Source organism: Triticum urartu, chromosome 1A (assembly GCF_056163025.1).
Source record: "Triticum urartu cultivar PI428250 chromosome 1A, HENAU_Tu73, whole genome shotgun sequence".
In the NCBI taxonomy this organism is placed as follows: Eukaryota; Viridiplantae; Streptophyta; class Magnoliopsida; order Poales; family Poaceae; genus Triticum; species Triticum urartu.
The window spans coordinates 281,361,952-281,434,040 of NC_141873.1; positions in this window are offsets into that span (position 1 = coordinate 281,361,952).

The window sequence follows — 72,089 nt, forward strand, 5'->3', positions numbered from 1 at the left end:
TTGTGACAGGGCGCCCTTAAGGGTCTCGACCTCGGCCGCACTACCTGCAATCATATACATGACACAGTGTGTGAGTTTAAACTCGAAATTCGCATATAATTTCAGTCGTATAAACAACCCTTTAAAAACATACCTTGCGCCTCATCGAACTGCTTGTTACTGCGGTCGAGGTCATCATCGGCCACCTTCATCTTCCGCTTGAGTTCGGAAACTTCAGCGGCCTGGGCGGTCGCTGCCAACAGGGAAGCATGTTCATTCAATAGATATGTATGTTACCTTCTGTGACAATCATTTGATCCTCTGTTTGGCTTTTTTCCAAAACCGGACAGAGTCTCAGGGGCTACTATCTATATACAGGCATATTCCCTTTGTATAAAAAAGCGTCCTACGTCGCATACCTCAAAGCCCGTCAGTAGGCTGGTGAAGGCTTCGTTCAGCCGCTCTTGGCGGACTGAATCTTCTCAACCACCGTACCCATCAGGGTATGATACGTCTACAATGTATCTATAATTTTTTATTGTTCCATGATATTATATTATCTATTTTGGATGTTTAATGGGCTTTAATATACCTTTTTATATTATTTTTGGCACTAACCTACTAACCAAAGGCCCAGTGCAAATTGTTGTTTTTTGCCTATTTCAGTGTTTTGCAAAAAAGGAATATCAAACGGAATCCAAATGGGGTGAAACCTTCGGGAGATTTATTTTTGGAACAAACGTGATCCAGGAGACTTGGAGTGGACGTCAAGAAAGAAGCGAAGAGGCCACGAGGCAGGAGGGCGCGCCCAGGGGGGTAGGCGCGCCCCCACCCTCGTGGGCCTGTCGCAGCTCCACCGACCTAGTTCTTCCTCCTACATATACCCATATACCCCGAAAACATCCTGGAGCACCACGAAACACTATTTCCACCGCCGCAACCTTCTATACCCGTGAGATCCCATCTTGTTGCCTTTTCCGGCGCTCCACCGGAGGGGGAATCGATCACGGAGGGCTTCTACATCAACACCATATCCTCTCCGATGATGTGTGAGTAGTTTACCACAGACCTTCGGGTCCATAGTTATTAGCTAGATGGCTTCTTCTCTCTCTTTGGATCTCAATTCAAAGTTCTCCTCGATTCTCTTGGAGATCTATTCGACGTAATTCTTTTTGCGGTGTGTTTGTCGAGATCCGATGAATTGTGGGTTTATGATCAAGATTATCTATGAACAATATTTGATTCTTCTCTGAATTCTTTTATGCATGATTTAATATCTTTGCAAGTCTCTTCGAATTATCAGTTTGGTTTGGCCTACTAGATTGATCTTTCTTTCAATGGGAGAAATGCTTAGCTTTGGGTTCAATCTTGTGTTGTCCTTTCCCAGTGACAACAGGGGCAGCAAGGCACGTATTGTATTGTTGCCATCGAGGAAAAAAAGATGGGGTTTATATCATATTTCTTGAGTTTATCCCTCTACATCATGTCATCTTGCCTAATGTATTACTCTATTCTTATGAACTTAATACTCTAGATGCATGCTGGATAGCGGTCGATGTGTGGAGTAATAGTAGTACATGCAGAATCGTTTTGGTCTACTTGTCGCGGAAGTGATGCCTATATACATGATCATGCCTAGATATTCTCATAACTATGCACTTTTCTATCAATTGCTCGACAGTAATTTGTTCACCCACCGTAGAATTTGCTTTCTTGAGAGAAGCCACTAGTGAAACCTATGGCCCCCGGGTCTATCTTCCATCATATTATTTTCCGATCAATTTTTTATTTCTATCGCCGTTTATTTTGCAATCTTTACTTTCCAATCTATACAACAAAAATACCAAAAATATTTATCGTATTATCTTTATCAGATCTCACTTTCATAAGAGACTGTGAAGGGATTGACAACCCCTTAATCGTGTTGGTTGCGAGGTTCTTATTTGTTTGTGCAGGTACGAGGGACTTGCGTGTAATCTCCTACTAGATTGATACCTTGGTTCTCAAAAACTGAGGGAAATACTTACGCTAATTTGCCGGGGAGGTTGCACCAAGTCAAGGGAAAACCAACGGATGCGCAAGAGGTAGCAAGAACAATTTCTGGCGCCGTTTCCGGGGAGGTTGCACCAAGTCAAGTCAAGATTTGATCTCCCATCAACAAGCCATTTCTGGCGCCATTTCCGGGGAGATCTATGCACAAGTCAAGATATACCAAGTACCCATCACAAACTCTTATCCCTCGCATTACATTATTTGCCATTTGCCTCTTGTTTTCCTCTCCCCCACTTCACCGTTGCCGTTTTATTCGCCCTCTTTTCTGTTCGCCCTCTTTTCCGTCCGTCTCTTGTTTTTTGCTTCTTGTGTGCTTGTGTGTTGGATTGTTTATCACGATGGCTCAAGACAATACTAAATTGTGTGACTTTTCCAATACCAACAATAATTATTTTATTTGCACTCCGATTGATGCTCTTACCGATGCTGAATCTTGTGAAATTAATACTGCTTTGCTGAACCTTGTTATGAAAGATCCGATTTCTGGCCTTCGTAGTGAAGATGTTGCTACCCATCTAAACAGCTTTGTTGACTTGTGTGATATGCAAAAGAAGAAAGATGTGGATAATGATACTGTTAAATTGAAGCTATTTCCGTTTTCGCTTAGAGATCGGGCTAAAACTTGGTTTTCGTTTTTTCCTAAAAATAGTATTGATTCATGGAATAAGTGCAAAGATGCTTTTATCTCTAAGTATTTTCCTCCCGCTTAGATCATCTCTCTTAGAAACGATATTATGAATTTTAAGCAACTTGATCATGAGCATGTTGCACAAGCTTGGGAGAGGATGAAATTAATGATACGTAATTGCCCTACTCATGGATTAAATTTAGGGATGATCATACAATTTTTTTATGCTGGATTGAATTTTGCTTCTAGAAATCTTTTAGATTCGGCCGCGGGAGGCACTTTTATGGAAATCACTTTAGGAGAAGCTACTAAACTCCTAGATAATATTATGGTTAATTATTCCCAATGGCACACCGAAAGATCTACTAGTAAAAAGGTTCATGCTATAGAAGAAATTAATGTTTTAAGTGGAAAGATGGATGAACTTATGAAATTGTTTGCTAATAACAGTGTTTCTTCTGATCCTAATGATATGCCTTTGTCTACTTTGATTGAGAATAATAATGAATCTATGGATGTGAATTTTGTTGGTAGGAACAATTTTGGTAACAACGCGTATAGAGGAAACTTTAATCCTAGGTTGTTTCCTAGTAATTCCTCTAATAATTATGGTAATTCCTACAACAACTCTTATGGGAATTTTAATAAGATTCCCTCTGATTTTGAGACTAGTGTTAAAGAATTTATGATTTCGCAAAAGAATTTCAATGCTTTGCTTGAACAAAAATTGCCTAAGATTGATGAGTTGGCTAGGAACGTGGATAGAATTTCTCTTGATGTTGATTCTTTTAAACTTATATCTATTCCACCTAAGCATGACATCAATGAGTCTCTCAAATCTATGAGAATTTCCATTGACGAGTGCAAAGAAAGAACCGCTAGGATGCGTGAAAAAAAGATTGCTTTATAAAAGCATGTTCTTCTAGTTTTCACGATAATAAGGATGGAGATCTAAAAGTGATTGATGTGTCTCCTATTAAATCCTTGTTTTGCAATATGAATCTTTATAATGATGAGACTGGAGAAGAGTCAACTTTAGTTAAAAGGCGTCCCAATGATTCCGAGTTTTTAGATCTTGATGCAAAAATTGGTAAAGGAGGGATTGAAGAGGTCAAAACTTTGCATATCAATGAACCCACTATTTTGGATTTCTAGGAATTTAATTCTGATAATTGCTAATTGATCGATTGTATTTCCTTGTTGCAATTCGTGCTAAATTCTGCTCATGCTTATGATCAAAATAAAGCTTTTACCAAACATATCATTGATGCCTTAATGAAATCCTATGAAGAAAAGCTTGAATTATAAGTTTCTATCCCTAGAAAACTTTATGATGAGTGGGAACCTACTATTAAAATTAAAATTAAAATTAAATATCATGAATGCTATGCTTTATGTGATTTGGGTGCTAGTGTTTCCACGATTCCAAAAACTTTGTGTGTTGTGTTAGGTTTCCGTGAATTTGATGATTGTTCTTTAAATTTGCATCTTGCGGATTCCACTACTAAGAAACCTATGGTAAGGATTAATGATGTTATTATTGTTGCAATAGGAATTATGTGCCCGTAGATTTCATTCTCCTCGATATAGATTGCAATCCTACATGTCCTATTATTCTTGGTAGACCTTTCCTTAGAACGATTGGTGCAATTATTGATATAAAAGAAGGAAATATCAGATTCCAATTTCCGTTAAGAAAAGGCACAGAACACTTCCCTGGGAAGAAAATTAAATTACTTTATGAATCTATTATGAGAGCCATTATGGATTGCATATGTCACACCCTCGATGCGACTATATCTCCCACGTGTCGAGGCACGACTTAGAGGCATAATCGCATTGAAGGCATATGTCGCAAGTTAGGCAATCTTCACAACATCCCATGTAATATAAATAATAAAGGGGAGATAACATAGTTGGCTTACACTCGCCACGTCAATCAAGTACATAAATAACATTACATCATCCAAACACTCATGGCCCGACTACGGCGCCAAAATAAAAGAGAACCCAACATGCGACAACGGTCCCGTTCACCCCCAACTGGGCACCACTACTGATCATCGGGAAAGGAAACATAGTAACGTTGAGAGTCTTCATCGAACTCCCACTTGAGCTCGTACGCGTCTCCTGGAGCGGAATCATCAGGCCCTGCATCTGGTGTAATAGTAATCTGTGAGCCACAGGGACTCAGCAATCTCGCACCCTCGCGATCAAGACTATTTAAGGTTACAGGTAAGGCAAGGTAAATATAGGTGGAGCTGCAGTAAGTGACTAGCATATATGGTGGCTAACTTATTCGCAAAAGAGAGCGAGAAGAGGAGGCAAAGCGCGAGCGAGAAACTAGAGAACAACCTGCGCAAACATTACTCCAACACCGTGTCCACTTCCCGGACTTCGCCGAGAAGAGGCCATCACGGTAACACACTCAGTTGATTCATTTTAATTAAGTTAAGGTTCAAGTTATCTACAACCGGACATTAACAAATTCCCATGTGCCCATAACCGCGGGCACGGATTTCGAAAGTTCAAATCCCTGCAGGGGAGTCTAGCCCATGACAAGCTCTCACGGTCAACGAAGGAATAGACCTCCTCCCAAGACATTTCGATCAGACTCGGTATCTCGGTAATTCAAGACACTTCGACAGGTTAAAACAAGACCAGCAACACCGCCCGAATGTGCCGACAAATCCCGATAGGAGCTGCACATATCTCTTTCTCAGGGCACACTCAGATTATCCTAGGTACGGGTAGGCCAGCCCAGAGTTTCCCCTGGTGGCCACCGGTAGCTGACAGGTGGACCAACACTCAGAGGAGCACTGGCCCAGGGGGTTAAAATAATGATGACCCTTGAGTCTGCAGAACCCAAGGGAAAGAAAAGGCTAGGTGGCAAATGGTAAAACCTAGGTTGTGCATTGCTGGAAAAGCTTTAATCAAGGCGAAATATCAAGGGGTTCCCATTATAACCCAACTGCGTAAGGAACGCAAAAATCCGGGAACATAACACTGATATGACGGAAACTAGGGCGGCATGAGTGGAACAAAACACTAGGCGAGAGGCCGAGCCTTCCACCCTTTACCAAGTATATAGATGCATTAAGATAACATAGCAATATAATGATATCCCAACAAGTAAATAAATGTTCCAACAAGGAACGGCCTCCAATCTTCACCTGCAACTAGCAACGCTATAATAGGGGCTGAGCAAAGCGGTAAAATAGCCAATCAACGGTTTGCTAGGACAATGGTGGGTTAGAGGTTTGACATGGCAATTTGGTAGGCTTGCAAGCGAGTGGTAGGCATCATAGCAATGGCATAGCAAAAGAGCGAGCAGACTAGCATAGCAAAGATAGTAGTGATTTCGAGGGTATGATCATCTTGCCTGCACAGTTGTCAGAGTTGACCGGATCCTCAAAAGCAAACTCAACGGGCTCCTCATTAGCGAAATCGTCTCCCGGCTCTACCCAAACAAGATAAACAAGCAACAAGGATACAATCAACCACGTGCAAACTCAAACAACACAATGCAAAGATGATATGCTATGCGGAATGCGATGCGGGATGCAAAATGCAAGATATGACAGGATATGCAAGAATCTGGCCTCAACTTGGAAAACCAAGTGTGCCACTGGAAATATGAGATGAAATCTCTTGAAAACGATATAAAGAACGCCGGAATCGGAGTTACGTTTTGAAAATGGCAAGCGATTCAAAAATGACACCGGTCTGCGATTTACAGCAAGTAGGCATCTAAATGCAATGAGATGAACATGCTACAGCACCCAAACATGACAACAAAATACATGGCAGGGATGAACACAAGATGCTTAACAAAAGTCTAGCACTGAGCTACGGCCAATTCATCCATTAACAGGTTCAAACAAGCATGGCAATAATGCAAATGGCAAACAGATCTCAGACTTAGTGAAATTAACACTTGTCTGGAATTCCAGATCAGGTAGCCCTCTTCGGAGCAACAAAACTACATGCTACAGGAACTGAACAAGGCAAAGTAAAACATGGCATGGATATACTCAAAGATCTTAACAAAAGTCCCTTAGTGACCTTGAGCCAAAAGGGATCAGAAAATACAATTGCACGCATGTGAACATCGCAAAAACATAATCAGTTTTCAGACTGTGAAAACTGACACATACTGAAATATAACTCATGTCGGCATGTTGACGAGCTCGATGCACTCACTACGGTGCAAGTCATGGCCAGACAAGCATACCCCCATCAAGAAGGCACAAAATTCAAGCTAGACATGGCAAGAACAATAGCATAGCATGCACGGATCAACTACAACATCACCGGCAAAATTGCAAACAAGTTGACAATCTGCCCAGATTCGCAAAGTAGCACAAGTAGAGCTCGATTGACTCAAGCTAGGGTGCTCCACAATTGCAATCAAAGACATGGATGGATAGAGCACTATAAGAATAACAAAACATCCTTACTAATCATCCTCAAAAGAGGCACGGATCACTAGGAAACAACATGAACATATGGCATCATGAGATAAACAGCTCCAGGACAATGAAATCACTAAGTCCCTGAAAACAGAATTATCAAGTGCACCACTTTGCAAGCTTGCACAAGTCACTACACACATCAAAAAAATACATGGGTTGCACCTCTGGAAAGATGGCAAAACCCTTAACAAAACATATGTAGAACTCAAGGGCATATCATGCACACATTATTCATGGCAAAAATGACAAAAGTGCTAAACGGAGTAGCAGATCTGACAATTAACTCAAGTAGCCCTCTTCTAACAGCATTTCGGGCATCAAGATGAGCTCAAATGAAAATGATGCAATGGAATGAAATGATGTACTCTCTGAGGCGGCGGCGCGCGGGCCGGGAGGTGGAGGCGCGGCGGCTCGGGCCGCGGGGGCCCTCCCTGGGCCTGGCGGGCCGTGACGGCGGGGACGGCGGCTGTGGCCACATGGCGGCGCGGGAGAGGCTGGGCGCGGCGGAGCGTACGCGTCCGGTCCGTCCCGGACACGTCCGGCGGCGGCGGTGGATGGATCTAGGGTTAGGGGGAAGAGTGGAACCGCGAATTTGAAGGGGGGGGGGTCTATATATAGGCATATAGGGAGCTAGGAGAGTCCAAATGAGGTGCATTTTTCGGCCATGCGATCGTGATCGAACGATCTAGATGATGGAGCAGAGTTAGGTGGGTTTTGGGCCAAATTGGAGGGGTGTTGGGCAGCAACACACACGAGGCCTTTTCGGTCCCTCGGTTAACCGTTGGAGTATCAAACGAAGTCCAAATGGTACGAAACTTGAAAGGCGGTCTATCGGTAGTAAACCAAGGCTGCTTGGCAAGTCTCGGTCCAATCCGGAAATGTTTAATCCCCACACACGAAAGAAGGCTAGAAATGACCACCGGAGGAGAACGAAGCGCCGGAATGCAAAACGGACAACGGGAAAAATGCTCGAATGCCTGAGATGAGCACGTATGCAAATGCAATGCACGTGATGACATGATATGAGATGCATGACAACGATAACAACACATGGAGACAAAACCCGAACCCGAGGAAATAAATATAACTTAACGCCGGAAACGGCAAGAGTTGGAGTACAAATAGGGAAAGTTATATCCGGGGTGTTACAACACTCCACCACTACGAAAGGATCTCGTCTCGAGATCTAGGACTGAAAGAACGCCTGGTACTCAGAACGGAGGTCATCCTCGCGTTCCCAGGTAGCTTCACGGTCGGAATGGTGTGACCACTTGACTTTGAGAAATTTGATTGACTTGTAGCTCATGATAAGAGAGATCTTCTTGGAGCTCAGTGTCCTCGAAGTTGACGGTGCGGTCAGGAGTCTTGAAGCACTTTCGAAGCTGAGAGACATGGAGCACGTCATGAACATTTGCAAAGTTTGAAGGAAGCTCGAGTTGATAGGCGAGATCGCCTCTCTTGCTGACAATCTTGAAAGGTCCCACGTATCTAGGAGCAAGCTTCCCTTTGATACCGAAGCGACGAGTACCTTTCATAGGAGAGATGCGGAGGTAAACACGATCTCCGATCTCGAAAGCCAAATCACGGTGCTTACTATCATAGTAGCTCTTCTGGCGGGATTGGGCTGCTTTGAGGTTATCACGAATGACTTTGCACATTTATTCTGCCTCTGTGATTAAGTCATTACCCAAAAGCTGACGTTCACCGGTTTCAGACCAGTTGAGAGGGGTACGGCACTTCCTGCCATACAGAATTTCAAAAGGGGCCTTGCCCGAACTTGCTTGAAAACTGTTGTTGTAGGAGAATTCAGCATAAGGAAGACAATCCTCCCACTTCATGCCGAAGGAGATTACACAAGCCCTGAGCATATCTTCAAGAATCTGGTTGACACGCTCGACTTGACTGCTAGTTTGAGGATGGAAAGCTGTGCTGAAGCGGATGTTAGTGCCCATGGCCTTCTGAAAAGAATCCCAAAACTTCGAGGTAAAGATGCTGCCACGGTCTGAAGAGATCACTTGAGGAATACCGTGCAGAGAGACAATTCGAGAGGTATAGAGTTCCGCCAATTGAGCTGCAGTGATCGACTCTTTGATAGGCAGAAAGTGAGCCACTTTGGTGAGTTTGTCGATGACAACGAATATAGCATCATTGCCACGCTTGGACTTTGGAAACCCAGTCACGAAGTCCATTTCAATGTGGTCAAAATTCCATTCTGGAATGGCAAGAGGTTGGAGGAGACCTGCTGGCCTTTGGTGTTCTGCCTTCACTCTTCTGCAGACATCACATTCATTCACGAATTGAGCAATCTCGCGCTTCATTCGAGTCCACCAATAAGCTTGCTTGAGGTCCTGATTCATCTTCGTGCTCCCAGGGTGGATGGAGAGGAGAGAATTGTGAGCCTCGTTCATGATCACTTTACGGAGGTCACCTTTGGGTACAACAATACGATCCTCGAAGAAGAGAGTGTCCTTGTCATCAAGGTGGTAGCACTTGTACTTGGACTGACTCTTGGCAATCCCAATCTTCACCTTTTTCACCATAGCATCAAGAAGCTGGGCTTGGCAAATCTGGTCTTCCAAGGTAGGACAAACTTGAAGGTCGGCGAGGAAACCTAGAGGAACAATTTGCAGATTAAGTTTGCAGAAAGCTTCACAAAGCTCAGGTTGATAAGGCTTAAGAATCAGACTGTTGCAGTAAGCTTTCCTGCTCAATGCGTCAGCAATCACATTAGCCTTGCCTGGAGTATACTTGATACTCGGATTATACTCTTGAATCATTTCGACCCATCGAGTTTGTCTGAGGTTGAGATTAGGCTGAGTGAAGATGTACTTGAGACTCTTGTGATCAGTGAAAATGTCCACTTTTCTTCCCAATAGAAGATGTCTCCAAGTCAACAGAGCATGCACAACTGCCGCCAACTCGAGATCATGAGTGGGGTAGTTCTTCTCATTAGGCTTCAACTGGCGAGATGTATAAGCAACAACTTTCTTCTCTTGCATCAATACTGCGCCAAGACCTTGGAGAGAGGCATCACAAAATACCTCGTATGGCTTGGATTCATCAGGCGAAGTCAGAACTGGAGCAGTGATCAATTTCTCTTTCAAAGTGTTGAAAGCAATATCACACTCCGGAGACCAAACGTACTTGACATGCTTCTGAAGAAGATTAGAGAGAGGCTTCGCGATCTTAGAAAAGTTTTCAACGAATCTTCGGCAATAGCTTGCGAGACCGAGGAAGCTACGGAGTTGCTTCACGTTCTGAGGAGGTTCCCAATTGACAATTGCAGACACCTTCTCAGGATTCACGGCAATGCCCTTGGCGGAGATGATATGACCAAGATAAAGAACCTCATCGAGCCAAAATTCACACTTGGAGAACTTGGCGTAGAACTGATGTTCCCTGAGCTTATCGAGTACCAAACGCAAGTGCTTGGCATGATCTTCCTTGTTCTTGGAGAAAACCAGAATGTCGTTGAGATAGACCAAAACAAAGTCATTGGTGTAGGCGTTGAAGATGAAGTTCATCATGCGAGAGAACGTCGGAGGAGCGTTGACGAGGCCAAAAGACATGACAGTGTATTCATATGAACCAAAGCTTGTCCTGAAAGCCGTCTTGGGAATATCTTGCTCACGAATTCGAATCTGATGATAACCCATACAGAGATCAAGCTTGGAGAATACTCGAGCACCTTTGAGTTGTTCGAACAGCTCATTGATGTTGGGAAGTGGATATTTGTTCTTGATAGTCTTCTTGTTCACTGGACGGTAATCAACACAAAGTTGGTCCGTTCCATCCTTCTTCTTCACAAAAAGAACACCACAACCCCACGGAGAAGAACTAGGCCGGATGAGACCCATTTTCTCTTGAATATCGAGTTGCTTCTTCAGCTCCTTCAACTCTTCAGGTCCGAGCTTGTAAGGACGTTTGCACACAGGTTCCGTGCCGGGCTCAAGATCAATAACAAATTCAACTGGCCGGTGCGGAGGCATTCCTGGAAGCTCTTCTGGAAAGACGTCTTGATATTCGCAAACGACTGGAATTTGAGAGATGGCATCCAATTCACCCTTCTCATTGAGAGAAAACAGACGGATAGTATCATCACGAGCGGCAAAGACAATTACATCCTCAGACGAATGAGTCAATTGAATTTGCCTGGCTGCACAATCAAGCTGAGCCTTGTGCTTAGAAAGCCAATCCATCCCGAGAATAAGATCAATATCCGAGTCACCGAGAACCGTAGGAGAAGCCAAGAACTTGTAGTCACCCAAAGTGATAGAAACATCCGGAACGATGGAGTTAGCCTGCATGCGCTTACCGGGAGAGACAACTGCTAAAGGACTAGGCAAAACTTGCGAAACCAAATCATGCCTATTTGTAAACGGTCTCGAGATGAAGCAATGCGATGCACCAGTGTCAAAAAGAACTTTTGCAGGAATATCATTAACAGGAAGGTTACCCATGATGACATCTGGTGAGTCCTCTGCCTGAGCTGCATTCAGCAAGTTGACCTTGGCGGACTTGGGGTAATGCTTGACCACAGCTGTACTTGCTGATCTGACAGGAGGAGGAGGAGGAAGACGCCTCTGGTTGAAACACTTGTTGGCATAGTGACCCTTCTATTGGCACTTGTTGCACGTGACCTCAGAAAGCAGACGGTGATACGGAGCACTCGATCTTGGAGCTTGAGACGAAGTCTTGTTCTGAAAGCCAGGGTTGGGTGGGTGGGAATAACCACTGCCACCTTTGCTCTTCTGCTGATACGGCTGACGGAACGGAGGAGGAGGAAGCCAATACTTCTGCTGCTTGGCCACTTGAGTAGAGGAATAAGGAGTAACATCTCTGACTCGCTTCTTGGAAGCATCGCACCTCAACTGAGCAGCCTCTTGCTTCAGTGCCATGTTGTAGAACTCATCGTATATCAAGGGCTCGAAGAGAACAAGAGCTAGCTGGATTTCTTCTCTGAGACCACCCCTGAACTGGTATATCATGCTCTTCTCATCAGGGACGTCCTGCTTGGCAAAGCGGGCGAGCTTCTGGAACAACTTGTTGTAGTCATAGACAGACAAAGAGCCTTGCTTTAGATTGCGGAATTCCTCACGCTTGCTTTCAACCACGCTCTGGGGAATATGATGAGCTCGTAAATCTCGACGGAAATCATCCCAAGTGATAATACGTCCACCTCGGTAATCCTTGTACTGCTGGAATAATTCTGCAGCTTGATCTTTGAGTTGGAAGGAAGCGAACTTGACAAAGTCCTCAGGCCTGACATTACTGCACTCGAAATGCTTACACAGATCCACAAGCCAATCGTCAGCATCGGTTGCCTCAACACAATTGCTGAAAGTCTTTGGCCCGTTAGCAAGGAACTGGTTGAGTGTAGCAAAGTGATTCTGATTGCTGCCTTGATTCCCTTGGTTGCCTTGATTGCGCTCTTGAAGAATTTGCATGATCAGCTGTGTGTTTGCATTGGTTGCGGCCATCACAGCTTGCCATGCCTCTGGAGGAGGTGGAGGTGGTGGCGGATCAGGATTCGGAGTCGTGCGCGTTGGAGGAGCCATCCGGAAGAGGTTGACCACCATTAGCACATTGACAGACAAATAATGAAGCTGAATCCAACGGAATGAAAATTGCAACATATAGTCTTCACATCCGAACAAAATGAATGAATGCATTCCTCTTGAAATGGTCACATATCCATAAATTGAGAAGCCATGTAGAATTAAGGTAGAGAAATAAATCAACAAGGTACGGATGAAGAATGAATAATCGGTAAGAAATCCCAATCTCAAACCAATATCCATGGAAGAAGAACTAGAGCTACTATAGTTCCCACCTATGAAACTCCCGAACCTTTCTGGTTATGCAATCAGGTGTTGGGGATACAGGGGAAGCATAATATCTCACCCAAACTAGCAAATCATACATCCAGCTGTATCCATCCTTCAACACATAACCAAGAAACCTTCAGAAACCATCTACCTCAACCTTCGAAAAGCATCCGTTATACAAGTTATGGCGATACTCCCGAACTCCCGCCCCAGTACTGGGTGGCGTCGAGGTTATCTCACCAACGAACTACATAAAAGAGATTTTCAATGTCGGCGTACTAAACTCAGGTATTCCAGAACTGCAACGATAAAATTATGATGACAACACCTCAGAGCTCAACTCCCCGGGACACTTCCACTAAACCCCTGACAGGAGGCACCAAGACAATGTTCTCATCATAAAACCATCGGAACGATTCCAAGATACCCGCGTGATCCTAAAAAAATTTAGTGAAATTTGAGAAGAGAAGAGTCAAAACTCTACGTCAGGATGCCTTACCAGAGCGATGAGGAGACTGAGAAGTAAAAATAATTCCTAAACTCTCCGATATATAATTCCTAAAGACTCAAAACATTTTTCTAGACACAACTCGGCCACTAAAAACGATCAAGCAATGGGGCTCCTAAGGTCGGGGAAGGCTCTGATTACCAACTTGTCACACCCTCGATGCGACTATATCTCCCACGTGTCGAGGCACGACTTAGAGGCATAATCGCATTGAAGGCATATGTTGCAAGTTAGGCAATCTTCACAACATCCCATGTAATATAAATAATAAAGGGGAGATAACATAGTTGGCTTACACTCGCCACGTCAATCAAGTACATAAATAACATTACATCATCCAAACACTCATGGCCCGACTACGGCACCAAAATAAAAGAGAACCCAACATGCGACAACGGTCCCGTTCACCCCCAACTGGGCACCACTACTGATCATCGGGAAAGGAAACATAGTAACGTTGAGAGTCTTCGTCGAACTCTCACTTGAGCTCGTACGCGTCTCCTGGAGTGGAATCATCAGGCCCTGCATCTGGTGTAATAGTAATCTGTGAGCCACAGGGACTCAGCAATCTCGCACCCTTGCGATCAAGACTATTTAAGGTTATAGGTAAGGCAAGGTAAATATAGGTGGAGCTGCAGCAAGTGACTAGCATATATGGTGGCTAACTTATTCGCAAAAGAGAGCGAGAAGAGGAGGCAAAGCGCGAGCGAGAAACTAGAGAACAACCTGCGCAAACATTACTCCAACACCGTGTCCACTTCTCGGACTCCGCCGAGAAGAGGCCATCACGGTAACACACTCAGTTGATTCATTTTAATTAAGTTAAGGTTCAAGTTATCTACAGCCGGACATTAACAAATTCCCATGTGCCCATAACCGCGGGCACGGCTTTCGAAAGTTCAAATCCCTGCAGGGGAGTCCCAACTTAGCCCATGACAAGCTCTCACGGTCAACGAAGGAATAGACCTCCTCCCAAGACGTTCCGATCAGACTCGGTATCTTGGTAATTCAAGACACATCGACAGGTTAAAACAAGACCAGCAACACCGCCCGAATGTGCCGACAAATCCCGATAGGAGCTGCACATATCTCTTTCTCAGGGCACACTCAGATTGTCCTAGGTGCGGGTAGGCCAGCCTAGATTTGCCCCTGGTGGCCACTGGTAACTGACAGGTGGACCAACACTCAGAGGAGCACTGGCCCGGGGGGGTTAAAATAATGATGACCCTTGAGTCTGCAGAACCCAAGGGAAAGAAAAGGCTAGGTGGCAAATGGTAAAACCAAGGTTGGGCATTGCTAGAAAAGCTTTAATCAAGGCGAAATATCAAGGGTTTCCCATTATAACCCAACCGCGTAAGGAACGCAAAAATCCGGGAACATAACACCGATATGACGGAAACTAGGGCGGCATGAGTGGAACAAAACACTAGGCGAGAGGCCGAGCCTTCCACCCTTTACCAAGTATATAGATGCATTAATATAACATAGCAATATAATGATATCCCAACAAGTAAATAAATGTTCCAACAAGGAACGACCTCCAATCTTCACCTGCAACTAGCAACGCTATAAGAGGGGCTGAGCAAAGCGGTAAAATAGCCAATCAACGGTTTGCTAGGACAATGGTGGGTTAGAGGTTTGACATGGCAATTTGGTAGGCTTGCAAGCGAGTGGTAGGCATCATAGCAATGGCATAGCAAAAGAGCGAGCAGACTAGCATAGCAAAGATAGTAGTGATTTCGAGGGTATGATCATCTTGCCTGCACAGTTGTCAGAGTTGACCGGATCCTCAAAAGCAAACTCAACGGGCTCCTCATTAGCGAAATCGTCTCCCGGCTCTACCCAAACAAGATAAACAAGCAACAAGGATACAATCAACCACGTGCAAACTCAAACAACACAATGCAAAGATGATATGCTATGCGGGATGCGATGCGGGATGCAAAATGCAAGATATGACAGGATATGCAAGAAAACCAAGTGTGCCACTGGAAAGATGAGATGAAATCGATTGAAAATGATATAAAGAACGCCGGAATCGGAGTTATGTTTTGAAAATGGCAAGCGATTCAAAAATGACACCGGTCTGCGATTTACAGCAAGTAGGCATCTAAATGCAATGAGATGAACATGCTACAGCACCCAAACATGACAACAAAATACATGGCAGGGATGAACACAAGATGCTTAACAAAAGTCTAGCACTGAGCTACGGCCAATTCATCCATTAACAGGTTCAAACAAGCATGGCAATAATGCAAATGGCAAACAGATCTCAGACTTAGTGAAATTAACACTTGTCTGGAATTCCAGATCAGGTAGCCCTCTTCGGAGCAACAAAACTACATGCTACAGGAACTGAACAAGGCAAAGTAAAACATGGCATGGATATACTCAAAGATCTTAACAAAAGTCCCTTAGTGACCTTGAGCCAAAAGGGATCAGAAAATACAATTGCACGCATGTGAACATCGCAAAAACATAATCAGTTTTCAGACTGTGAAAACTGACACATACTGAAATATAACTCAAGTAGGCATGTTGACGAGCTCGATGCACTCACTACGGTGCAAGTCATGGCCAGACAAGCATACCCCCATCAAGAAGGCACAAAATTCAAGCTAGACATGGCAAGAACAATAGCTAGCATGCACGGATCAACTACAACATCACCGGCAAAATTGCAAACAAGTTGACAATCTGCCCAGATTCGCAAAGTAGCACAAGTAGAGCTCGATTGACTCAAGCTAGGGTGCTCCACAATTGCAATCAAAGACATGGATGGATAGAGCACTATAAGAATAACAAAACATCCTTACTAATCATCCTCAAAAGAGGCACGGATCACTAGGAAACAACATGAACATATGGCATCATGAGATAAACAGCTCCAGGACAATGAAATCACTAAGTCCCTGAAAACAGAATTATCAAGTGCACCACTTTGCAAGCTTGCACAAGTCACTACACACATCAAAAAAATACATGGGTTGCACCTCTGGAAAGATGGCAAAACCCTTAACAAAACATATGTAGAACTCAAGGGCATATCATGCACACATTATTCATGGCAAAAATGACAAAAGTGCTAAACGGAGTAGCAGATCTGACAATTAACTCAAGTAGCCCTCTTCTAACAGCATTTCGGGCATCAAGATGAGCTCAAATGAAAATGATGCAATAGAATGAAATGATGTACTCTCTGAGATGAACATTTTGATATGCTATATGCATGAATCGGAGCTACGGATGCAAAGTTACAGGGCTATGAACATGTGCATATGGACTGAGAATATCAGGGACTTAGTAAAAAAACAACCCCAGATCTAGGGTTTGACCGGCGCGGAATCCGAGGCCGGGCCGGCGCGCACTGTTCACGCTGGAGTTCGTCGCCGATGTCGCCGGAGTGGAGAGGAGAGGCCGGGCCGGGGCCGGCGGTGGCGGCGGTGGCCGGGCGAGGCGGCGGCGGCGCGAGGCGGCGGCGCGGGGCGGCGGCGGCGGCGCGGGGCGGCGCGAGGCGGCTGCGTGGGGCGGTGGCGGCGGCGGCGCGGGGCGGCACGAGGCGGCGGCCGGGAGGCGGCGGCGCGCGGGCCGGGAGGTGGCGGCGCGGCGGCTCGGGCCGTGGGGGCCCTCCCTGGGCCTGGCGGGCCGCGGCGGCTGGGACGGCGGCTGTGGCCACGTGGCGGCGCGGGAGAGGCTGGGCGCGGTGGAGCGGACGCATCCGGTCCGTCCCGGACACGTCCGGCGGCGGCGGTGGATGGATCTAGGGTTAGGGGGAAGAGTGGAACCGCGAATTTGAGGGAGGGGTCTATATATAGGCATAGAGGAAGCTAGGAGAGTCCAAATGAGGTGCGTTTTTCGGCCACGCGATCGTGATCGAATGATCTAGATGATGGAACAGAGTTAGGTGGGTTTTGGGACAAATTGGAGGGGTGTTGGGCTGCAACACACATGAGGCCTTTTCGGTCCCTCGGTTAACCGTTGGAGTATCAAACGAAGTCCAAATGGTACGAAACTTGACAGGCGGTCTACCGGTAGTAAACCAAGGCCGCTTGGCAAGTCTCGGTCCAATCCAGAAATGTTTAATCCCCACACACGGAAGAAGGCTAGAAATTACCACCGGAGGAGAACGAAGCGCCGGAATGCAAAACGGACAACGGGAAAAATGCTCGAATGCCTGAGACGAGCACGTATGCAAATGCAATGCACATGATGACATGATATGAGATGCATGACAACGATAACAACACACGGAGACAAAACCCGAACCCGAGGAAATAAATATAACTTGACGCCGGAAACGGCAAGAGTTGGAGTACAAATAGGGAAAGTTATATCCGGGGTGTTACAGCATACCAAATATGACAATACCTAGATCTATTCTTGTTTTTATGCCTAGTTAGGGGCGTTAAACTATAGCGCTTGTTGGGAGGCAACCCAATTTTATTTTTGTTTCTTCTTTTGTTCCTGTTTAATAATAAATAATTCATCTAGCCTCTTTTTAGATGTGGTTTATGTTTTTAATTAGTGTTTCTGCCAAGTAGAACCTTTGGGAAGACTTGGGGGAAGTTTTTGCGATCTTGCTGTAAAAAACGGAAACTTTAATGCTCACGAGATTTTCTGCCATTTTTTAATGGAGAGTGCGATTAGGTTGATTCTTTTTGAATATGATTAATAGAAACATTACTCACGTCCATAAATTTATTTCAGAATTTTTGGGGTTACGGAAGTATTCGAAACCTACAGATTACTACAGACTGTTCTGTTTTTGGCAGATTCTGTTTTTCGTGTGTTGTTTGCTTATTTTGATGAACCTATGGCTAGTATCGGGGGGTATGAACCATAGAGAAGTTGGAATAAAGTAGGTTGAAAACCAATATAAATAAAGAATGAGTTCATTATAGTACCTTGAACTGGTGGTTTGTTTTCTTATACTAACGGAGCTCATGAGATTTTCTGTTGAGTTTTGTGTTCTGAAGTTTTCATGTTTTGGGTAAAGATTTGATGGATTTTGGAATAAGGAGTGGCAAGAGACTAAGCTTGGGGATGCCCAAGGCACCCAAAGGTAAAATTCAAGGTAAACCAAAAGCCTAAGCTTGGGGATGCCCCGGAAGGCATCCCCTCTTTCGTCTTCGTCTGTCGGTAACTTTACTTGATGCTATATTTTTATTCACCACATGATATGTGTTTTGCTTGGAGCATCTTGTATGATTTGAGTCTTTGCTTTTTAGTTTACCACAATCATCCTTGCTGTACACACCTTTTTGAGAGACACACATGCATCGGAATTTATTAGAATACTCTATGTGCTTCACTTATATCTTTTGAGCTAGATAAATTTTGCTCTAGTGCTTCACTTATATCCTTTTAGAGCGCGGTGGTGGTTTTATTTTATAGAAATTATTGATCTCTCATAATTCACTTATATTACTTTGAGAGTCTTTTAGAACAGCATGGTATTTTTCTTTGGCTATAAAATTAGTCCTAATATGATAGGCATCCAAGATGGGCATAATAAAAACTTTCATAAAAAGTGCATTGAATACTATGAGAAGTTTGATACTTGATGGTTGTTTTGAGATATGAAGATGGTGATATTAGAGTCATGCTAGTTGATTAGTTGTGAACTTGAGAGATACTTGTGTTAAAGTTTATGATTCCCATAGCATGCACGTATGGTGAACCATTACGTGATGAAGTTGGAGCATGATTTATTTATTGATTGTCTTCCTTATGAGTGGCGGTCTGGGACGAGCGATGTTCTTTTCCTACCAATCTATCCCCCTAGGAGCATGCGCGTAGTACTTTGTTTTGATAACTAATAGATTTTTGCAATGAGTATGTGAGATCTTTATGACTAATGTTGAGTCCATGGATTATGCACACTCTCACCCTTCCACCATTGCTAGCCTCTCTAGTACCGCACAACTTTCGCCGGTACCATACACCCACCATATACCTTCCTAAAAACAGCCACCATACCTACCTATTATGGCATTTCCATAGCCATTCCGAGATATATTTCCATGCAACTTACCATCGTTCTGTTGGTTATGACATGCTTCATTATTGTCATATTGCTTTGCATGATCATGTAGTTGGCATTGTATTTGTGGCAAAGCCACCTTTATAATTCTTTCATACATGTCACTCATGAGTCATTGCACATCCCGGTACATCGCCGGAGGCATTCACATAGTGTCATATTTTGTTCTAAATATCGAGTTGTAATTTTTGAGTTGTAAGTAAATAAAAGTGTGATGATCATCATTATTAGAGCATTGTCCCAAGTGAGGAAAGGATGATGGAGACTATGATTCCCCCACAAGACGGGATGAGACTCCGGACAAAAAATAAAAAAAATAGAAAAAAAGAGGCCATAAAAAAAGAGAAAAGGCTCAAATAAAAAAATAAAAAATAAGAGAAAAAGAGAGAAGGGACAATGTTACTATCCTTTTACCACACTTGTGCTTCAAAGTAGCACCATGATCTTCATGATAGAGAGTCTCCTATGTTGTCCTTTCATATGCTAGTGGGAATTTTACATTATAGAACTTGGCTTGTATATTCCAATAATGGGCTTCCTCAAAAATTCCCTAGGTATTCGTGAGCAAGCGAGTTGGATGCACACCCACTTAGTTTCTTTTCTTGAGATTTCATACACTTATAGCTCTAGTGCATCTGTTGCATGGCAATCCCTACTCACTCACATTCATATCTATTGATGGGCATCTCCATAGCCCGTTGATACGCCTAGTCGATGTGAGACTATCTTCTCCTTTTTGTATTCTCCACAACCACCATTCTATTCCACCTATAGTGATATATCCATGGCTCACGCTCATATATTGCTTGAAGATTGAAAAAGTTTGAGAACATCAAAATGATGAAACAATTGCTTGGCTTGTCATCAGGGTTGTGCATGATTAAATACTTTGTGTTGTGCATGATTAAATACTTTGTGTGATGAAGATAGAGCATAGCCAGACTTTATGATTTTGTAGGGGTAACTTTCTTTGGTCATGTTATTTTGAGAAGACATGATTGCTTTGTTAGTATGCTTGAAGTATTATTATTTTTATGTCAATATTAAACTTTTGTCTTCAATCTTTTGGATCTGAACATTCATGCCACAATAAAGAAAATTACATTGAGAATTATGCTAGGTAGCATTCCACATCAAAATTCTATTTTTATCATTTGCCTACTCGAGGACGAGCATGAATTAAGGTTGGGGATGCTTGATACGTCTCCAACGTATCTATAATTTTTGATTGTTCCATGCTATTATATTATCTGTTTTGGATGTTTAATGGGCTTTGATGTACCTTTTTATATTATTTTTGAGACTAACATACTAACCAAAGGCCCAGTGCAAATTGTTGTTTTTTTGCCTATTTCAGTGTTTCGCAGAAAAGGAATATTAAATGGAATCCAAACGGAATGAAACCTTCGGGAGAGTTATTTTTGGAACAAACATGATCCAGGAGACTAGGAGTGGACGTCAAGAAAGAAGCAAGGAGGCCATGAGGCATGAAGGCGCGCCTAGAGGGTAGGCGCGCCCCCACCCTCGTGGGCCCCTTGCAGCTCCACCGACCTATTTCTTCCTCCTATATATACCCCGAAAACATCGAGGAGCACCACGAAACCCTATTTCCACCACCGCAACCTTCTGTACCCATGAGATCCCATCTTGGGGCCTTTTCCGGTGCTCCTCCGGAGGGGGAATCGATCACGGAGGGCTTTTACATCAACACCATAGCCTCTCCGATGATGTGTGAGTAGTTTACCACAGACCTCCGGGTCCATAGTTATTAGCTAGATGGCTTCTTCTCTCTCTTTGGATCTCAATACAAAGTTCTCCTCGATTCTCTTGGAGATCTATTCGATGTAATTCTTTTTGCGGTGTGTTTGTCGAGATCCGATGAATTGTGGGTTTATGATCAAGATTATCTATGAACAATATTTGATTCTTCTGTGAATTCTTTTATGCATGATTTAATATCTTTGCAAGTCTCTTTGAATTATTAGTTTGGTTTGGCCTACTAGATTGATCTTTCTTTCAATGGGAGAAATGCTTAGCTTTGGGTTCAATCTTGTGGTGTCCTTTCCCAGTGACAATAGGGACAGCAAGGCACGTATTGTATTGTTGCCATCGAGGAAAAAAAGATGGGGTTTATATCATATTTCTTGAGTTTATCCCTCTACATCATGTCATCTTGCCTAATGCATTACTCTGTTCTTATGGACTTAATACTCTAGATGCATGCTGGATAGCGGTTGATGTGTGGAGTAATAGTAGTAGATGCAGAATCGTTTCGGTCTACTTGTCGCGGACGTGATGCCTATATACATGATCATGCCTAGATATTCTCATAACTGTGCGCTTTTCTATCAATTGCTCGACAGTAATTTGTTCACCCACCGTAGAATTTGCTATCTTGCGAGAAGCCACTAGTGAAACCTATGGCCCCTGGGTCTATCTTCCATCATATTATTTTCCTATCAATTTGTTATTTCTATCGCCATTTATTTTACAATCTTTATTTTCCAATCTATACAACAAAAATACTAAAAATATTTATCTTATTATCTCTATCAGATCTCACTTTAGTAAGTGACCGTGAAGGGATTGACAACCCCTTTATCGCGTTGGTTGCGAGGTTCTTGTTTGTTTGTGCATGTACGAGGGACTTGTGTGTAATCTCCTACTGGATTGATACCTTGGTTCTCAAAAACTGAGGGAAATACTTACGCTACTTTGCTGCATCACCCTTTCCTCTTCAAGGGAAAACCATGCATGCTCAAGAGGTAGCAGGGTACGGTGCTCCTCCATGACGGAAGCACGTCGAAGTGCTTCCACCAAATTGTCCGGCGCCTCCGGATTGATGGAGGTCACCGGTGGAGTCGACGCTCTCCCCTCCTTCAAAGGGGGTTGCTCTCTTGATTCTGGAGCCATGTGGGTCTCCCGAATGGTGTTCAACTGGGGGCCGGATTGGCCATGGCCCCCGTCGTCAGTTTCCATGGGGGTTGGTTCCCCCATGTTCTCGGCAGCCGAGGCGTTACCTTCTGGCGGTGTCTTGGCAGCCCCCCATACCTCTCCATGGACCGGAGAGGCCCTACGAGACAACACTTCAGTGTCGTCCGTAGCGGTTGGCGGAGAGGCTCGTAGAGGTGTCTCGCTCTCCACCATCCTCGGCTCCAGCGAGTTCCCTGAAGATGATGATAATTGGGGGAGATCACGGGCCAGACTGAAGCACACAATACAATGTGTTAGAACTACAATCATAAAAACCGGATATATGTACAGTATCCTTAGATACTTACGATGCGGCCAGGGGCTTCGACCTGGGGTGCCACTCGGGGATGGCTTCAGCATCTGAATCTGAGTCATCCGAGAGGGATATCTTCCCCCTCTTGGACGCCTTCGCCTCTGGGTCTATGGAGGCCGCCCTTTTCTTCTTCCTCCCCTTAAGGGGAGAGTCATTTTTGGCCTCCTCCTCCTCTTCGTCTTCATCTCCCTCGTGGGAGGAGGGAGCCTCGGTTTCTATGAACGTAGTGTCTGAAGTGCCTTTACGTTGGAGGCCACCCCTGGCCTCCTTGCTCTTCTTCTTGGCCTTCTTCTCTGGCACTTGATAAGGCACCGGAACCAGCATCCTCGTTAGTAGAGGAGTGGCTAGATTTTTGGGTAGCGGCACTGGACACCTGATCTGCTCCGCCTTCGTTGTTCGGCCCTGAATGAGGAAGGGGCATCTCAATACACCCTTTAACTTATGGACCAAAATTATGTTCAGAAGTAAAATGCTCACCTCAGTAGCCGGATTCGCGCTGTTGAGACCGATCTCTTCGGTCTTCTCCGGCCACGTCTCCCGGGCCTTGAAAAGCACTTTCCAAATCTCTTCATGCATTGTGCCAAAGAAGCGCTGCAGGGTCCGGGGGGCTTCAAGTTGAACTCCCACATGAGGAGAGGCCGGCGGAAGAGCATCACCTGAATCACGTTGGTGAGACTGGTGTAATTGTTTATCATACTCTTGACGCGCTTTTGTAGCATTGTCACTTCGTCGGTTGACCCCCAGTCTAGACCCTTGTTGGTCCATGACACGAGCCGCATAGGGGGCCCAGATCTGATTTCAGGAGCGGCCACCCATTTGGTACCGCGGGGTTCGGTGATGTAGAACCACTCCTGCTGCCAAACCTTCACGGTCTCCACGAAGGGTCCTTTGGGCCAAGTGGTGTTGGGGAGTTTGCTCACCATTGCGCCGCGGCAGTCCGCATGCTGCCCATCGACCACCTTCGGCTTCACATTGAAGACTTTTAGCCAGAGGCTGAAGTGTGGGGGGATGCGGAGTAGCGCCTCGCATACGATGATGAACGTCGAGATGTGGAGGAATGAATTCGGGCCTAGATCGTGGAAGTCTAGCCCGTAGTAGAACATAAAGCCGCAGACGAAGGGGTGGAGGGGAAACCCTAACCCACGAAGGAAGTGATGGATGAACACAACCCTCTCGCCGGGTTTTGGAGTGGGGATGACCTGCTCTTTGGCGGGAAGTCTATGTGTGATTTCCATGGTCAAGTACCTCGCCTCCCGAAGCTCCTTAACGTCCTTCTCCGTGACAGAGGAGGCCATCCACTTGCCCTGCGAGCCGGATCCGGACATGGCTGGAGAGGTTGTTGGCGGTGGGAAAGATTGAAGCTTGGGCATTGGGGCTCGAGGATGGGAAGGCTGAGGAAGGAAGAAGACATGGGGTAAAAAGATGGATCTTTATCCGCTTATATAGGTAGTGAATATCAAGCGCCCCCCCCCACAAGCCTTAAAACTCGCATGTTCCCAAGGGGTCGTGCGAATGGCACGGTTGGGTTACCCAAACCCATATTGATGAAAATCCCGCAATAAGGGGACATGATCTCTGTTTTGACAAGACGTGTCAATGGAGGCTGCGCCTCAAAACACGAAGCGGGAGGCCAAAAAAGGGTTGAAAATAATAAAAAGGCCAGACATAACGTTTCGGCAAAAAAGCAGTCAGTAGGCATATCTTATTTTGATTAAGTATTGTACCCTTGTGGTTGAGGGTTGTAATTGTTATACAGAGCCGGATATAGTTCTCTTGCTCGAAAGACTGCTTTAAAATATTCAGAGGAGGAACCTGCCTTGCAATGCCGAAGACAATCTGTGCACCGAACACATCGTCATTGAAGACTAGTTCATGGGCTACTGAGGGAGTCCTGGACTAAGGGGTCCTGGAGAGTCCTACCCATGTGTTGTGAGCTGGACTGATGGGCCGTGAAGATACAAGGTAGAAGGCCTTCCCCCGTGTCCGGATGGGACTCTCCCTTGCGTGGATGGCAAGTTTGGCGTCTAAATGTGTGGTTTCCTTTCTTTGTAAACCGACTCTGTACAACCCTAGGCCCCTCTAGTATCTATATAAACCGAAGGGGTTAGTCTGTAGAGGCTATCAGAATTCATATAGGCTAAACATCTAGGGTTTAGCCATTACGATCTTGAGGTAGATCAACTCTTGTAACCCCTATACTCATCAAATACAATCAAGCAGGACATAGGGTTTTACCTCCATTAAGAGGGCCTGAACCTGGGTAAACATCGTGTCCCCCTTGTCTCATGTTACCTTCGATCCTCAGACGCATGGTTCGGGACCCCCTACCCGAGATCGGCCAGTTTTGACACCGACACTCATATCTATGTACTCCATCACCATGTTTGAGTAATTCATTAGTTCTTGGGGAATAAGATGAACTCTAGTATGTGATAGTACCGGTTGTCTTGTTTGATATGATATCCTCTTGGCATGTTTATGTTAGTAGTCAACTCGACGTTGGGTGAAGTCGACCATCCAATGTATGCCAATTTTGGATGGAAGATCATTACTGTTGGCGAACCATGTGGTTGGCGAGGTGGGTGAGTGACAGGCCCCATCTCCCTTCATATCAGATCATTGCAGCAGGAGGTAAAACAAAGACCACTTTGGCTGCGTCCATGGGGACCTTTTTCCCCTTAATCACCATCTGATAACCGGAGTGGGGAAGGACGATGGTGGCGTATGTGATACGGGATTGCCGCATGTATGCATGTATCTGTACCAACTCCACCCACAAAGAAAACATGTAAAGTGGCTTAGTATTCGTAGAATGAACATGTAGTGATGATTCAGAATTCCTCGAGAATGTCCTTAGTACTCAAGAACCGCTCCTTTATTTTACCCGTTGTTTTATTTATGTTTTTACCTCCACGTAGTTGTTTAGTTAAAACCATCATTATTGTCATTTCTGCCAGCAACCGACGGATAGGCTATTTCCAGATAATGCTCTAGGTGTGAACATAGCCACGTAAGTGACGATGTAGCTGCGGGGTTGGTAGTTACCGGTGCAACCACTTCTCCCTGTGCGATCGACATACTCTATTTACCATGAATGGCATAACCATGTGCACTTGCAAGTCATCAAGCTTCTCTGGCGCCGTTGCCGGGGAGCAAAAGCACTCGGTTATTACCTTCCCGCTCACACATATTTTATTTTGCTAGTTGTTATTGATCCTTTATTTTTTTTCCTTAAATCAAAAATAGAAATAATATTGCTAAACATGTCTTCTATGATATCTGCCCAGGAACACATGCAACTTGCGATGAAGGAAAAGAGATACAAGAGTGTACCACTTTTTGCTACCAATGAAGCAAAGTTCAAGGAATGGATTGAATTGGTTAAAAAATACGCATCCCTTATACTCCATTCATATCCGGCAACATGTGCAGGTTGTAGATCCAAAGAGCACCTACAATATCAATGTAAGTACAATATTGATCCCGTGTTAGCGAGATATAATATTCTTAGTAGATCCAATGCTAGTGTGGAGGTCTTGCAATTTGTGCTTCTTGCGGGTGCTGATGAGATTCTACATTATATATTGGATTTGGAGATAGGAGATGTTATCCTTGATAAAATTTACATTGAGTTGCAATCTATCCATACTTTTTTCTAGATAATTTATGTGTTAATGCATTAGTTGTCAATGAGCGGATTGCATCCGTTCTGGAAATAGAAAAACTCTTGCATGAACCATAGAAGGATGAAGGAAAGGATGCAACCAAATGAAGACCAAACATCCCCTATGATGAAGGGCTGCAAGAAGTGGTAAGAGATCATGATTAAACATTTAAGACTCTAACTAGCAGCAAGATAAAGGGGATCACAAAGAACAACTGAACTTGGATGAACAAGTGTGCTTGGAAGAAAGGAAAGCATCGAGGAAGCAGAAGAGGAGGAAGAAATTCACCCATGCCCACCTCCCACTTCCAAGAGTAATCTCTTGCACACACTTGATAAGTTCTTTGATGAAGCAACTCTCAAGAAGAGAATTATTCTATGGATACACTAGAACTGCTAGGAAGGTAAATTCATGTGCACCTATGTTATGTTCTATGTATCAAGCTTCTTGTAGAAGTTGTGGGTCTCTCGAACACCTTGACTTCTAGTTCACAAATACTTATGGTGAGGTGGTAGCACACTACAATAATAGTAAGGTGAATGCCACCAAGGAAATCATATGGTATGTGTTGACCAGAAGTGCATGGAAATTATCTACAGAGATCAAAGTTGTTCAAGCTCAAAGGAAGGATGAAATTCTTGACTTGTTGGGAATATGACTACCAGGTATGACCCGCCCAGGAGGGGCCGGGTCAATCTTCATGGCGGATTATTGAAAGAAGCCCAGCGAATATACAAGGTGATAGTTTATTATAAGACTTGTAGTAGGCCCAAGCCCAGAGGCGGCTTAAGGCCCATAATTGTAAATCTCCATGTATAAGTAAGACTTGTAAAGAAAGGCATGTAAGAGAAGTCACCGAGCCGGACACGTTGTATGAGCTGGCTGGGACTCTGTAGGCCGCCAGGCGTCCACCCGTGTATATAAGGGGACGACCCGGCGGCGGACTAGGGCGAAAAAACAACAGATCGAGAAGCCAAGCTAGCGTATTTCGCTCCTTGGTCATCGATACCTAGCAATACCACATCAAGTGGACTAGGCTTTACCTTCACCGCAAGGGGCCGAACCAGTATAAACCTCTCGTATCCTTTGTCCCGATTAACCCATTTAAGCTTCCTAGTTGCGATGGCTCCATGACTAAGTCCTTTCACTAGGACATCTGCGTGACAATTCCACGATAGTTGGCACCCACCGTGGGGCCAGCGCACGGTGGATTTGAGTTCTTGAAGGGCAGCTTTGAAGGGCTCAAGGGATACGTTGTGGGTCGGATGACCAAGAGTCGTCGCGACAAGCTCTACATCGACGACGCAGGCTGGGGCCCCGAGGCCGGCTCAATGGAGTATGGGTATCGGATCCCCTTCAGCGGAATCCATGTCTTCATCGACCGGATCGGCGAGCTGGGACCTGAGCCGGACATCTGCACCGACCTCATCGAGACGGCTCAGCGAGCGAGACCCGCACGGGCTCAACCCGCCGTGAGGCGTGCCTTCATGGGTTTCATCCATGGAGGGGAACTTTCTGAAGGAACAGTGGATGGCGGTAAGATAGCTATTCACTCCGACGATGAGTCGTCCACAGGCGAGACAGATTCTTTGTATCAACTACAAGATGGCGGGCTTGGGGGTTGTTCCGATGGTAGCAGTATTCCAGACCCCTTTGAGCCGCCGAATCGAGCCGAATCTTCATGGCTTGCACTCAACCCGGGCAGAATTCTACGGCTGTGTCTGCAATAACCACCGGGTCAGGAGACTCCGTGCGCCCGCCGGCTCAGGTGCTGATAGATCTCATGGACAGGATGACGACCTTGTTGACCGCCGTGGTTGAGTCGGCAGATAAGGCTCAACATGATGCAGAGGTGGCACGGTTGCGTGGGGAGGTAACACAAGCTAAGGAGAACTTAGCAGCGAAGGAGGTAAGGATGGCTGCAGAGCGGGCAGCTCTAGATGCTCGTGCTCAGCAGCTTCAAGCAGAGACTTTCCGGCTCTCGGTGGATCTAAACGCATCAAATGAGGTCATGAGGAGAAGGCACCAAAAGGCTCAATCACGTCTGCCTCTGATTTATGATCCTGGGAACCTCTTCCACACACATGGAGCTGGTCCCAATAACCCGCTAGAGGCAAACCGGATCATAACACCCGGGACCGGAGCGCCGGTTCAGCCGCGGGCCATGGACCCCCCCCCCGTGTGAATACCGCTCCGCCTCATTACACACCGATACCACCGGGTCACTTTTCTAACCCTTTGGAGAATCTTATCGCTGCATCAGCTCGTTTGGCGGCTCTCTCGATGGAAGGCGACTCTCCGACAGCGATCGGAACACGACAGGTCAGAGAACTTCTTCAGACGACTCTGGCACAACAGGATGCATATTCTTATAATCAACAAAGAATCCATTCAACCCCTCGCCCAAGCCGAAGCCCAAGTTATAGCAGTCATATGGGGTTTGATGAAAAATGGATAGGCTGGGTCAAAGACATTATCTCTATAGGATCTTCTTCTATTTTGCTCAATGGCATACCTGGCAAGCAGTTTAAGTGCAAGTGTGGTGTCAGACAGGGTGATCCTCTCTCACCTTTGCTTTTTGTAATTGCTGCTGATCTTCTGCAGTCAGTGGTCAACCAGATGTTCTCACATGGAACCCTGACCCTCCCAATTCCTTCACTGATGACACTGTCATCTTTTTGACTGGCAAAGATGAGGAGTTGGTGGCTCTCAAAAATATGTTGTTTACCTTTCAACAGTCCACTGGGCTTAAAGTTAACTCTGCAAAATCTTCCATGATTCCTTTAAATATTGATGATGTGGAAGCTGCTAGGCTAGCTGATCTGCTTGGATGTAAAATTGGACAACTACCATTTACTTATCTGGGTTTGCCACTTGGTACTACCAAGCCCAGAATTGTGGATTTTATGCCCTTAGTTGATGCCTTGGAAAGGAGATTGATAGCTAGTTCCTCCATTTTAAACCAAGGCTCCAGGTTGCAGTTGTTAACTTCAGTCTTGACTTCCATACCCATATATTTCCTCTGCAGTCTACAGCTCCCACCTGGTATTATTAAGCAACTGGACAGGATCTTCAGGTAGTGCTTGTGGAGAGGAAATAGTGATGCACCAAAACAATCTCTGGCTGCATGGGATCTGGTTTGTAGGCCTCAGGAAAAAGGAGGGCTTGGAGTGATTAACTTGCATATCCAAAATAAGGGCCTCCTTCTTAAGCATCTCCACAAATTCTTCAATAAGGCAGATATCCCATGGGTAACTTTAATCTGGAATAGTTACTATGATGATGGAGTTCCACATACTACAGTCCCAGTTGGGTCATTTTGGTGGAGGGATATTCTCAAGCTCTCTGATGCATATACTGCAAACTCCTCAGTTCACATCCATAGGGGAGACTCTGCCCTTTTCTGGTCTGATGCTTGGCTAATTGGTGGCTCTTCAAGACCTTTATGTTGGAGATTACCTAGGCTTTTCTCCTTTGTTATTAATGATAAACTCTCTGTGCATGAATTCCTCATCTCTCAGGACCTCTACTCAATGTTCTTCTTGCCTTTGTCACATGAGGCTGCTCTGGAATTGCAAGTTCTGGAAGCTTGGATCCTAGATTTACATAGGGACATCACTTTGCCAGATGTTTGGATATGGCCTGGAAAATCTGGTGACTACTATGCCAAGAGCTTTTACACTCTTATGCATTCTCATTTGCTAACCATCTTGCCATGCAAGTGGTTGTGGGATAGCAAGTGCACCATGAAGATCAAAGTCTTTGGTTGGTTGTTATTCTTTGATAGACTCAACACCAAGGACTTGTTAATTCGTCGGCATTGGAGATCACCTTCGGATGACAATCTCTGTGTTATCTGCAATGAATTAGTCTATGAGGATAGGTTGCACTTGTTTTTCAACTGCAACTTCAGTCGCAGAGTGTGGAATTATATTTCCATTGATTGGTCCAGGGGCTCTGAAATTCAGCAATGTATTCAGCATGCAAGATCAAGGTTTAAGCATCCCTTCTTCTTTGAAGTTATGCTCACTGCAGCTTGGAATATATGGATCCTCGGGAATGGAAGGACTTTCAGAGGGGAGAATGCAACCTTTGCTGCTTGGTGATGTAATTTTGTACATGACCTTACTCTTCTAGCTCATAGAATGAGAGTAGATATTAGAGTCAAGTTGTATGCTTGGATTAACTCTCTAATCTAACTAGAGGTAGGCAGGTAGGCTCTGTTTTTTCTTCCTTTTAGTCCTTGTAATCTTCCCTAGCTTGTACAGTTGCTACTTCTTTCTTTTTATAATAAAGGGCTGTGGAGCTTTGCTCTACAGTAAATATTCAAAAAAATAGCAGGCATATGGACTCAGCGGCCATGTCAAGCAACGCCCAACGCCGTAACCAACCACGCAGGTGCGACCCGACCCCGGGCGGAGCCTTTAACTTGGTGGACCAGGAGAGGATCCGTCAAGAGGATGAACGGGCGGTTCAGCAGGCGGCTCAGCAAACTTTTCCAGTTTATCCAGCGACCTCTGTTGAGGCTGGGGTGGCTACAAGGACAGGAGGTGTCCCTTGTCTTATGCCGGCTCTGCGGAATGAGCGTTTGCCAAAGGACTTTAAGGGGCCTCGTAAGGTGCCCAATTACACAACCGACCTGCAGCCCGGAGCATGGATTGAAAGTTACAAGATGGTCATGGAGTTATTAGAGGTCAGTGATGCAGCAATGGCCAAATACTTCACCATGATGTTGGATTGAACAGCTCGTACTTGGTTAAAGGGGTTGCCGCCCAACTCCATCGGCTCATGGGCGGAGTTAAAGGCCCGGTTCATTCAGAACTTCAAAGATACCTGCAAACAGCCCATGTCGATCGTGGACTTGACTAACTGCAAGCAAGAGGAAGGCGAATCCACGACCCATTGGCTGCGCCGAGTCATGGAAATAATACATTCATCTGATAAGATGGATGCCGGCTCCGCGGTCTTAATGTTGGAGAAAAATTGTCGTTTTGAACCTTTGAAACAGAAGCTGGGGCGGCTCAAGCATGACTGTAATGACATGGGCCAGCTGATGGCGGCTCTCGTCAAGTACGTCGATTCTGACAGTACCAAGGACCCTGCGTCTGACGAAGAGAAGACAGGGAAGGGAAAGAAGAAAGGCAATGGCAAAGGTCACCAGCACAACTCGGCGAATCAAGGAGGTAATAAACGTAAGGCTGACGGTAGTCTAGAGTTTGTGGCTAACGCCAATGCACAGGGCAACAATCAACGGTGCAAGGGGAGGCCACCTCCTCGGTCTGGCGGGTCAGGTCCCACCCTTGATCAGCTGCTAAACGAACCTTGTCCAAGACACAGCACCGGGAGAAGCCAGCTACCCACTATGGAAAGACTGTACGATCATGAAGGCTTTTAAGAATTCTAACATATTCGATGGTAACCACGGACCTGGCGGTGGCTCAGGCGGTGGTGGCTTTCATGGCCCGGGCACCGGCTCAAGCAGTGGCGGTTTTCATGGCCAGGGCCATCAAGGTAGTCAAGGCGGCTATAATAAGCAATCCGGCCAGGGCAGTCAGCAACAGCAGCAGTCTGGGTATCAGAGTAACCCAAAGCAGCTGAATGGTGGGCGGTATCACGTGTTCACCACCAGTTTGTGCAAGAGGGACCAGAAACTTCATAAGAGGGTTGTAAATGCTGTTGAGCCGGCGGTTCCACGTTATTTGAGATGGTCTGAGCAGCCTATTTTATGGAGTAGGGAAGATCATCCTCCCCGGGTCGATAATCCGGGTCATTTGGCTTTGGTGGTGGCACCACAGGTTGGTGGATATAAGTTCACTAAAGTGCTCATGGACGGAGGCAGTAGCATCAACATCCTTTATTATGAGACGTTCCGTCGCGTGGGGTTGACTGTTAAAAGTCTTAAAACATCCAACACTATTTTTCATGGGGTAGTGCCTGGTAAGTCAGCGTACCCGGTTGGTAAGATTGAGTTAGAAGTGGCCTTTGGGGATGAGTATGATTCTAGGGCTGAGAAGTTAACTTTTGAAGTGGTTAAGATCAAAATCCCATATCACGCTCTGTTTGGTCGGCCGGCTTATGCTAAGTTCATGGCTCGGCCATGTTATGTTTATCTGTAGGTCAAAATGCCGGGTTATAAAGGCACCATCACAGTACATGGAAGCCGGAAGATAGCCCTGGAATGTGAAGAAGGTGATGCGGCTTATGCCGAATCTGTTTGCGCAACGGAGGAATTAAAGTTTTATAAGGATAACTTTGACCCGACGGATATGACATCTTTGAAGAAGCCAACTACGGAGCATGAGCCGGCGCTGAAATTTAAGTCAGCTGATGATACTAAGATGATTGATTTCGTGTCCGATGATTCATCCAAACAGTTCATTATCAGTGCCAATTTGGATCCAAAATAGGAAAGCGCGCTCATCAAGTTCATCCGTGAGAACCAGGACATCTTTGCATGGAAGCCTTCTGACATGTCGGGTGTACCGAGGGAACTCGCTGAGCACACTCTCAACATTGATCCAAAGTTTAAGCCTGTCAGGCAGTTTCTTCGGCGGTTTAATGAGGAAAGGCATAAGGCTATTGGAGAAGAGGTAGCCCGGCTCTTGGCGGCCGGGTTTATTGTTGAAGTTTTTCACCCAGAGTGGTTGGCTAACCCAGTGCTTGTACTAAAAAAGAACGACACCTGGCGTATGTGTGTGGATTACACAGATTTAAACAAAGCTTGTCCGACTGATCCTTTTGCTCTCCCTCATATTGATCAAATCATTGATGCTACAATGGGATGTGAGCGTTTGAGTTTTTTGGATGCTTATTCTGGTTATCATCAGATCAAGATGGCAGTTAAGGACCAGGAGAAGACAACTTTCATCACTCCGTTTGGAGCCTTCTGCTATGTGTCTATGCCTTTTGGGCTTAAAAGCGCCCAGGCGACTTATCAATGATGTGTGCAGAACTGTCTTCATGACCAGATTGGGCGTAATGTTCATGCTTATGTGGATGATATAGTGGTTAAATACAGAGCAAAGGAAACCTTGGTAACTTATCTAAAGGAAACCTTTGATAACCTCCGGGTCTACAAGATGATGCTTAACCCGGCCAAGTGCATTTTTGGAGTCCCAGCTGGCAAGCTTTTGGGCTTTTTGGTGTCTAACAGAGGCATTGAGGCTAACCCGGAAAAAATCAAGGCGATTACATCTTTGGCTAAACCGGCATGTATCAACGATGTTCATCGGCTGGCGGGTCATGTTGCAGCTTTGAGCTGGTTCATAAGCCGGTTGGGTGAGAAGGCTATGCCATTGTATCAAATGATGAAAAAGACGGATGACTTTGTCTGGAGTGACGCTGCCGACTTTGCCTTTGAAGGTTTGAAAAGACAGCTTGCTGAGCCGCTGGTTCCTGCTGCCCCCGTTGAGAAGGAGCCGCTATTGTTATATGTGGCTGCTAACTCACGAGCCGTCAGCGTGGCCATTGTTGTGGGGCATAAGGAGGCTGACAAGGAACATCCGGTTCAACGACCGGTTTACTATGTCAGTGAGGTGCTCATTGAATCCAAGCAAAGATACCCGCATTGGCAAAAGCTTGTTTATGGGGTGTTCATGGCAAGCCGGAAGCTTAAGCATTACTTCCAGGGTCATCCTATCATTGTGGTTAGCTCTGCTCCTTTATGAGATATTATTCAGAATAGAGAAGCCACAGGACGAGTCGCCAAGTAGGCCATTGAGCTCCGGTCTCATAATTTAAAGTATGTGCCACGTATGGCTATTAAGTCTCAAGCACTGGTGGACTTCATTAACGATTGGAAGGAGTCACAGATACCCGAGGAGAAGCCAGACAACACATATTGTACGATTCATTTCGATGGGTCCAGACAGTTGGAAGGCTCGGGGGTTGGACTTGTTTTAACTTCTCCTCGAGGTGACAAGTTTTGTTATGTGTTGCGATTGATATTTCCTTGTACTAACAACGCAGGAGAATATGAGGCCTTGCTTCATGGTCTTTGAATGGCTAAAGAGATGAGTTTAAGCTGGGTACGATGCCTTGGCGACTCAGATTTGGTGGCTCAGCATGTGTCAGGCAAGTGGGATTCCAAGGACCCTCTCATGGCGGCTTATCGCCGAGAAGTTGATCTTGTTGCTGGGCATTTCAAAGGTTATCAGGTGGAGCACATTGACCGCAGAAAAAATGGAGCGGCTAATGCTTTAAGCTGGTTGGGATCTCAGTGTAAGCCGGTGCCACCTAACACTTTTCTAGATGTTCTGCATAACCCTTGTGTCAAATTGCCTACAGAGGAAGATTTGGCTGTTCCAGACCCGGAGGCACAGTTAGTGGCGGCTCTTCATGTCATTCCAGATAGGACAGTACCGTGTTTGGCTTACATGACCCGGGGTGAGTTGCCAGAGGATGAGACCTTGGCTCGATAGATAACCCGGCGGTCTAAGTCAATGACAATTTCCAACGTTGAGTTGTATCATCGCAGCGTCACTAGAGCGTTTCAACGTTGTGTTTCTCCTGAAGAAGGTCAAGATATTCTTCGTGAGATCCATGAAGGGGATTGTGGTCATCACGTCGGTTCAAAGTCCCTTGTGGCTAAAGCTTTTCGTCATGGTTTTTACTGGCTAATGGCTCAAGCTGATGCAGATGATCTGGTCAGTAGGTGTGACGGGTGTCAAAAATTTGCATGATGAGCGCACGTGCCGGCTCAAGAATTGCGGATGATTCCAATCACTTGGCCGTTTGCAATCTGGGGGCTTGTCATGGTTGGACCTTTTAAATGATCCAAGGATAAAAAGACACATCTTTTGGTGGCAGTTCACAAATTTACAAAATGGGTTGAGGCAGAGCCGGTTAGTAAGTGTGATGCAGCCACGCCGGTTCAGTTCATGAAAAAGGCGATCTTTCGTTTTGGCTTTCCACACAGCATTATAACTGACAATGGTACTAATCTATCCAAAGGTGCTATGGAATAGTTTTGTCAGCACGAGCATATCCGACTTGATGTTTCGTCAGTAGCTCACCCCCAATCCAATGGTCAAGCTGAGAGAGCAAATCAGGAAATCCTAAAAGGTCTCAAGCCCCGGCTTATGGTTCCTTTACAACGGACGCCGGGTTGTTGGGTAGAGGAATTACCCTCGGTGCTTTGGAGTATCAATACCACTCCTAACACGTCTACAGGTTATACACCTTTCTACATGGTTTACGGAGTAGAAGCAGTCTTGCCTAGTGACATCCATCATGACTCACCTCGCGTGGCGGCTTACGTTGAAGCTGATAATGAACAAGCCCGACAGGATGCACTTGACTTGTTAGATGCGGAGAGAGATTTGGCAGCGGCTTGATCAACAATTTACCAACAGGACCTGCGCCGTTACCACAGCCGCCGGGTTAAGTCCAGAACCTTTCGAGAAGGTGACCTGGTGCTCCGGCTCATCCAGGATCTGTCTGATGCACACAAGCTATCCCCGTGTAGCGACCAGACCTCAACCAGTCTGATCTCTGTGCTTTAGTGTCATCCCTGGATCAGTAATGCTGACACGCACAGTACTTGAAGGATTTATAACAGAGTAGCAATCACACACTTATTACATCGAATGTCTCAAAAGAGAACTTATTACAATAAATATGGCTTAAGGCCATCTAATAACGATAACAGCGGAAGGCTTGGAAGATAAGTGAGTCCATCAACTCCAATGACATCACTGAGTATAGAACCACGACCTAAAGGCACCTTACTCGTCATCTGAAAAGTCTGCAACATGAACATTGCAGCCCGAAAACGGGTCAGCACATGGAATATGCTGGCAAAGTAACACATAGAGAGTAATGAAAGAATAGGTCTATACTACATGCATATATGGCTGGTGGAAAGCTCTATGGTTACAGTTTTGCATAAAGCCAATTTTTCCCTACTGCAAAGGAATAAATTTTATTTAACTATCACGGTAGTTGTTAAACATTGAAAGTGTAGACACCCTCTCAATCCCAATTAAGCATCATCATTAAAACCCAACAATATTAATTAAAGTAACATGATGAGATTCACATGATAATCCAAGTACTAGATACTCAAGTTGTCCATAACCGGGGACACGGTTAACCATGATTAGTTTATACACTCTGCAGAGGTTTACGCACTTTTCCCCACAAGACTCGATCTCCTCCGTTGGGATTCTCGCACTACATGGTGTTTGAGAAACGGATGACCGATACATAGTCTTTCAGAAGCGCTAGCACCTTACGAACGGGTACACCGTTACACCTACTTTCCCCTAAATCTGCTAGTCTACCATTGTAAGAGTTCGCATGACTTAGTCAACTATGCTAGATCCCATAGTAGCTTGTGGCTGCACACGGAAGTTTCTAGTATGAATAATCTCATGACCCCTTTGAGCCTAGGTGGCGGTCCATAAAGAAAAATAGGCAATCGCTGGAATACCCAGGTGCCTCAATCCACCCAGATGTGTGTTTAAGTTGCCACCTTAAATAAACCATTAATTTATCAATCTCACATCTGTCATGGATACACTCACCCAATCCACGTCTACTAGCATAGCATGGCAGTATAAGCAAACGTAGAAGTAACTCCCAAAGGTTTGATAAGAAAACAGGTAATAGGTACTACCTCATCTACTTCCCAAAACCCACAATTTATTATATCCTAATCATGCAATGTTTGAGGATTGATCTAATGCAATAAAACTGGGTATGAAGGAGCTATGATCAAAGTGTTACTTGCCTTGCTGATGATCCGCGAAACCTAGGGATTCAAAGTAGCAAGCGGCGCACTCCGGGTACTCTATCGCAAACAAACAAGCATACAATAAGTACTCAACTAATGCACAGGTAAAACTCAAATAAGAGAACTAACCAGAAAGTTCAACTTAAGAACTCCAGTTTGCAAAAAGAATCAAATCAAACGAATCAACGAAAGTCAAACAGCGAAAGAAACAAACTTTGTTTACTAATCTGGATCTAGGTCAAATTTTATAGAAGCAAAAACTTGTTTGAGTTGGTTAAACGGAAAGAGGGTTTAGAGACGAAACTCTAGGCACTTGAATCGCCTGATTCCGATAAACGAGCGAAAAGTTATACTAGAACAAAAATCGGATCAGAAATCGCGATCAGAAATAATCGCGGAAAAATCCGAGAAAAAGAAAAATGACGAATAGATTAACGAACGAACGTTCGTTTTCTAGAACTAAACGGTGAACGCGTTCGCTAAAAAAAAAGAACGAGCGAACACTCGCTAAATAAACTAAACCGGAAATAAACCGATCTAAATAAAAACGGATCTAAAAAAACCGGACGGAAAACCGAACGGTTTTCTCAAAGAAAACCGCCGGTGGCAGGGGCCGGGTCAACCTCCGGCGAGGCGGTGGCGGGGTCGGCGGGGTCCGGCAGCGGCGGCTCCGGCGTCGGGCAGCGGGGGGTGGGGGGGCGGGGGGGCTCGGGCTAGGGATAGGGTTGCGGGGCGGCTTGGGGCTAACGGGCTGGGGCGGTGCCTTATAAAGGCCCGTCCGGACAGAGTTCTGGCCGAACACGGCCCAAAGTCGGTTTCGCGTTTTTTTTAAATAATTACGCGTAGAAAACAAATAAAGGAAAATACTAAACGGACTCCAAAAATCCCAAAATAAATTCTCCCCGACTTCTAAAATCAAACCGAACAGGATGAACATTTATTTGGGGACTAAATGCAATTTTGAAAAACGTGCACTTTTTCCTAAATTCAAATAAAATAGCAAATAAACTCCGAAATAAAATCTTATTTGATTTTATTATTAAATCCTCAATATTTCTTTATTTTGGGAAAGTCATTTTATTCCCTCTCTCATATTTTTATAATAGAAATAATTGAAGATAAAATAAATAAAATCAAATGATCCTATTTTCAAAATTTGAGAAAACTCAAATATGAAAATAACGTAATCCCCAACTCTCTCTGAGGGTCCTTGAGTTGCGTAGAATTTCTAGGATCAAACCAAAAGCAAATAAAATATGATATGCAGTGATGATATAATGTATAACATTCCAAATTGAAAATTTGGGATGTTACAAACCTACCCCCCTTAAGATGAATCTCGCCCTCGAGATTCGGGTTGGCTAGAAAATAGGTGAGTGTGGTCCTTCAGCAGTTCTTCCTCTTGCTCCCAGGTGGCTTCATCCTTGATGTGGTGGCTCCACTAAACTTTGTGAAACTTGATAACCTTGCTGCGGGTGACTCGGCTGGCATACTCAAGAATCTTGACTGGTTTCTCCTCATATGTCAAATCACTGTCCAACTGAATCGCTTCCAGCGGCACTGTATCTCTCAGCGGTATATCAGCCATCTCTGCGTGGCACTTCTTCAACTGGGAAACATGGAATAAATTGTGAACTCCTGACAATCCTTCGGGAAATTCCAATTTGTAGGCTACTTCTCCCATACGCTCCAAAACCTTGTATGGTCCTGCAAAACGTGGCGCTAACTTTCCCTTAACTCCAAAGCACTTAACTCCTCGAAGTGGAGATACTCGAAGATAAACTCGGTCTCCGACTTCGTAAACTGTCTCCTTGCGTTTAGAATCTGTGTAGCTCTTTTGCCTAGACTAGGCTACCTTGAGCCTATCGCGAATCAATTTCACCTTCTGTTCAGACTCCTTAAACAAATCCGGTCCAAACAACTGGCAGTCTCCAACTTCATCCCACGACAATGGGGTCCTGCACCTCCTTCCATACAAGGCTTCGAAAGGGGCCATCTTCAAGCTGGATTGATAACTGTTGTTGTAAGAGAACTCTGCATATGGCAAATTATCATCCCAACTAGATCCGTAATCTAGCGCGCAAACTCTTAGCATATCCTCCAAAATCTGATTGACTCTCTCGGTTTGTCCATTTGTCTGTGGATGAAAAGTTGTACTGAACTCTAGCCTGGTACCCAAAGTCTCGTGCAACTGATTCCAGAACTTTGAGGTAAACTGGGTTCCTCTATCTGATACAATGCTCCTCGGAACTCCATGCAGACATACGATCCTAGTCATGTATATCTTTGCCAACTTAGCACCGGTGTAGGTAGTCTTTACTGGGATGAAATGAGCTACCTTTGTCAAACGATCGACTACTACCCAAATTGAGTCATAGCCTGAACGTGTTCTGGGCAATCTCGTAATAAAATCCATGCCTAGCTTATCCCACTTCCATTCGGGTATCGGCAATGGCTGTAGCGATCCTGCTGGCTTTTGATGCTCTGCCTTTACTCTCTGACATACATCACAAACTTCTACATACTACGCAATATCCATCTTCATTCCGGTCCACCAGAAAGTATCCTTCAAATCCAAATACATCTTGGTATTTCCTGGGTGAATCGAATATAATCATGGGCTTCCTGCAGAATTAACCCAAGTATTGACCCAAGACATGATTCGGAGCTGATGCATATAATGTTATAAGTTCGGGGTGCCGCACTGTCGAAAGTGTTCGGACTTTTCTTGCCGTGTTATGGGGTACACTGAAGTCCCTGGCGCACTGAACGTACCAGAATGTACAGGTGCAATTTTTCGTAAATAAGCAGACAGGGAAAAAAGATGAAGAAATGCAATAATAAGCTAATGATGTACATTGTTATTTAAATGATATGTCAAAGTGTATGTATACAAGTAGTGCAATAAGCAAAAGTAGTACTATTTGACATGTCCTATCCAAGGGCAGGCTACGTGTGGGTATGTAAAACAGGTATAGCGATCGTTATTAGAGACCACCTAGGGATTCCCTTGTACGTCAAAGCTTCTTGCTTCCTTGGTGTTTCCTTCTCGTGATGGGTCCGATAATCAGGGTATCAGCGAGGGCCTTCAGAGAATAGGGTCCTGAAAGGAAGAAAATGGTAAAGATATATGGGTCCTGAGGCGGTTGAGCCACATTGTGGGCTGTGCCATAGCCGTGCATCCGCCTATGCCCATGGTATCTTGAGTGCGTAATTATGTACGCATGGCGCAAATTTCGCCGCTTGACTGCGACTAGGACGGAGGCTGAATTGCTAGGGGAGCTCTGAACATGCCGTGCGATCCTGTTGCAGGGTACTCCAGACTCGCTTGAAGGTGTCCGGGGGCTTTATCGCCGAATTGGCGGTTTGCCTCAGAAAGCTGCTTTGTACTTCTGCTGCGAGGGCCGCAGTGTGCTCCTCCGTACGGAGCGAGCGTTCTGTGTTTCCATTAACTGTTATAACCCTGCGAGGTCCTGGCATTTTGAGCTTGAGGTATGCATAATGCGGTACCGCATTGAATCTGGCGAATGTGGTTCGTCCGAGCAGTGCGTGATAGCCACTGCGGAAGGGGACGATATCGAAGATCAACTCCTCGCTTCGGAAGTTGTCCGGAGATCCGAAGACCACTTCCAGTGTGATTGAGCCTGTGCAACAGGCCTCTACACCTGGTATGACACCTTTAAAGGTGGTTTTTGTGGGTTTGATCCTCGAGGGGTTGATACCCATTTTGCGCACTGTATCCTAATAGAGCAGGTTCAGGCTGCTACCATCGTCCATAAGGATTCGAGTGGGGTGAAATCCGTCAATGATGGGGTCAAGGACCAATGCGGCAGAACCAACATGACGGATACTGGTAGGGTGGTCCCTGCGATCGAAAGTGATCGGACAAGAAGACCATGGGTTGAACTTTGGGGAGACTGGCTCCATCGCATAGACATCCCTTAGTGCACGCTTCCGTTCCCGCTTGGGAATATGGGTTGCGTATATCATGTTCACCGTTTTCACTTGGGGAGGAAATTTCTTCTGTCATCTTGTGTTTGGCGACCGGGGCTCCTCATCGTCGTCACTATGCATCCCCTTTTCCTTGTTTTCGGCATTCAACTTGCCGCCCAGTTTGAACACCCAACATTCTCTGTTGGTGTGGTTGGCTGGTTTATCTGGGGTGGCGTGAATTTGACACGAGCGACCGAGTATGCAGTCCAAACTGGACGGGCCCGAATTGCTTCTTTTGAACGGCTTTTTCCGCTGACCGGATTTAGAGCCACTGAATTCGGCGTTGACTGACATGTCTTCGGCGTTGTCGCCGTTGTTGCGGCGCTTGTGTCTATTGCGACGTGGCTTGCCGTTTCTATCTTTGGCATCTGAATTACCAGGATTTCTTGATGTGTTGTTGCTGCGAGTTAGCCAGCTATCCTCACTCGCACAAAAGCGGGTCATGAGTGTCATGTGGGCTGCCATGGACTTCGGCTTCTCTTGGCCGAGGTGTCGGGCGAGCCACTCGTCGCGGATGTTATGCTTAAATGCCGCTAAGGCCTCGGCATCCGGACAGTCGACAATTAGGTTCTTTTTAGTTAGGAACCGAGTCTAGAATTTCCTGGCTGGTTCCCCGGGCTGTTGGGTTATGTGACTCAAGTCATCAACATCCGGTGGTCGCACATAAGTGCCCTGGAAGTTGTCAAGGAATGCATCTTCCAAGTTCTCCCAACTGCCAATGGAGTTTGCCGGAAGGCTATTCAGCCAATGTTGAGCCAGCCCTTTGCGTTTTAGTGGGAGGTACTTGATGGCATGTAGATCGTCACCGCGGGCCATGTGGATGTGGAGGAGGAAATCTTCAATCCATACCGCGGGGTCTGTTGTACCATCATATGATTCAATGTTCAGGGGTTTAAACCCTTCTGGGAATTCGTGATCCATTACTTCGTCGGTGAAGCATAGGGGGTGTGTGGCGCCTCTGTGCCGGGCTATGTCATGTTGCATTTCATACGAGTCTTGTTCGCTGTATTCGGCCCGGACGGATTTGCTTTTAGTGTATCCGGCGTGACATTCGTCGTCACACGTTGGGGCACGCCCCCGCGATCCGTAGATTGATCTTGTATGTCCTGCTTTGTTTTCCAATACATCTCGCAGGTCCTGCGTGTAGCCCCGGGCCTTGGTGTTTTTGTTTGACTGGCGACGGGGTGTGGGCTGGACTTCGGGCTGATATGCCGCTTTGTCTCAGCCATGAGGTGGCCGGTCAGCCGCATCATACGCTGGTAGTGTAGGCTTTAATGCTTCCTCCTCGAGTTGGGGTAGCAACATGCGCTTTGCGTAACTTTTGGTTGGGCGCTCAAGTTCGTATTCCTCGGCTGCCAAGACCTCGGTCCATCTATCCGCTAGCAGATCTTGATCAGCTTGATCTGCTGCTGCTTTTTCTTCAGGCTTTTTGTTGTGGCTATAAGCCGGCGCTTGAAGCGCTCCTGCTCGACGGGATCCTCAGGCACGATAAATTCTTCATCGATGCGGCTCATCTCGTCTTCGGAGAGGGGCATGTAATTGTCATCCTCTGATTCTCCGTCTGTCGCCTATTCCTTAGGGCTAGCTTACCCATCCTCCCGCTCAAAGCCTGGCCGGAGGGGATTGTCTTCGTCTTCGGCACTATCCGCAGCGTTATTGTCTCTTGTGTCTGTATCGCTGCTTTTGCTATGGCGGGGCTTAGAGCGGCGCCGATGATGCTAGTGCTTAGATTGCTTCTCGAGGGGATTATCCTCCGTTGCCTTATTGCCATCGCTTTCTTTGGGGGTGTCCACCATGTATATATCATATGATGAGGTGGCTGTCCAGCGCCCTGTGGGCGGTGGTTCCTATTCTTCTCCTACATCGTCGTCCATACCGTCGATGTCTTCGGAGCCGAAATCAAGCATGTCGGTTAAGTCGTCGATAGTGGCTATTAAGTGGGTGGTGGGTGGGGAATGAATTTCTTCATCGTCCGCTTCCCACTCAAGCCAGACATAGTTCGGCCAAGGGTCTCCTGACAAGGAGAGAGACCTCAATGAATTTAGCACGTCGCCCAAGGGCGAGTGCTGAAAGATATCCGTGGAGGTAAACTCCATGATCGGTGCCCAATCAGATTCGATAGGCACGGACGCAGGTGGTTCGGAGCCTGTGGCCGGGGACGAATCCAAGGGTCCGGCAACACAGGTCTCATAGGAGGTGAAGTCAGTATTCGGCTCTATCGCCGCTGAGTGTGCGGCCTCCGTGGCGGGGTCAATCCACCTGTCCTCGGACGGCACGATCTGCTCCGGATTGAGGGCTGGAGTAGCCACAGGTGTGATCTCCCGAACACCGTCTGACGGCAGAGCTAGGTCATGCTCGTCGTGACTGTGCAGCGCACCTGACATGGGCTCGAATCCGTCGAAGATCAAGTCTCCGTGGATGTCGGCAGTATAGTTCAAGCTTCCAAACCTGACTTGATGGCCAAGGGCGTAGCTCTCGATCTGCTCCCGATGGCCAAGCAAGTTGGCCCGCAGTACGAAGCCGCCGAATACGAAGATCTGTCCGGGGAGAAAAACCTCACCCTGGATCGCATCGTTGCCGATGACCGAAGGAGCCATCAAGACTTTACATGACGACACAGTGGAACTCTCAATAAAAGCACCAATGTCGGTGTCAAAACCGACGGATCTCGGGTAGGGGGTCCCGAACTGTGTGTCTAAGGCTGATGGTAACAAGAGGCGGGGGACACAATGTTTACCCAGGTTCGGGCCCTCTCGATGGAGGTAGTACCCTACTTCCTGCTTGATTGATCTTGATGATATGAGTATTACAAGAGTTGATCTACCACGAGATCATAGAGGCTAAACCCTAGAAGCTAGCCTATGATTCTGATTGTTGTTGTCCTACGGACTGAACCCTCCGGTTTATATAGACACCGGAGGGGGCTAGGGTTACACAGAGTCGGTTACAAAGAAGGAGATCTACATATCCGAATTGCCAAGCTTGCCTTCCACGCAAAGGAGAGTCCCACCCGGACACGGGACGAAGCCTTCAATCTTGTATCTTCATAGTCCAACAGTCCGGCCAAAGTATATAGTCCGGCTGTCCGAGGACCCCTTAATCCAGGACTCCCTCAGTGTTCTTGATCTCGATGAGCTTGTGTGTTTGAGGATGGTCTGAATGACTGTCTTGCTACGGTGGTGGCTAGCCCTATTTATAGTGGCCCTGGTCCTCTTCCCAAATGTAGGCGGGAAGGGATCCAACAATGGCCAAATTTGAAGGGAGACAACTAGTACAAGTTATCCTGACAAAAGGTGGTCTTCGCCTGCCAAAGGCTCTGGTGGTGATGCCATCCTGGGCTCCATGGTGACCTCCATCCTACCGTCCTACTGGTCTTGGTCTTGTTGCACTGATATGGAAACCTTTGCATGCTGCCTCGTGACTCCTTGCCTGCGCCTGTCCCTTTAGCACCAAAGAGGAAACAAGGACACTGCGCGCGCTGGAGCCCGCCTGGTGTCCGCCTGGCCTTGGTCGTCATGGCTTGCGTCATAGGGACCTCGCGAGGTGCCCCCCGCCTTGATCTCTCCGCCCCTCGCGAGCCAGCCAGGGGAGGCCGCCCCCGAGGAGGTCTTGCATCGTCCGCCTCTGGAGGCTTGGCCCCTCATGAGAGTCTTGAGTGTTCGCTGCAGAAGATGGGTCGTACGGGGCCGCTGGTGGAGCCACGCCATGGTCCGCAGGCAGGCAAGTCTGGGAGCCCCCGTTCCCAAGATGCCGACAGTAGCCCCCGGGCCCAAGGCGCTCTCGGACTTGGCTTCGAAGCAAAGACAAGGGGCCAGTGCGGAGCGCCGCGGGCCCCAGCAGCATGCGGCCTCGGTTGATGCGTGGCGATTGATGGGACATGGGCGTCTCCGCTTCCCACGCTGCCTCGGCAACTGCCCGACTTGACGAGTCCCTACTGCATGCAGAAAAAAGGTCATTATTACCTTAGATCGTGGAGGCCGGTGATGTCTACTACACAACCTTCTTCTTGTAGACGTTGTTGGGCCTCCAAGTGTAGAGGTTTGTAGGACAGTAGCAAATTTCCCTCAAGTGGATGACCTAAGGTTTATCAATCCATAGTAGGCGTAGGATGAAGATGGTCTCTCTCAAGCAACCCTGCAACCAAATAACAAAGAGTCTCTTGTGTCCCCAACACACCTAATACAATGGTAAATTGTATAGGTGCACTAGTTCGGCAAAGAGATGGTGATACAAGTGGTATATGGATAGTAGATAATAGTATTTGTAATCTGAAATAATAAAAACAGCAAGGTAGCAAGTGATAAAAGTGAGCGTAAAAGGTATTGCAATGATGGTAAACAAGGCCTAGGGTTCATACTTTCGCTAGTGTAAGTTCCCTCAACAATACTAACATAATTGGATCATAAAACTATCCCTCAACATGCAACAAAGAGTCACTCCAAAGTCACTAATAGCGGAGAACAAACGAAGAGATTATGGTAGGGTACGAAACCACCTCAAAGTTATTCTTTCCAATCAATCCATTGGGCTATTCCTATAAGTGTCACAAACAGCCCTGGAGTCCGTACTAGAATAACACCTTAAGACACAAATGAACCAAAACCCTAATGTCACCTAGATACTCCAATGTCACCTCAAGTATCTGTGGGTATGATTATACGATATGCATCACACAATCTCAGATTCATCTATTCAACCAACACAAAGGACCTCAAAGAGTGCCCCAAAGTTTCTACCGGAGAATCACGACAAAAACGTGTGCCAACCCCTATGCATAGGTTCCCAATGTCACGAAACCCCCAAGTTGGTCACCAAAACATACATCAAGTGGCACGTGGTATCCCATTGTCACCACAGATATCCATGGCAAGACATACATCAAGTGTTCTCAAGTCTTTAAAGACTCAATCCGATAAGATTACTTCAAGGAGAAAACTTAATTCATTACAAGAGAGAAGAGGGGTGAAGAAACATCATAGGATCCAAATATAATAGCAAAGCTCGCGATACATCAAGATCGTATCACCTCAAGAACACGAGAGAGAGAGAGAGATCAAACACATAGCTACTGGTACATACCCTCAGCCCCGAGGGAGAACTACTCCCTCCTCGTCATGGAGAGCACCGGGATGATGAAGATGGCCACCGGAGAGAGATTTCCCCCTCCGGCAGGGTGCCGGAGCAGGGTCCCGATTGACTTTTGGTGGCTACGGAGGCTTCTGGCGGCGGAACTCCCGATCTATCTTTTGTTCTGGAAGTTTTAGGTCACGTAGGTATATATGGGTGCAGGAGGTACGTCAGGGGAGCCATGAGGGTCCCACAAGACAGGGGGCGCGCCCTAGGGGGGCGCACCCCCCACCCTCGTGAGCACCTTGTTCCTTCCTTGACGTGGGGTCCAAGTCCATCAGGTGTGTTTCCTTCCAAAAATAACTTCTCCAGTTGATTTCGTTCCGTTTCGACTCCGTCTGATATTCCTTTTCTTCAAAACACTGAAATAGGCATAAAACAGCAAATCTGGGCTGGGCCTCCGGTTAATAGGTTAGTGCCAAAAGTAATATAAAAGTGGATAATAAAGCCCAATATTGCCTAAAACATTAGATAATATAGCATGGAGCAATCAAAAATTATAGATACGTTGGAGACGTATCAAGCATCCCCAAGCTTAATTCCTGCTCGTCCTCGAGTAGGTAAATGATAAAAAAGATAATTTTTGATGTGGTATGCTAGTTGGCATAATTTCAATGTAATTCTTCTTAATTGTGGCATGAATATTCAGATCCATAAGATTGAAGACAAAAGTTCATATTGACATAGAAAATAATAATACTTCAAGCATACGAACTAAGCAATTATGTTTTCTCAAAATAACATGGCCAAAGAAAGCTATCCCTACAAAATCATATAGTTTGGCTATGCTCCATCTTCACCACACAAAATATGTAAATCATGCACAACCCCGATGACAAGCCAAGCAATTGTTTCATACTTTTGATGTTCTCAAACTTTTTCAATCTTCACGCAATACATGAGCGTGAGCCATGGACATAGCACTATAGGTGGAATAGAATGGTGGTTGTGGAGAAGACAAAAAGGGAGAAGATAGTCTCACATCGACTAGGCGTATCAACGGGCTATGGAGATGCCCATCAATAGATATCAATGCAACTGAGTAGGGATTGCCATGCAACGGATGCACTAGAGCTATAAATGTATGAAAGCTCAACAAAAGAAACTAGTGGGTGTGCATCCAACTTGCTTGCTCACAAAGACCTAGAGCATTTTGAGGAAGCCCATCATTGGAATATACAAGCCAAGTTCTATAATGAAAAATTCCCACTAGTATAGGAAAGTGACAACATATGAGACTCTATATGAAGATCATGGTGCTACTTTGAAGCACAATATATGAGACTCTCTATATCATGGTGCTACTTTGAAGCACAAGTGTGGAAAAAAGGATAGTAGCATTGCCCCTTTTTATTTTTATTTTATTTGGCCTTTCTTTTTTTGGCCTTTCTTTTTTTTATTTGGCCTTTCTCTTTTTTTGGGACAATGCTCTATTGAGTGATGATCATGACACTTCTATTTATTTACAACTCGATGATACAACTCGATACTAGAACAAAATATGACTCTATGTGAATGCCTCCGGCGGTGTACCAGGATGTGCAATGAATCAAGAGTGACATGTATGAAAGAATTATGAACGGTGGCTTTGCCACAAATACTATGTCAACTACATGATCATGCTAAGCAATATGACAGTGATGAATGTGTCATGATGAACTAGATGGTGGAAAGTTGCATGGCAATATATCTCGGAATGGCTATAGAAATGCCATAATAGGTAGGTATGGTGGCTGTTTTGAGGAAGGTAAATGGTGGGTTTATGGTACCGGCGAAAGGTGCGCGGTACTAGAGAGGCTAGCAAGGGTGGAAGGGTGAGAGTGCGTATAATCCATGGACTCAACATTAGTCATAAAGAACTCATATACTTATTGCAAAAATCTATTAGTTATCGAAACAAAGTACTATGCACATGCTCCTAGGGGGTAGATTGGTAGGAAAAGACCATCGCTCGTCCCCGACCACCACTCATAAGGAAGATAATCAATAAATAAATCATGCTCTGACTTCGTCACATAACGGTTCACCATACGTGCATGCTACGGGAATCACAAACTTTAACACAAGTATTCTTTAAATTCACAACTACTCAACTAGCATGACTTTAATATTATCACCTCCATATCTTAAAACAATTATCAAGTATCAAACTTCTCATAGTATTCAACACACTCATAAGAGAATTTTATTATTCTTGAATACCTAGCATATTAGGATTTTAAGAAAATTACCATGCTATTTAAGACTCTCAAAATAATCTAAGTGAAACATGAGAGTTCATCTATTTCTTCAAAATAAAACTACCACCATGCTCTAAAAGGTATAAGTGAAGCACTAGAGCAAATGACAAACTACTTCGAAAGATTTAAGTGAAGATCCATGAGTAGTTAAATAATTATTTAGCTATGTGAAGACTCTCTAACATTTAATAATTTCAGATGTTGGTATTCTATTCAAACATCAAGCAAAGCAAAATAAAATGACATTCTAAGAATAGCAAACATCATGTGAAGAAGCAAAAACTTAGGATCAACCGATACTAACCGATAGTTGTTGAAGAAGAAAGGTGGGATGCCAACCGAGGCATCCCCAAGCTTAGATGCTTGAGACTTCTTGAAATATTATCTTGGGGTGCCTTGGGCATCCCCAAGCTTGAGCTTTTGTGTCTCTTTAATTCCTCTCATATCACGGTCTCCCTAAATCTCAAAAGCTTCATCCACACAAAACTCAACAAGGACTTGTGAGATAAGTTAGTATAAACCATTGCAAAACCTTATCATACTCTACTGTAGAAAATCACTAAAATTATTATTAAACATTGCATACTAAATGTCTCTGCATATTTAATAGTCCTATCCTCAAATAGAATCATTAAAGAAGCAAACATATGCAAACAATGCAAACATAACAGCAATCTGCCTAAACAGGATAGTCTGTAAAGAATGCTGCAACATCCATACTTCCCTAGCTCCAAAAATTATGAAATAAAATTCCCACTGTAGTAAATTTATCAGAGATTAATATGCAGAAGGTTTCAACATTTTATCACATTCTGAATTTTCTAGGGAATTATTGCAACAGCGGTAAACATTCTGTTTTCAAACAGCAACATGTGGACTTCTAAAATAGGCATAGTAAAGGCTATCAATGCCACTTTTATTGAAATAAAAGATGCAAAACATTGTTCTAAATAACAGAAAGCAAACCGTAACAAAATAAATTGACGCTCCAAGCAAAACACATATCATGTGGTGAATAAAAATATAGCTCCAAGTAAAGTTACCGATGAACGAAGACGAAAGAGGGGATGCCTTCCGGGGCATCCCCAAGCTTAGGCTCTTGGCTATCCTTGAATATTACCTTGGGTTGCCTTGGGCATCCCCAATATTAGGCTCTTGCCACTCCTTATTCCATAGTCCATTGAATCCTTACCCAAAACTTGAAAACTTCACAACACAAAACTTAAAGTAGAAAACTCGTGAGCTCCGTTAGCGAAAGAAAACAAAAGACCACTTCAAGGTACTGTAATGAACTCATTATTTATTTATACGGGTGTTATATCTACTGTATTCCAACTTATCTATGGTTTATGAACTATTTTAATAGCCATAGATTCATCAAAATAAGAAAACAACACACGAAAAACAGAATCTGTCAAAAACAGAACAGTCTGTAGTAATCTGTAGCTAGCGCAAGATCTGGAACCCCAAAAATTCTAAAATAAATTGCTGGACCTGAGGAATTTATCTATTAATAATCTGAAAAGGAATTAAATAAATAGCACTTTCCAAATAAAAATGGCAGCAATTCTCGTGAGTGCTAAAGTTTCTGTTTTTTACAGCATGATCAACAAGACTTTCCCCGAGTCTTCCCAAAGGTTCTACTTGGCACAAACACTAATTAAAAGCACAAAACCACATCTAAACAGAGGCTAGATGAATTATTTATTACTAAACAGTAACAAAAAGAAAGTAACAAACATAAAATTGGGTTGCCTCCCAACAAGCGCTATCGTTTAATGCCCCTAGCTAGGCATGATGATTTCAATGATGCTCACATAAAAGATAAGAATTGAAATATAAAGAGAGCATCATGAAGAATATGACTAGCACATTTAAGTCTAACATACTTCCTATGCATAGGGATTTTGTGAGAAAACAACTTGTGGGAACAAGAATCAACTTGCATAGGAAGGTAAAAGAAGCATAACTTCAAAACTTTAAGCACATAGAGAGGAAACTTGATATTATCGCAATTCCTACAAGCATATGTTCCTCCCTCATAATAATTTTCAGTAGCATCATGAATGAATTCAACAATATAACCAGCACCTAAAGCATTATTTTCATGATCTACAAGCATAGAAAATTTACTACTCTCCACACAAGCAAAATTCTTCTCATGAATAATAGTGGGAGCAAACTCAACAAAATAACTACCATGTGATTGAAAATTAAGATCAAGATGACAAGTTTCATGGTTATCATTATTCTTTAAAGCATACGTGTCATCACAATGATCATCATAGATAGGAGGCATTCTTTCATCATAGTAAATTTGCTCATCAAAGCTTGGGGGACAAAAAATATCATCTTCATCATACATAGCTTCCCCAAGCTCGTGGCTTTGCATATCATTAGCATCATGGATATTCAAGGAATTCATACTAACAACATTGCAATCATGCTCATCATTCAAATATTTAGTGCCAAACATTTTATAGATTTCTTCTTCTAGCACTTGAGCACAATTATCCTTTCCATCATACTCACGAAAGATATTAAAAAGGTGAAGCGTATGAGACAAACTCAATTCCATTTTTTGGTAGTTTTCTTTTATAAACTAAACTAGTGATAAAACAAGAAACTAAAAGACTCCATTTCAAGATCTAAACATATACATTCAAGCGCTAACCTCCCCGGCAACGGCACCAGAAAAGAGCATTATGTCTACTACACAACCTTCTTCTTGTAGACGTTGTTGGGCCTCCAAGTGCAGAGGTTTGTAGGACAGTAGCAAATTTCCCTCAAGTGGATGACCTAAGGTTTATCAATCCGTAGGACGTGTAGGATGAAGATGGTCTCTCTCAAGCAACCCTGCAACCAAATAACAAAGAGTCTCTTGTGTCCCCAACACACCCAATACAATGGTAAATTGTATAGGTGCACTAGTTCGGCGAAGAGATGGTGATACAAGTGGTATATGGATAGTAGATAATAGTATTTGTAATCTGAAATAATAAAAACAGCAAGGTAGCAAGTGATAAAAGTGAGCGTAAACGGTATTGCAATGATGGTAAACAAGGCCTAGGGTTCATACTTTCACTAGTGTAAGTTCCCTCAACAATACTAACATAATTGGATCATAAAACTATCCCTCAACATGCAACAAAGAGTCACTCCAAAGTCACTAATATCGGAGAACAAACGAAGAGATTATGGTAGGGTATGAAACCACCTCAAAGTTATTCTTTCCAATCAATCCGTTGGGATATTCCTATAAGTGTCACAAACAGCCCTGGAGTTCGTACTAGAATAACACCTTAAGACAGAAATCAACCAAAACCCTAATGTCACCTAGATACTCCAATGTCACCTCAAGTATCCGTGGGTATGATTCTACGATATGCATCACACAATCTCAGATTCATCTATTCAACCAACACAAAGGACCTCAAAGAGTGCCCCAAAGTTTCTACCAGAGAATCACGACGAAAAAGTGTGCCAACCCCTATGCATAGGTTCCCAATGTCACGAAACCCGCAAGTTGGTCATCAAAACATACATCAAGTGGCACGTGGTATCCCATTGTCACCACAGATATCCACGGCAAGACATACATCAAGTGTTCTCAAGTCTTTAAAGACTCAATCCGATAAGATTACTTCAAGCGGAAAACTCAATTCATTACTATAGACAAGAGGGGGGAAGAAACATCATAGGATCCAAATATAATAGCAAAGCTCGCGATACATCAAGATCGTATCACCTCAAGAACACGAGAGAGAGAGAGAGAGAGAGATCAAACACGTAGCTACTAGTACATACCCTTAGCCCCGAGGGAGAACTACTCCCTCCTTGTCATGGAGAGCACCGGGATGATGAAGATGGCCACCGGAGAGGGATTGCCCCCTCCGGCAGGGTGCCGGAACAGGGTGCCGATTGACTTTTGGTGGCTACGGAGGCTTCTGGTGGTGGAACTCCTGATCTATCTTTCGTTCTGGAAGTTTTAGGTCACGCAGGTATATATGGGTGCAGGAGGTACGTCAGGGGAGCCACGAGGGTCCCACGAGACAGGGGGCGCGCGGCGCGCCCTAGGGGGGCGCGCCCCCACCCTCGTGAGCACCTTGTTCCTTCCTTGACGTGGGGTCCAAGTCCATCAGGTGTGTTTCCTTCCAAAAATAACTTCTCCAGTTGATTTCGTTCCATTTCGACTCTGTCTGATATTCCTTTTCTTCAAAACACTGAAATAGGCATAAAACAACAAATCTGAGCTGGGCCTTCGGTTAATAGGTTAGTCCCAAAAGTAATATAAAAGTGGATAATAAGGCCCAATATTGCCTAAAACAGTAGATAATATAGCATGGAGCAATCAAAAATTATAGATACGTTGGAGACATATCAGCCGGCGGTTGGCCTCCTCTTGGCTATAAATGGGAAGGGGGGCAGAGCCCCCATCACCCATCTCTTCCTTCGCTTCTCCTGCTTCTTCTCCCTTGCTTCACTACTAGCAGCGACACCTATGGCGCCGGTGAAGAGGTTCTAGACCGCAGAAAAGGGGAAGGCCCGCTAGGAGGGGCCTGGCTCGCCGCCACCCAAGAAGGGGCGTGGTCGCCCATGTAAACACGTCGCGACCCCCACCATGGCCCCTCGCGGCTGCGGCGACGCCTCCCCACGCGGTGGGAGCCGCCTAGGTCGTGACAGTCCCGTCAATGAAGTGAGGCGCGCTATGGTTGCACGGCCTCCTCGGCCACCCTTCCACTCAGTGGAGGTGATGCTGGAGTTCATCATGTGGTCGGAGAACCCGGCTGGGACCTGGCTTCAGCTCCTGTGATTCTTTGCCGGCAAACTACCGGCTGCAGGTCCGGGCTGTAACACCCCGGATATGATTTTCCCAATATGTACTCCAACTCTTGCCGTTTCTGGTGTTAAATTATTTTATTTTCTCGGGTTCAGGTTTTTGTCTCCGTGTGTTGTTGTCATTGTCATGCATCTCTTATCATGTCATCATGTGCATTGCATTTGCATACATGTTCATCTCATGCATTCGAGCATTTTCCCCGTTGTCTGTTTTGCATTCCGGCGCTTCGTTCTCCTCCGGTGGTCAATTCTATCTTTCTTTCGTGTGTGGGGATTAAACATTTCCGGATTGGACCGAGACTTGCCAAGCAGCCTTGGTTTACTACCGGTAGACCGCCTGTCAAGTTTCGTACCATTTGGACTTCGTTTGATGATCCAACGGTTAACCGAGGGACCGAAAAGGCCTCGTGTGTGTTGCAGCCCAACACCCCTCCAAGTTGGCCCAAAACCCACCAAAACCCTCTCCATGATCTAGAGCGTTCGATCACGATCGCGTGGCCGAAAACCGCACCTCATTTGAACACTCCTAGCTCCCTCTACCTCTATATAAAGACCACCCTCCGAAATTCACGGTTCCATTCTCCCCCTAACCCTAGATCCATCCACCGCCGCCGCTGGACACGTCCGACCCCACCGGACAAAACCGTCGCCGCCAACCGGGGCGCGCCACATGGCAGTGGGCGCCCCACTTCACCGCCGCCACTGACACGGGCCCGAAGGCCCAGCGCCGGCCCTCCTCGTCGCACGACCGGCCCGACCGGCCTCCCGCACGCGCCGCCTCGTCTTCCCGACTCCGCCGCCCAAGTCCGCCGACCGCCGCCCTGCTTCACCTCGTCGCCGGCCGCCGCGCCTCCTCGCCTCACCGCCCGACGCCGCCTGCCGCCGCCTCCCCGAGGCCTCGCCGCCGACGACGCGCCTCCTCCATGCCGGCCAAGGCCCCGGCGAGCAGCGCCCCGCTCCGGCCACGCTCACCCCGGCCTTCTTCCCCGACGAACTCCGGTGAGCTTCAAGTCCCTCTCCGGCGAACCTCGTAACCCGTGCGGCCAGATCTGGATCCAGATCGAAAACTCGGTTGAATTTTGCCTCAAACCCTAGATATTTTGCCTCTGTTCATCGTGCCGTAACTCCTCATCCGTAGCTCCGTTTTGGGCATATAGCATATCAAAATGTTCGCCTCAGAGAGAACATCATTTCATCTCATTGCATCATTTTCATTTGAGTTCATCTTGATGCCCGAAATTCTTTTAGAAGAATGCTATTTGAGATAATTGTCAGATCTGCTGCTCCAAATAGATATTTGTCATTTTTGCCATGATTATTGTGTGCATGTTATGCCCTGGAGTTCTACATGAGTTTTGTTATAGGTTTTGCCATCTATCCAGAGGTGCAACCCATGTATTTTTGTGATGTGTGTGGTGACTAGCACAAGCTTGCAAAGTGGAGCATTCGTTAATGCTGATTTCAGGGACAGCATTTCCACTAAGTCCTTGGTCTGTTTATCTCATTATGCCATATGTTCAAGTTGTTTCCTAGTGATCCGTGCCTCTTTTGAGGATGATCAGTAAGGATGTTTTGTTAATCTTGTAGTGCTATATCCATCCATGTCTTTGTTTGCAATTATGGAGAAACCTAGCTTGAGTCAATCGAGCTCTACTTTTGTCATTTCGTGAATCTGGGCAGATTGTCTACTTGTTAGCGATTTTGCCGGGGATGTTGTAGTAGATTCGTGCATGCTATGTTATTGTTCTTGACATGTCTAGCTTATATTTTGTGTATTCTTGATGGTTGTATGCTTAGATTGTCATGAATTGCTCTATAGTGAGTGCATCGAGCTTGTAAACATGCCTAATTGATATCTGTTTCAGCATGCTCCAGTTTTCACTAAGTCTGAGAACTGATTATGTTTTTGCCATGTTCACATGCTTGCAAATGTATTTTCTGATCCCTTTTGGCTCAAGGTCACTAAGGGACTTTTGTTAAGATCTTTGAGTAGCTCCATGCCATGCTTTACTTTGCCATGTTCAGGTCATGTAGCATATAGTTTTCATGCTCCAAAGTGTGCTACCTGATCTGAAATTCCAGACAAGTGTTAATTTCACTAAGTCTGAAATCTGTTTACCAAATGCATTTTTGCCATGTTTGTTTGAACCTGTTAAAGGATGAATTGGCCGTAGCTCAGTGCTAGTCTTTTGTTAAGCATCACGAATGGATCCCTGCCATGTATTCTGATGCCATGTTTGGGTGCTATAGCATGTTCATATTGTTGCATTTAGATGGCTACTTGCTGTAAATCGCGGAACGTGGTCATATTTGAATTGCTTGCCATTTCCAAACCATAACTCCGATTCTGGCATTCTTTATATCGTTTTCAAGCGATTTCATCTCATCTTTCCATTGGCATACTTTTATTTCCAAGTCGAAGCCAGGTTAATTCTTTCCTAGTCAAATCTTGCATATGCATCACATATTGCATCCCGCATAGCATACCATCTTCGCATCATGTTGTTTGAGTGTGCACGTGGTTGATTGTGCTCCGTTTGCTTGTTTGCCTTGTTTGGGTAGAGCCGGGAGACGAGTTCGCTAACGACGAGCCTGTTGAGTTTGCTTTCGAGGATCCAGTCAACTCTGACAACTTTGCAGGCAAGATGATCATACCCTCGAAATCACTACTATCTTTACTTTGCTAGATGCTCGCTCTTTTGCTATGCCTATGCTACGATGCCTACCACTTGCTTATCATGCCTCCCAAATTGCCATGTCAAACCTCTAACCCACCATGTCCTAGCAAACCGTTGATTGGCTATGTTACCGCTTTGCTCAGCCCCTCTTATAGCGTTGTTAGTTGCAGGTGAAGATTGGAGGCCGTTCCTTGTTGGAACATTATTTACTTGTTGGGATACCATTATATTGCCTTGTTATCTTAATGCATCTATATACTTGGTAAAGGGTGGAAGGCTCGGCCTCTCGCCTTGTGTTTTGTTCCACTCTTGCCGCCCTAGTTTCCGTCATATCGGTGTTATGTTCCCGGATTTTGCGTTCCTTACGCGGTTGGGTTATAATGGGAACCCCTTGATAGTTCGCCTTGATTAAAGCTTTTCCAGCAAATGCCCAACCTTAGTTTTACCATTTTCCACCTAGCCTCTTTTCCCCTTGGGTTTCCGGAGCCCGATGGTCATCTTTTTAACCCCCCCCCCCCCCCGGGCCAGTGCTCCTCTGAGTGTTGGTCCGAACCAGGCAGCCTGCGGGGCCACCTCGGGGAAACTTGAGGGCTGGTTTTACTCGTAGCCTGACCTATCTGAGTGTTCCCTGAGAACGAGATATGTGCAGCTCCTACCGGGATTTGTTGGCACATTCGGGCGGTGTTGCTGGATTTGTTTTAACTTGTCGAAGTGTCTTGAAGAACCGGGATACCGAGTCTGATCGGAATGTCTCGGGAGGAGGTCTATTCCTTCGTTGACCGTGAGAGCTTGTCATGGTCTAAGTTGGGACTCCCCTGCAGGGATTTGAACTTTCAAAAGCCGTGCCCGCGGTTATGGGCAAATGGGAATTTGTTAATGTCCGGTTGTAGACAACTTGAACCTTAACTTAATTAAAATGAATCAACAGTGTGAGTTACCGTGATGGTCTCTTCTCGGCGGAGTCCGGGAAGTGAACACGGTGTTGGAGTAATGCTTGCCGCAGGATGTTCTCGAGTTATTCGTTCGCGCTTTGCCTCCTCTTCTTGCTCTCTTTTGCGAACAGGTTAGCCACCATATATGCTAGTCGCTTGCTGCAGCTCCACATAATTTCCTTGCCTTACCTATTTAGCTTAAATAGTCTTGATTGCGAGGGTGCGAGATTGCTGAGTCCCTGTGGCTCACAGATTACTTCCAAACCAGATGCAGGGCCTGATGACTCCGTTCCAGATGACGCGCTCGAGCTCAAGTGGGAGTTCGACGAGGACTCACGTCGTTACTACGTGTCTTTCCCTGATGATCAGTAGTGGTGCCCAGTTGGGGTGATCGGGACCGTGTCGCATGTTGGGTTATCTTTTATTTTGGCACCGTAGTCGGGCCATGAGTGTTTGATTGATGTAATGCTATTTATGTACTTTGATTGACGTGGCGAGTGTAAGCCAACTATGTATCTCCCCTTTTATTATTTATATTACATGGGATGTTGTGATGATTGCCTAACTTGCGACATTGCTTTCAATGCGGTTATGCCTCTAAGTCGTGCCTCGACACGTGGGAGATATAGCCGCATCGAGGGCGTTACAAGTTGGTAATCAGAGCCTTCCCCGACCTTAGGAGCCCCATTGCTTGATCATTTTTAGCGGCCGAGTTGTGTCTAGAAAAAAATGTTTTGATTCATTTAGGAATTATATATCGGAGAGTTTAGGAATTCTTTTTACTCCCCAGTCTCCTCATCGCTCTGGTAAGGCATCCTGACATAGAGTTTTGACTCTTCTCTTCTCAAATTTCACTAATTTTTTTTAGGATCACGCGGGTATCTTGGAATCGTTCCGATGGTTTTGTGACGAGAACATTGTTCTTGGTGCCTCCTGTCTTTAGGGGTTGTGTCAGTGTCCCGGGGAGTTGAGCTCCGAGGTGTTGTCGTCACAATTTTATCATTGCAGTTCTGGAATACCTGAGTTTAGTACGCCGACATCGAAAATCTCTTTTATGCAGTTCGTTGGTGAGATAACCTCGACACCACCCAGTACTGGGGCGGGAGTTTGGGAGTATCGCCATAACTTGTATAACGGATGCTTTTAGAAGGTTGAGGTAGATGGTTTCCGAAGTTTTTCTTGGTTATGTGTTGAAGGATGGATACAGCTGGATGTAGGATTTGCTAGATTTGGGTGAGATATTATGCTTCCCCTGTATCCCCAACACCTGATTGCATAACCGGAAAGGTTCGGGAGTTTCATAGGTGGGAATTCAAGTAGCTCTAGTTCTTCTTCCACGGATATTTAGTTTGAGATTGGGATTTCTTACCGAGTATTCGTTCTTGATCCGTACCTTGTTGATTTATTCCTCTACCTAAATTCTAAGTGGCTTCTCAATTTATGGATATGTGACCATTTCAAGTGGAATGCATTCGTTCTTATGTTCGGATGTGAAGACTATATGTTGCAATTTCATCCCATTTGATTCAGCTTCATTTTATCTGTCAATGTGCTAACGGTTGTCACCCTCTTCAGGATGGCTCTCGCTAAGAGCACCAGTCAGAATGAGAATCAGGATCCGCCACCACCTCCACCTCCTCCGGAGGCATGGCAAGCTGTGATGGCCGCAACCAATGCAAACACACAGTTGATCATGCAAATTCTTCGAGAGCGCAATCAAGCGAACCAAGGCAACCAAGGCAACAATCAGAATCACTTTGCTACACTCAACCAGTTCCTTGCTAACAGGCCAAAGACTTTCAGCAATTGCGTTGAGGCAACTGATGCTGATGATTGGCTCGTGGATCTGTACAAGCATTTTGAGTGCAGTAACGTCAAGCCTGAGGACTTTGTCAGGTTCGCTTCCTTCCAACTCAAAGACCAAGCTGCAGAATGGTTCCAGCAGTACAAGGATTTCCAGAGGAGGCCGTGTGATTACCTGGGATGAATTCTGTCAAGACTTCAAAGCTCATCATATTCCTGAGAGCTTGGTTGAGAGCAAGCGTGAGGAATTCCGCAACCTGAAGCAAGGCTCTTTGTCTGTCTATGACTACAACAAGTTGTTTCAGAAACTCGCCCGCTTTGCTAAGCAGGACGTCCCCGACGAGAAGAGCATGATATACCAGTTCAAGGGTGGTCTCAGAGAAGAAATTCAGCTAGCTCTTGTTCTCTTCGAGCCCTTGAGATACGATGAGTTCTACAACATGGCATTAAAGCAAGAGGCCGCTCAACTGAGGTGTGATTCTTCCAAGAAGCGAGTCAGAGATGCTACTCCTTCTTCCTCTACTCAAGTGGCCAAGCAGCAGTAGTTTTGGCTTCCTCCTCCTCCATTCCGTCAGCCGTACCAGCAGAAGAGCAAATGTGGTAGTGGATCTTCCCACCCACCCAACCCTGGCTTTCAGAACAAGACTTCGTCTCAAGCTCCAAGATCGAGTGCTCCGTATCACCGTCCGCTTTCAGAGGTCACGTGCAACAAGTGCCAACAGAAGGGTCACTATGCCAACAAATGCTTCAATCAGAGGCGTCTCCCTCCTCCTCCTCCTGTGAGATCGGCAAGTACAGCTGTGGTCAAGCATAACCCCAAGCACGCCAAGGTCAACTTGATGAATGCAGCTCAGGCAAAGGACTCGTCAGATGTCATCATGGGTAACCTTCCTGTTAACGATATTCCTGCAAGAGTTCTTTTTGACACTGGTGCATCGCATTGTTTCATGTCAAAGCCATTTTTTACCAAGCATGAATTCGTTTCTTCTCATTTCGGTAAACAAATGGATATTGTTTCTCCTGGCAAACGTTTGAGTGCAAGTCTGGAGGTGCCAGATGTTACTATCACCTTGGGCGACTACAAGTTCCTTTCTTCCCCAATGGTTCTTGGTGACTCGGACATTGATCTTATTCTTGGAATGGATTGGCTTTCTAAGCACAAGGCTCAGCTTGATTGTGCAGCCAGGCAGATTCAATTGACTCATTCGTCTGAGGATGTAATTGTCTTTGCCGCTCGTGATGATACCTTCCGTCTATTTTCTCTCAATGAGAAGGGTGAACTGGATGCTATCTCGCAAATTCCAGTCGTTTGCAAATATAAAGACGTCTTTCCAGAAGAGCTTCCAGGAATGCCTCCGCACCGGCCAGTTGAATTCATCATCGATCTTGAGCCGGGTACGGAACCATTGTGCAAGCGTCCTTACAAGCTCGGACCTGAAGAGTTGAAGGAGCTGAAGAAGCAACTCGATGTTCAAGAGAGAATGGGTCTCATCCGGCCTAGTTCTTCTCCGTGGGGTTGTGGTGTTCTTTTTGTGAAGAAGAAGGATGGAACGGACCAACTTTGTGTTGATTACCATCCATTGAACAAGAAGACCATCAAGAACAAATACCCACTTCCCAACATCAACGAGCTGTTCGAACAACTCAAAGGTTCCCAAGTATTCTCCAAGCTTGATCTCCGTATGGGTTATCACCAGATTCGAATCCGTGAGCAAGATATTCCCAAGACGGCTTTCAGGACAAGCTTTGGTTCATATGAATACACTGTCAGGTTTTTTGGCCTCGTCAACGCTCCTCCGACTTTCTCTCGCATGATGAACTTCATCTTCAACGCCTACACCAATGACTTCGTTTTGGTCTATCTCGACGACATTCTGGTCTTTTCGAAGAACAAGGAAGATCATGCCAAGCACTTGCGTTTGGTACTCGATAAGCTCAGGGAACACAAGTTCTACGCCAAGTTCTCCAAGTGCGAGTTTTGGCTCGATGAGGTTCTTTATCTTGGTCATATCATCTCTGCCAAGGGCATTGCGGTGAATCCTGAGAAGGTGTCTGCAATTGTGAATTGGGAACCACCTCAGAATGTGAAGCAACTCCGTAGCTTCCTCGGTCTCGCAAGCTACTATCGAAGATTCGTTGAAAACTTTTCTAAGATCGCGAAGCCTCTCTCAAATCTTCTCCAGAAGCACGTCAAGTACATTTGGTCTCCGGAGTGTGACATTGCTTTCAACACTTTGAAAGAGAAATTGGCCACTGCTCCAGTTCTGACTCCTCCTGATGAATCCAAGCCGTACGAGGTCTTTTGCGATGCCTCTCTCCAAGGTCTCGGCGCAGTGTTGATGCAAGAGAAGAAAGTTGTGGCTTATACCTCTCGCCAGTTGAAGCCCAACGAGAAGAACTACCCCACTCATGATCTTGAGTTGGCGGCAGTTGTGCATGCTCTTTTGACTTGGAGACATCTCTTATTGGGAAGAAAAGTGGACATCTTCACTGACCACAAGAGTCTCAAGTACATCTTCACTCAGCCTAATCTCAACCTCAGGCAGACTCGATGGTCGAAATGATTCAAGAGTATAATCCGAGTATCGAGTATACTCCAGGCAAGGCCAATGTGATTGCTGACGCATTGAGCAGGAAGGCTTATTGCAACAGCCTGGTTCTCAAGCCTTATCAACCCGAGCTTTGTGAAGCTTTCCGCAAACTTAATCTGCAAGTTGTTCCTCAAGGTTTCCTCGCCAACCTTCAAGTCTCTCCTACCTTGGAAGACCAGATTCGCCAAGCTCAACTTCTTGATGCTATGGTGAAAAAGGTGAAGATTGGGATTGCCAAGAGTCAACCCAAGTACAAGTGCTACCGCCTTGATGACAAGGATACTCTCTTCTTCGAGGATCGTATTGTTGTGCCCAAAGGTGACCTCCGTAAACTGATCATGAACGAGGCTCACAATTCTCTCCTCTCCATCCACCCTGGGAGCACGAAGATGTATCAGGACCTCAAGCAGGCTTATTGGTGGACTCGAATGAAGCGCGAGATTTCTCAATTCGTGAATGAATGTGATGTCTGCAAAAGAGTGAAGGCAGAACACCAAAGGCCAGCTGGTCTCCTCCAACCTCTTGCCATTCCAGAATGGAAGTTTGGCCACATTGAGATGGACTTCATGACTGGGTTTCCAAAGTACAAGTGTGGCAATGATGCTATATTCGTTGTCATCGACAAACTCACTAAAGTGGCACACTTTCTGCCTATCAAAGAGTCTATCACTGCAGCTCAATTGGCGGAACTCTATACCTCTCAAATTGTCTCTCTGCACGGTATTCCACAAGTGATCTCTTCAGACCATGGCAGCATCTTTACCTCGAAGTTTTGGGATTCTTTTCAGAAGGCCATGGGCACCAACATCCGCTTCAGTACAGCTTTCCATCCTCAAACTAGCGGTCAAGTCGAGCGTGTCAACCAGATTCTTGAAGATATGCTCAGGGCTTGTGTGATCTCCTTCGGCATGAAGTGGGAGGATTGTCTTCCATATGCTGAATTCTCCTACAACAACAGTTTTCAAGCAAGTTCGGGCAAGGCCCCATTTGAAATTCTGTATGGCAGGAAGTGTCGTACCCCTCTCAACTGGTCCGAAACCGGTGAACGTCGGCTTTTGGGAAATGACTTAATCACAGAGGCAGAGGAAATGTGCAAAGTCATTCGAGATAACCTCAAAGCAGCCCAATCCCGCCAGAAGAGCTACTATGATAGTAAGCACCATGATTTGGCTTTCGAGATCAGAGATCATGTTTACCTCCGCGTCTCTCCAATGAAAGGTACTCGTCGCTTCGGTATCAAAGGGAAGCTTGCCCCTAGATACGTGGGACCTTTCAAGATCGTCAGCAAGAGAGGCGATCTCGCCTATCAACTCGAGCTTCCTTCAAACTTTGCAAATGTTCATGACGTGTTCCATGTCTCTCAGCTCCGAAAGTGCTTCAAGACTCCTGACCGCACCGTCAACTTCGAGGACATTGAGCTCCAAGAAGATCTCTCTTATCATGAGCACCCCGTTGCTATTCTTGAAGAGACTGAACGCAAGACTCGCAACAAGTCAATCAAATTCCTCAAAGTCAAGTGGTCACACCATTCCGACCATGAAGCTACCTGGGAACGCGATGATCACCTCCGTTCTGAATACCCGGCGTTCTTTCAGTCCTAGATCTCGGGACAAGATCCTTTCGTAGTGGTGGAGTGTTGTAACACCCCGGATATGATTTTCCCAACATGTACTCCAACTCTTGCCGTTTCCGGTGTTAAGTTATTTTATTTTCTCGGGTTTGGGTTTTTCTCTCCATGTGTTGTTGTCGTTGTCATGCATCTCTTATCATGTCATCATGTGCATTGCATTTGCATACGTGTTCATCTCATGCATTCGAGCATTTTCCCCGTTGTCCGTTTTGCATTCCGGCGCTTCGTTCTCCTCCGGTGGTCAATTCTACCTTTCTTTCGTGTGTGGGGATTAAACATTTCCGGATTGGACCAAGACTTGCCAAGCGTCCTTGGTTTACTACCGGTAGACTGCCTGTCAAGTTTCGTACCATTTGGACTTCATTTGATGCTCCAACGGTTAACCGAGGGACCGAAAAGGCCTTGTGTGTGTTGCAGCCCAACACCCCTCCAAGTTGGCCCAAAACCCACCAAAACCCTCTCCATGATCTAGAGCGTTCGATCACGATCGCGTGGCCGAAAACCGCACCTCATTTGGACACTCCTAGCTCCCTCTACCTCTATATAAAGACCACCCTCCGAAATTCGCGGTTCCATTCTCCACCTAACCCTAGATCCATCCACCGCCGCCGCCGGACACGTCCGACCCCACCGGACAAAACCGCCGCCGCCAACCGGGGCGCACCACGTGGCAGCGGGCGCCCCACTTCACCGCCGCCACCGACGCGGGCCCGAAGGCCCAGCGCCGGCCCTCCCCGTCGCCAGACCGGCCCGACCGGCCTCCCGCACGCGCCGCCACGTCTTCCCGACTCCGCCGCCCAAGTCCGCCGACCTCCGCCCTGCTTCACCTCGTCACCGGCCGCCGCGCCTCCTCGCCTCACCGCCCGACGCCGCCTGCCGCCGCCTCCCCGAGGCCTCGCCGCCGACGACGCGCCTCCTCCACGCCGGCCAAGGCCCCGGCGAGCAGCGCCCCGCTCCGGCCACCCTCGCCCCGGCCTTCTTCCCCGACGAACTCCGGCGAGCTTCAAGTCCCTCTCCGGCGAACCTCGTAACCCGTGCGGCCAGATCTGGATCCAGATCGAAAACTCGGTTGAATTTTGCCTCAAACCCTAGATATTTTGCCCCTGTTCATCGTGTCGTAAATCCTCATCCGTAGCTCCGTTTTGGGCATATAGCATATCAAAATGTTCGCCTCAGAGAGCACCATTTCATCTCATTGCATCATTTTAATTTGAGTTCATCTTGATGCCCGAAATTCTTTTAGAAGAATGCTATTTGAGATAATTGTCAGATCTGCTGCTCCAAATAGATATTTGTCATTTTTGCCATGATTATTGTGTGCATGTTATGCCCTGGAGTTCTACATGAGTTTTGTTATAGGTTTTGCCATCTATCCAGAGGTGTAACCCATGTATTTTTGTGATGTGTGTGGTGACTAGCACAAGCTTGCAAAGTGGAGCATTCGTTAATGCTGATTTCAGGGACTTAGCAATTATGGATGTTTTGTTAATCTTGTATTGCTCTATCCATCCATGTCTTTGTTTGCAATTATGGAGCACCCTAGCTTGAGTCAATCGAGCTCTACTTTTGTCATTTCGTGAATCTGGGCACATTGTCTACTTGTTAGCGATTTTGCCGGGGATGTTGTAGTTGATCCGTGCATGCTATGTTATTGTTCTTGCCATGTCTAGCTTGTATTTTGTGTATTCTTGATGGTTGTATGCTTAGATTGTCATGACTTACTCTATAGTGAGTGCATCGAGCTCATAAACAAGCCTAATTGATATCTGTTTCAGCATGCTCCAGTTTTCACTAAGTCTGAGAACTGATTATGTTTTTGCCATGTTCACATGCTTGCAAATGTATTTTCTGATCCCTTTTGGCTCAAGGTCACTAAGGGACTTTTGTTAAGATCTTTGAGTAGCTCCATGCCATTCTTTACTTTGCCATGTTCAGGTCATGTAGCATGTAGTTTTCATGCTCCAAAGTGTGCTACCTGATCTGAAATTCCAAACAAGTGTTAATTTCACTAAGTCTGAAATCTGTTTACCAAATGCATTTTTGCCATGTTTGTTTGAACCTGTTAATGGATGAATTGGCTGTAGCTCAGTGCTAGTCTTTTGTTAAGAATCACGAATGGATCCCTTCCATGTATTTTGATGCCATGTTTGGGTGTTGTAGCATGTTCATCTTGTTGCATTTAGATGGCTACTTGCTGTAAATCGCGGAACGTGGTCATATTTGAATTGCTTGCCATTTCCAAACCATAACTCCGATTCTGGCATTCTTTATATCGTTTTCAAGCGATTTCATCTCATCTTTCCATTGGCATACTTTTTTTCCAAGTCGAAGCCAGGTTAATTCTTTCCTAGTCAAATCTTGCATATGCATCACATATTGCATCCCGCATAGCATACCATCTTCGCATCATGTTGTTTGAGTTTGCACGTGGTTGATTGTGCTCCGTTTGCTTGTTTGCCTTGTTTGGGTAGAGCCGGGAGACGAGTTCGCTAACGACAAGCCTGTTGAGTTTGCTTTCGAGGATCCAGTCAACTCTGACAACTTTGCAGGCAAGATGATCATACCCTCGAAATCACTACTATCTTTACTTTGCTAGATGCTCGCTCTTTTGCTATGCCTATGCTACGATGCCTACCACTTGCTTATCATGCCTCCCAAATTGCCATGTCAAACCTCTAACCCACCATGTCCTAGCAAACCGTTGATTGGCTATGTTACCGCTTTGCTCAGCCCCTCTTATAGCGTTGTTAGTTGCAGGTGAAGATTGGAGGCCGTTCCTTGTTGGAACATTATTTACTTGTTGGGATACCATTATATTGCCTTGTTATCTTAATGCATCTATATACTTGGTAAAGGGTGGAAGGCTCGGCCTCTCGCCTTGTGTTTTGTTCCACTCTTGCCGCCCTAGTTTCCGTCATATCGGTGTTATGTTCCCGGATTTTGCGTTCCTTACGCAGTTGGGTTATAATGGGAACCCCTTGATAATTCGCCTTGATTAAAGCTTTTCCAGCAATGCCCAACCTTAGTTTTACCATTTTCCACCTAGCCCCTTTTCCCCTTGGGTTTCCGGAGCCCGAGGGTCATCTTTTTTAACCCTCCCCCCCCCCCCGGGCCAGTGCTCCTCTGAGTGTTGGTCCGAACCAGGCAGCCTGCGGGGCCACCTCGGGGAAACTCGAGGGCTGGTTTTACTCGTAGCTTGACCTATCTGAGTGTGCCCTGAGAACGAGATATGTGCAGCTCCTATCGGGATTTGTCGGCACATTCGGGCGGTGTTGCTGGATTTGTTTTCACTTACCGAAGTGTCTTGAAGAACCGGGATACCGAGTCTAATCGGAATGTCTCGGGAGGAGGTCTATTCCTTCATTGACCATGAGAGCTTGTCATGGGCTAAGTTGGGACTCCCCTGCAGGGATTTGAACTTACGAAAGTCGTGCCCGCGGTTATGAGAAGATGGGAATTTGTTAATGTCCGGTTGTAGACAACTTGAACCTTAACTTAATTAAAATGAATCAATAGTGTGAGTTACCGTGATGGTCTCTTCTCGGTGGAGTCCGGGAAGTGAACACGGTGTTGGAGTAATGCTTGCCGCAGGATGTTCTCGAGTTATTCCTTCGCGCTTTGCCTCCTCTTCTCGCTCTCTTTTGCGAACAGGTTAGCCACCATATATGCTAGTCGCTTGCTGCAGCTCCACATAATTTCCTTGCCTTACCTATTTAGCTTAAATAGTCTTGATCGCGAGGGTGCGAGATTGCTGAGTCCTTGTGGCTCACAGATTACTTCCAAACCAGATGCAGGGCCTGATGACTCCGTTCCAAATGACGCGCTCGAGCTCAAGTGGGAGTTCGACGAGGACTCACGCCGTTACTACGTGTCTTTCCCTAATGATCAGTAGTGGTGCCCAGTTGGGGTGATCGGGACCATGTCGCATGTTGGGTTATCTTTTATTTTGGCGCCGTAGTCGGGCCATGAGTGTTTGATTGATGTAATGCTATTTATGTACCTTGATTGATGTGGCGAGTGTAAGCCAACTATGTATCTCCCCTTTTATTATTTATATTACATGGGATGTTGTGATGATTGCCTAACTTGCGACATTGCTTTCAATGCGGTTATGCCTCTAAATCGTGCCTCGACATGTGGGAGATATAGCCGCATCGAGGGCGTTACACAGGCGGTCTCTGGCTGGAGGCGGACGGCTGCTGCAGCAAAGCTTCGTTGGTCGCAGTGGAAGTCTCCGTCACAGGCAACGCAGCCCTGGCCCGCGGCTGGCAGACGTTTGCCCGTGCGCGTGGCCTGGGAAGGTGGTGTACCCTTCACTTCAAGTACAACGGCGACGCGACCCTCTATGTGCGGGTATTTGGGGAAGGTGGTCGCCGCGTCAGGTGCTGCCCCGAGGACAACGACAGCGACGAGGTGCTCGGCCTTGGCGACGGTCATGACGAGGATGAAGGTGGCCTCGTCCTCGGTGCTGGCCGTGGCTCATCCAGCTACGGCGGCTCCTCCTCCGGCAACAACTCCAGCAACGGTGGCTATGACCAGCCGCCGCGCCCGCTTCGAAGGCGGTAGCGGATCGTCTCGTCGCCGCGCCCCAGTGAAGCGCGAGGAGGGGTCTGGTTGAGTCTGGGGGGCGCCGAGGTCCTACCCTCACGAACTCCCGCAGGGGTGCGCGCCGCTTTTGTTTTGTTCTTTCCTTCCTGCATTTAAAAAGAAACAAGTATGGGGCCCTGCACGGGCGTGCAATGAACCATGATTTCCAAGTCACTATGTTATGTTTATCATTCCTGTGTCGTGTTGCAGTATAAACGTTTTATGTAGGCGTGTAGAGATAACTTAGCTTGATGTGTATGAAGTAGTTTCCACCTCGTGAGGCGCGCCTCTCCCAGTACTTGGTGAGATCTCCTTCTCGTTGGCTTGGGAGATGTCGAGGAACTACAAAAAATTGTTAAGAACCTCTTGTTCTTCTAAGCCCAGGTCGTAGGCGCGGCTGGCCATGACCCAGAGATCCGCATCATGGTACCCGAGGGGCACAGATTAAGGGAGCTCGAGCGAGGGTGCCTCGTGAAGAACAGGAGAAGCGCTCATCACGAGTGCACCCGTCCAGCCCCCTCGCAAGGCAGGTGAGGGAGAGTACGGGCCAAAATAAAGAACCGAGGGAAGAACATAGGAAAAGGTGATCGAACCAAGGTGACAAGAAAAAACAGAATGCGAACTTCCATTAAGAAAAGGGGCAAGCCAACTACGGAAAGCAAATGAAAAGCCGCATCCGGCACCTAGTCTAGTCTTCTCACCAGCGTGGAGCTAAGTGCTGCCACTAGGACGTGGGAGGGAGCCCTCGAGGCCTGAGGGCGGCACTCCTGAGACTCTGGGGCGTGTACAGCCCCACTCCTTATTACATGAGAGTGTCACGAGCGGAGACCTTCACAGGCACGAGGCCTTGCTTCACAGGCGCAGAGCCTTGCTTCATGGGTAGAACTTCCGGAGGTGCTGGATGTTCCAGGCGTTCGGGATGGGTATCCCGTCCTGTGTCTCCAGGCCTGGAGGCACTGGCGATCCTAAATGGGCCCTCCCACATGGGCGAGATCTTGTGCAGCCCTTCCTTGGAGAGCACCCACCTCAGGACGATATCACCCACCTCGAGCGTCCTGGAGCAGACGCTGCGACAGTGGTACCGTCGCAACACCTGCTAGTACCTTGCCGCTCGGAGCGAGGCTTCATGGCGGCGTTCCTACCCCAACACAAGGTCCATTCCCCGCATGGCGTCCTGTTGCGTCTTATCAAATGCCAGGACCCGCACGGAGCGATGCTTGACCTCATGAGGGAGAACCGCTTCTGCTCCGTAGACGAGGAAGAACGGGGTCTCGCCTGTTGTCTTGGTGGCGGTGGTGCGGATGGACCACAGCACAAAATGGAGCTCATCGTGCCAGCCCTTGCCACAGGCCTCAAGCTTCTTCTTGAAGGTCCTGGTCTTGAGGCCTCTGAGGACCTCCGCGTTGGAGTGTTCGGCTTGACCATTGCTCCTGGGGTGTGCCACCGAAGCGTAGCAGATCTATGTTCCAAGGTTAGCACAATATGTCTTGAAGAGATTGCTAGTGAACTGTGAGTCGTTGTCGGTGATGATTTGATTAGGGACCCCGAACCAGCTCACGAGACCCTTGATGAACTTGACCGCAGATCCGGCCGGGATGGTGCGGACAGCTTCTACCTCCGCCCATTTGGTGAACTTTTTGATGGCGACGTAGAGGTAGCGATAACCCCCAGGCGCTAGAGGGAACGAGCCTGAGATATCCAGCCCCCAGACTGCGAACGGCCGCGAGAGCAGGATGGTCTGGAGGCCTCGAGCTGGCTGATGGATTTGCTTGGCGTGGAATTGGCAGGCCTCGCGGGACTTCACCAGCTCAGTTGCGTCGTTGAGCGTCGTAGGCCAGTAGAACCCGTTGTGGAATGCCTTGCCGACGAGGGTTCATGACGACGAGTGGTGCCCGCAGTCTCCGCCGTGTATGTCAGTTAGCAACTCCTTCCCCTGTTCCCTGGAGATGCATCGCAAGGAAACATCATTTGGCCGCTTCCTGTATAACTCACCGTCCTAGATGCAGTATGTCGTAGCGTGTCGGGCCGCAGGCTGGGGCTCCCGAGGCAGGTGGTCGAGGGAGCTCCTCCCGAGGCGGCGCTGGCCCCGAAAGCGGAGGTGCTGCCGACGGATTGAAGAGCCGCTCCTCAAAGACGCCAGGCTCTTGGGGTTGTCGCTTGGACGCCCTTTTGGCGATGTCGTCTGCCTCCATGTTGGTGCCACGGGGCACGTGCTGCAACTCTAGACCCAGGAAATGCTTTTCCATTTTGCGTACCTCCGCGAGGTATGCCTCCATGTGCTCGTCCTTCGGCTCGTATACCTTGTTGGAGAAGTTGACGAGGAGCTGCGAGTTGCTCCTGATGGTGAGGCGCTTCACCCCTAGGGCCACCGTAGCCTTGAGGCCAGCGATGAGGCCTTCGTACTCCGTGATGTTGTTGGAGACCTTCTCGCCTTGCTAGGAGCAGAGTTGCACGGCGTAGTAGAGCTTGTCCTGAGTGGGCGAGATGAGCACTGCTCTAGCCCCCGCGCCCTGGCGTGCGAACATGCCATCAAAATACATGACCCAGCCATGTGGTGCTTCACTTCCTGGAAGGAGGGATCGGTCCTCGCCTGCTTCAAGCCCCGGGGCGTCAGTCCATTCTGCCACGAAGTCGGCGAGCGCGGCCCCCTTGACCCTAGTTGTGCTGAACTCCAGCTGGAATGCTTGCATCTCGATGTTCCATTTGGCGACTCTTCCAGCAGCGTTGGGCCTCCTGAGTAGCTTCTCCAGCGGGTAGGCCGAGACGACCTTGATTGGGTGACCTAGTGCCACAGTTTACGCGAGGCCACCAGAAGCGCGAGCAAGAGCTTCTGAGGCATGGGGTACCGTGCCCTTGCATCCCGCAGTACTGTGCTGACGAAATACACTGGGTGCTCGACGAGGGCGGGAACATCAACGGAGCTTGTGCCTGCCGGCAGTTGGGGCATCTCCTGAGATGACGGGACCCTGATACGTGTCCAACGTATCTATAATTTTTGATTGCTCCATGCTATATTATCTACTGTTTTGGACATTATTGGGATTTATTATCCACTTTTATATTATTTTTAGGACTAGCCTATTAACCAGAGGCCCAGCCTAGAATTGCTGTTTTTTGCCTATTCAGGGTTTCGAAGAAAAGGAATATCAAACGGAGTCCAAACGGAATGAAACCTTCGGGAACGTGATTTTCTCACCGAACATGATCCAGGGGACTTGGACCCTACGTCAAGAAACAAAGAAGGAGGCCACGAGGTAGGGGTGCGCCTACCCCCCCCCAGGCGCGCCCTCCACCCTCGTGGGCCCCCTGTTGCTCCACCGACGTACTCCTTCCTCCTATATATACCTATGTACCCCCAAACGATCAGATACGGAGCCAAAACCCTAATTCCACCACCGCAACTTTCTGTATCCATGAGATCCCATCTTGGGGCCTGTTCCGGAGCTCCGCCGGAGGAGGCATCGATCACGGAGGGCTTGTACATCAACACCATAGCCCCTCCGATGAAGTGTGAGTAGTTCACCTCAGACCTACGAGTCCATAGTTAGTAGCTAGATGGCTTCTTCTCTCTTTTTGGATCTCAATACAATGTTCTCCCCCTCTCTTGTGGAGATCTATTCGATGTAATCTTCTTTTTGCGGTGTGTTTGTTGAGATCGATGAATTGTGGGTTTATGATCAAGTCTATCTATGAACGATATTTGAATCTTCTCTGAATTCTTTTATGTATGATTGGTTATCTTTGCAAGTCTCTTCGAATTATCAGTTTGGTTTGGCCTACTAGATTGATCTTTCTTGCAATGGGAGAAGTGCTTAGCTTTGGGTTCAATCTTGCGGTGTCCTTTCCCAGTGACAGTAGGGGCAGTAAGGCACATATTGTATTGTTTCCATCGAGGATAACAAGATTGGGTTTTCATCATATTGCATGAGTTTATCCCTCTACATCATGTCATCTTGCTTAAGGTGTTACTCTGTTTCCATGAACTTAATACTCTAGATGCATGCTGGATAGCGGTCGATGAGTGGAGTAATAGTAGTAGATGCAGGCAGGAGTCGGTCTACTTGTCTCGGACGCGATGCCTATATACATGATTATACCTAGATATTCTCATAACTATGCTCAATTCTGTCAATTGCTCAACAGTAATTCGTTCACCCACCGTAGAATACCTATGCTCTTGAGAGAAGCCACTAGTGAAACCTATGGCCCTTGGGTCTATCTTCATCATATTAATCTTCCAATACTTAGTTATTTCCTTTTTCTTTTACTTTGCTTTTATTTTACTTTGCATCTTTATCATAAAAATACCAAAAATATTATCTTATCATATCTATCAGATCTCACTCTCGTAAGTGGCCATGTAGGGATTGACAACCCCTTATCGCGTTGGTTGCGAGGTTTTATTTGTTTTCTGCAGCTACGAGGGACTCACGCATAGCCTCCTACTGGATTGATACCTTGGTTCTC